Source organism: Setaria italica, chromosome IV (assembly GCF_000263155.2).
Source record: "Setaria italica strain Yugu1 chromosome IV, Setaria_italica_v2.0, whole genome shotgun sequence".
In the NCBI taxonomy this organism is placed as follows: domain Eukaryota; kingdom Viridiplantae; phylum Streptophyta; class Magnoliopsida; order Poales; family Poaceae; genus Setaria; species Setaria italica.
Window position 1 is genome coordinate 28,464,544 of NC_028453.1, and position 72,089 is coordinate 28,536,632.

Consider the following 72,089-nt stretch of genomic DNA (forward strand, 5'->3'; position numbering starts at 1 on the left):
TGTGGTTTCACCTAGAAATATTGGTGGTGAGTTTAGTTTGGATCTCATCGGCTTGTGGCTCTAGTTATGGTGGAGCAACAGATCAACAGCATCCTGTTTTCTATCGGCCGCCTGGCCGATGGTTATCGCAAAATATATTAAATCGGCTGGATGGCCGATGGATTACTCATGCTCACCAAGAAGGATTATCTCCACCTCGTCAGTTTAATGGTTAAACTGACTAGCATGCTCGCGCACGCCACGCGCGCCGATTTGGATTCTGCACTGGAGTTAAGCAGATCTCCCAAGTCCTCATGTGCTGATGCAAGGTCCACCACCGTCAGGATTTTGCATCAACACATCCACAGTGACAATGGCACAGAATTCAAAAACACTCATTTTAAAACCTTTTGCAAGGATCTTGGTCTTGATCACCAGTTTGCATCGCCTTATGTCCCTCCTCAGAATGGTGTTGTTGAAAGGAAGAATCGGACCCTTTGTGAGATGGCTAGGATGATGCTTGATGAGCATAGGACTCCTAGAAAATACTGGGCTGAAGCTGTTAACACTGCTTGCTATGTTTCCAATTGAATTTTCTTGCAAGCTTTCATGAAGAAAACTTCTTATGAGTTGATGCATTGACGTTCTACCAAAGTGAGTCACCTAAGGGTTTTTGGTTGCAAGTGTTTTATTCTGAAGCAAGGAAATTTGGACAAATTTGAGTCTCGATCCACTAATGGCATTTTTCTTGGTTATGCTTCTCATAGTCAGGCTTATCGTGTGCTTAACCTTGAAACTAACCGGAATGTGGAAACCTGTGAAATTACTTTCGATGAAACTATGCCTTGCACAATCCCTGTCTTTGAGACTGCAGGTGAACATGAAATGGGACAAAGCATTTTTGAGGAAGAGGAAGAGCGTGCTAGTGGTGGTGATGAAGAAGATGATGAAGCTGATCATGCTCCAGCTGCAAGACCCATACATTCTACTTCAACAACAAAAGTTGATGGCCCTACCTCTACTTCCACTACCTCAATCCCTCACCAAGTACCACTCCAAGATGATGAAGAAGAAGATCAGGTCAAGCCAGCTGCTGTTGATGGGGAGGCAACTTCAGAGCGAGGAGCTCCACGTCACATTTAGCGTGACCATCCTCCACAACAGATGATCGGTAACTTGCATGAGCATACCACTAGACACAGCTCTAGGCAGATTTCACACTTTGCACATTCTGCTTTTGTTGCCTCTTTTGAACCCCAAGCTATTGGACATGCATTATCTGATTCAAACTGGATCAATGCTATGCATGAGGAGTTAGAAAATTTTGAGCGAAACAGGGTTTGGATTTTAGTTGAACCACCTCCGAATTGCCATCCCATAGGAACAAAATGGGTTTTCAAGAACAAACAGGGTGAAAATGGGTTGGTTGTGAGAAACAAAGCGAGGTTGGTTGCCCATGGTTTTAGCCAAAAAGAGGGGATAGATTATGAGGAAACTTTTGCCCCGGTTGCCCATTTGGAAGCGATTAGAATTCTTCTAGCCTTCTTTGTGGCTAAAGATTTTAAGCTCTTCCAAATGGATGTGAAAAGTGCCTTCCTTAATGGATTCATTGAGGAGGAAGTGTATGTGAGACAACCCCCTGGTTTTGAGAGTCCAAAACATCCTGACCATGTTTTCAAACTCCAAAAAGCTCTCTATGGCCTAAAACAAGCACCCCGAGCATGGTATGCGAGGTTGAAATCCTTTTTTCTTGGGAATGGGTTTGAAATGGGTTAAGTTGATAAAACTCTCCTTCTCCTTAGGCAAGGCAAAGATTTGCTAGTTATTCAGATTAACGTGGATGATATTATCTTTGGTGGTTCCTCTCATGCTTTGGTTGCCAAGTTTGCAGATACTATGAGCAGGGAATTCGAGATGTCAATGATGGGTGAACTAACCTTCTTCCTCGGGCTACAAATCAAGCAAAGCAAGGAAGGAACTTTCGTGCACCAAGGGAAGTACACAGAGGACGTGCTAAGAAAGTTTGACATGGCTGATGCCAAGCCACTGTCCACACCCATGGCGACTGTAACACCTGGTGTTTTATCCATCAAAAGCAATTCAGAAGAATTAAAGGCAAATTATGAAGAAAAAGAGAAGAAATTGGCTAAAAGTCAAATTCGAGTCAAATTTGACCGAAATTTGAATTTTGAATTCGAAATTCAGAAAAATTGGACAAAAATATGGAATTGAAGGATAAGAGTGTTTAGAACTTGGTGATCAAGATTGGAGACAAAAACCTGGTCCAAACATCTCAAGAAAGCCAAAGGAAAAATAAAAACAGAAGTGTACTGTTCATCGTTTGAAAATGGGATTTCAGAAAAACAGCACAAGTGTCCATTTTGGAAATTGTTTCCTGCCAAATTTTCCAAATAAATGGATCAAGGCAACTATACAATATTGAAGTATAGACTTTGGACAAGTATACCAGGGTGTTGTTGATCAGGAACCACAAAGGAAACAAATTTAATTTGAGGCCTAAAGTTGGCACTTTGCCATTCTCGGCTGAGTCACTAAATCAGCTATTTTACCTAAGTCTGAAAACAGTGAGAAATACCTATATTTGGAGCAAAATTCAGAAAAATGCAGTGCAGAAAGTATGGGTGCTTAGGAGCAAAATGGAATCTTTGGAAGTTGTAGAACATGAATGGATGGAAGTTGGATTAAAAAGAAGGGACTTAGGCCACTGAAAGTATTTTCAAAGTTGGGTAAATGACTCTGATCAAGTGACTGTCGAAGTGATAGGGTATTCAAAGGGATTCAGTTAAACTGAGAAAAGAATTCAAAATTTAACCACATTGGGATGTTTATCTTGGGCAAGAGCCAAAATAAAATTTGAAGAGCTCGAGATTATCTGCAACATTGCTTAAAGGACCTTGGGACCGTCGGATTCAAAATCGACCGTAATTGGGATCTGAAGTTCGGGCGTCAGAAAAAAAAGAAGGGGGGGGGGGGGAACGACAGAGCAGAGCACGACGTCTCGCCGCCGGTGCTCCTGCCCCGCTGTCCAGTTCAACAGCTAGGCCACCTCCGCGCCACGCGAGTCTATGGCTAGGCCACGGTGTCGTCCTTGCGTGCGGTAAGTCTCTTGAATAACTACCGCTCCCGCCGCCGTGTTTACCGTCGGTTCTTTTTACCGCCGCCGCCCCTCTCTGTCACACCGCCGCCGCCGAGCAAAATTCCTCCACCACACCACAGCTCTCGTCGATTCCTTCCGTCCACACCTCCACTCACACCCCACCAGCAACCCTAGCAGCTTGTTGCCCAGCCCCTCCGCCGGCGTGCCCTAAACCGCCGTCGTCTTCATCCGCCACCGCCGCATCTCCTGCTCACGGTGAGCACCTTCTTGCCATCCCTGTTTCTCTTTGTGTTAACCCATAGGTAGGCGCTTGGGGTGCCAGGAAGCTATAGAGGTAGTCGCCCAGGTAGGCTGCGCCGTCGTTATGCCTAGTCACGGCCGGCCGTTAGCGCCGCCGCCCGCCACCGTGGAGAGGATGGCTCCGGCCACCTCCCGGGGAGCTATCACCGCCCACGGATGCGCTAGGGCATGGGGATCCTTCCCCGGCCTAGCCCCGTCGCCGGTGGGGCGCCAGCCGGCGAGCCGCGCCGCCCCCTGCCGCGCTCGGGATTTTGGCGCGAGAAAGAAGAAAGCGCTGGTAACAGCGGGCCCTCACGTCAAAGGAGAAAGGGGAAGAAGGAGGGCGGCTGGGCGATGGCGTTTAAGTGGGCTGGGGGTCCAGTTGGCCCAAGAGCTAGTGCGGGCGGTCGGTAAAGGAAAGAGGCCGGGGGCCCGTGAGGTCCGGCAGGCCGGTAGGCCAGTGAGGCGGGCCGGAAGCTACGTGAAAGGAGGAAAAGGGAGCTGTGGGCCGTTGGGCCGGTGCCGGATTGAGAAAGGAAAAAGAAAAAGAAAACAGCCCAGTAGACCCAGTAGAGGAATAAGAGGCCGGCAGGTAGAGTAAATAGGAGTAGATGTGGGTCCGAGCCGTGGGCCCAGCGCACGAGAGAGGGGGTGGGAAGGGGGCTCATGAGAAAAGTAGGCCGGGGGTTTTTCGGGAAAATTTAGATTTCCTTTTGTAGAATAATAGATTAAATCCGGTTATCACCATTTAAATCACAGAAATTTCTAGGGGTGTCCAAAATTAGTGAAACCAATTTTGTTAGGATTGTTTTATTTTCCTTTATGCATTAAATTTTTTATACCCTAGGAAAAAATAATAAAAATTTAGGTATTTATTTAATGCCTTTTCTTTAAGGTATTTAAATAAATACTTAATCTTTATTAAATGCATAAAATATACAATAACATTTTCATAATCACAAATTATTGTTAACTCATAGGGAATTAGGTTTCAAGACTAGAAAATAATTATAATGTTTTCTAAAAATAAAAGAAAGAGCCTTAGGTAAGGTTAGTAAAGAAAATAAAAATGGTGGGTTAATCTTTTTGGGTTTTTGTGTGTTGGCTTGCAACTTTATCATGATAAATTGTATAGTCTCTTGTTGGCTTGCAACTTTATCATGAAGGAAAGTTGTATAGTCTGGTATTCAAAAAGTTGCATCACTAACCCCTGCATATGCTTTATCATAGGCACCGAAGCACCGGAAGAGGATTTCTCGGAATTTTTAGAAGGATCTCCGGAATTCGAAGAGATCATTGAGTTGGTTCCCTGCAAAGCCGATCCTTCAGACAGTGCTAACTTTTTTATAGAATAGGGCAGGCCCCGGTGCATTATACCTATTTATTTTGGTAGTATTATTTCATGTGTCCAGTCATCAGTTATTTTCTATATGAATGCACTAAGTCTAGGAGATTGATTGAAACCCATTCTTGTGCATTATCATACCTTGTTTTAAGGACATCTTTGCCACTTGTTCAAACACTTAGTAAGTAACCCAAGTCTAGAAATGCTTAGTTGCCTAAGTAAATTGTTTACCGAACCTTAAAGTGGAATGTTGGGTCATACATGCTAAGTATGGAAAGGTAGCTTGAAGGTTAAAAGGCGGACAGAAGCTAAGGATGTAGTTCTGTCTGCTAGATTAATTTGGTTAAGGCCCGATCGTTGTCTTAACCTTTGATCAAGTGAATGACATCTGATCACTTACTGGGTATGGGACCAGTAAAGCCCGGTAGGTTAGTAAACCCTTTGATCAGGAATACTTCGTACCCGTGCTTGACGTGCTGGAGATTGGCAGGGGCGTAGCCTGAAACCCACATGGAGATCAGGCCAGACGTGGGGTCCCATGTGGGGGTGCGTCCCTGGGTCCGGGTAGTCTTATTCCCAATCCTTGGATTTGCTAATCGAAATGTCGTTACGTACAACCTGTACAGTCGTATATAACTGGTGATCAGGGTACTCTCCTGCAGGATGTAATTTGATCTGGATCACCGCAATTCTCGGTTATGAATGCACTTGATCACTGTTGAGCATCGTAGTATAAATTCATGAATGCTATATCTTTCCACTAATGTTTTGGTGTATGACTTAATACCTTGTTGTTTGCAAATAATCTTTTTGTCATCATTTAGAATGGTTAGGTAATAACTTAATTGAAATAAAAGATAAAGCTAAGGTCTCACTTTTAGTAAGCTCTTTGGGCAAAAGAGTGTCAGCCAGTACACCGAAAAATCCATCATATAGTTCCAAGAAAAACTATTATATTGGTTAGTCGGGTAAGCCTTGCTGAGTACCCCGTACTCAGGGTTATCCCTTGTGGCTGTTTTCAGAAGCACCGCAGGAATCCACCGAGGAGGAAGCCCCGAAAAACTAGGGCATTGTTACGAGTCTCGCAATACCCTTAGAAGAAATCTTTCAATGCTCATCTCCCACCTGAACCCGTTTATGTTTGATTCCTAGAACCTCTGTCTGACCTGCACTGTTAAATTTATTTCAAACTACGTCTTGTAATAACTCGTACCTCGTGTATGTATGTAAAAATGTAATATTTGTTGATGCTTTCCCATCGGGGAAACAATCCTGGTGTATGGCTATGAGACGTAACGTGGATCATTCGAGGAGTCCTAGGGACACTCGACGGACGACCGGACTTATACTGATTTAAGTGCGTTTCGGATAATTGCTGTTCCGACAGCGATTAGGCGCATTTAAACCAGTTTAAGTTGGGCGGTTTCGCCACAGCGACGACGACGGCGTTTGATGCGGATGAAGACGGCAAACCAGTGGATCAAAAGAAATACCGGAGCATGATCGGCTCCCTCCTCTACTTGACGGCGACGAGGCCCGACATCCACTTCGCAGTGTGTCTATGCGCCCGATTTCAGGCTTCTCCAAGAACCTCTCACCACCAAGCGGTTAAGAGATCACGAGGTATTTACGCTTTACCCCTGAAGTAGGTTTGTGGTATTCTGCCTCCTCAGCACTCACGCTCCATGGATATTTTGATGCGGACTTTGCTGGGTGCCAACTGGATCGCAAGTCTGCCTCAGGCACTTGCCAATTGTTGGCGCTAGAAATCAGCCGATTGAATCTCTAGCGTCGGAAACACGACCCGGGAGAATCTGCTTAACTCCTGTTCGGGTGATCGTCCTGGTGCGATTCGCGCGGCGTGCCAGCCAATCTGGCCTGTTGATTGGCAAGGAAAGAAACGTGTCAGATCCCAGAGGTTGCGATCGGCTAAGGTTCTGATCTCGAGGAAGCTTATCAGTGAATCGGCCGATTTCTGTAATAAAGAAATCGGCTATAATATAGCCAATTACCAGGCAACATTGGTGAAGAAAACTGCTAGAATAAACTACAACGCTATAGTAGCAACACTAGGAACAGATCTAATCGGCTTTGCAAAAAGCGATAGATTAAGCGATAAAGTATAAATAAGCCGAAAGCTCCAATTCCAAGCTGGATAACTGGTGATAAAACTCGAACAACAGGTAAAACCTAGAATTCTAGTGAATATCGATAACTGGTGAATAAATCTAGACGAAACGATAGCGATGCGCCCGAAGTTAAAGCTTAGATATTACTCAATAAGCGGAACTTACAGAATCGGCTGGAGATCACGTTGATGCAGCCCCGCCAACCTGTACGAACTCGTGAAAAGAAGAAAAAGTACTGACGAAGTCGTCAACTTGAAAGTAAAGTGCAAGGAAATAGTAGATTGTTGTATTGATTTGATGATGATTACAAATCTCTAAAGATGGCTATTTATAGCCTGTTACAACCAATCTCTTAACCGACTAGGATTCTATCTCTAAGTTTAAACCAAAATGGATATTTACAAGCATAACTCGTATCGGAGTTGGTCATTGCGCTCCCATGGGCCGATCTCCTTTTTATCTTCATAATCCACTTTAAGCCCATATTGGCCCAACTGCTCCAGCCTCCCAATCGGCCGATCTCCAACAACTCCATCCGTCGAAATACTGCAGCACCAATTGGCCGATCTCCCACTGTAACACCAATTGGCCGATTCCCAATCGTGACCTTCTCACCTCACCGTATCAGCCAATTCTCTCCCTTCTTGACGCCAATTCCATATATGTCAAAATCTGGCGTCAACACATGCCCCCCAGTTTTGGAGTAAAACATAATCTTTACTTCGAAATTCCTTTCAACTTCCCTTCCAAAACAAATGCATTAAAAATATCCTTCCGTTTCGCGGTCTTCTGCCTGATGATTGCAATCTTTTCAAAACGGGCGCCCACGACAACCACTCCCCCCGAAAAAATCGAACCGCCAGCGCGGTAAAAATCCCGCTTTTACCCCTTCTCAGACCGTCCTTAAATATCAGCACGTCCCATACTTCTTTTTCACGAGCCCACGTCTTCCTTCCTTGGTGCACTGATCTCCTTCTTCCTCCGACGTCTCCTTAACCTCCCATCTTTCACTCCGACGACCTCTTCCATCTACATTCCATCCCATCTCCCCGATGGTGACACCTTCAGGCACTCCACCAACATCCGAGGTCCCGGAGATGGCTCCACCAGCAACAGCTCCAGCAGCAATGGCGGCAGCTCCATCGGCAGGAGCGGGAGCCCCATCGGCGGGAGCAGGAGCTTCATTGGTACGAGTAGGAGCTTCATCGACATCGGAGGCCCTACCAACAGCTTCGGCATCTGTAGCTCCGCCGGCAATCCCGCCAACCACGATGAGCTTCATACCAGAGGTTCTTACTGAAAACTTTCCTTTCCACTCCTTAATGCCAATGCTTTTACCTTAGATCTGTTCTTACTTCCCCTACATTTTTTACCTTTTTTAGGCGGTTAGGCACCAGATTACTATTCACCTCACCGAAACTCCTAGCCTTATCTATCTTTGTCCTATGGGAAACCCAGATCCAACCGACCTAATCAATTTGGAAACCCATAGGATCCCATTCAAGCAATCAACCATGGACCTAGATCACTGGTCAAGTACCTTCAGATCATAGCCGAATGAAACCCCTGGTTGGAGAGAATGGTATCAACGGATAGCCGCCTCTAAGAGAGTTTAATGGGACGAACACAAAATCGGTCAGTGTATCAACTTATCCTTGTCTCAAATGGAGAGGAATGAACCTTTAGTAATAGCAGCCTCCTACTTTTGGTCCGACACCCTCAACGCGTTCCTCTTCGGACATGGACCTATGACTCCCACCCTGGCCGATGTGGTCATGTTGACCGGCCTTGACATCTCCTCTCCCGATACTCCTTTCCGTTATCTGGTCAAAACATCCCATCAGCTGTAGACAAAGGGAATCGGCGGGTGGAAAGGATTCATCAAGAGCAACAAGAGGATTGGGACGGTCGCCGATAGAGAGCACGCGGCCTTCCTGATGATGTGGCTGGAGAAGCATTTATTTTGCGGGAGAGCAGCCGGTCCATCTTCCAATACACAGGCTCTGGCCGAGGCACTATCCATAGGAGCTTCTGTCCCTCTTGGTAAGCATCTACTGGGATCGGCCTACCACATGCTCCACCAGATCGGCGTGAAATTATCTAAGGGAGAGCCGATCGGAAACCCAGGTGGACCCTGGTGGTTCATCAACTTGTGGCTCACTCTATATATGAGCAAGATCTCTGAGCAGCGGGTGGAGTACATGACGTTCCCCAACATCGAATCGGCAGAGAACCCCACTGTACGGCGCCGGTGCACTTCATTCGGCAAAGCAGCATCGGCCTTCTCTGGTTGCCCATATTCTGCCACCAAGGTGGCCGAGTATTTCAGATGCTTTTACAGTGGCTTTAGTGAAGACGCAACCAGCTGGTTCCCTTATCAGAGGGAGGAACCACTCTTTGAGCTCCCCTCTTGCTTTGACTCGACGACCAGTACATTCGACGAGGAGCTCACAGATGAACTGATCAAGCCAGGGATCCTGCCGGCGAACTTCTTTTCGGGAAAGGACGCCCCCACCTATGAATTTTACAACCCTTCTGTTGCAGCACGGCAATTTGGCCTGGGTCAACTGCCGATTTATGCATATTTCGCCGGCTGAGTAAAATTCAGAAATGAGCTCACCAAAGGTCTTGACTACAGTCGGCTGTACGACCGGATTCCAAACTCTAGCACCATAGACCTAGCCGATTGGATAGTGGCTCCTTTCGCCGTCCAGCAATTCAAGCTATGGTGGGCAGAATGGAAACAACATCTATTCTGTGCTTCTGCGGCGATATATTGCAACATCCTGGACCCCGACCATATCGACCCGAACGCAGAGGTATCGCTCCTTTTTTAGCCGATATTCAACTCCCTCCTTTTACATGCTACTGACTCTTATTGTTTCTTTCAGTCTAAGAGCCATGTTCCCCCAAAACGTAGCCGAAGCGGCCGGCCGATAGAGGATCGCTATCTGTACACGGAGTTCCCCCTTATCGGCTATCATGCCCCTTCTGTTGACAACATTGCTGGCCGATTGAAGCAAACACAGAAGAAAGTTGTCAAGAAAACAAGCTGTCGGGTGCGCGCCCGCACAGAATCGGCCGATCCTCCTATGGCCGCATCGGCGGAAACTTTGGCCGCACCGACCCTCCCGGTCATTGAAGAAGTCGATCTCCAAGCTGCTACGGAAGCTGGAGTGGCTGCCGCGTCATTGTTGGTGGAAGCCATTCAGATAAACTCCCCTTTTAACTTTCTCCCGGTCATCGCTTCAACACTGACTTTTCCCTATACCAGGCCGCACAAACCACCCCGGAGGACCCACAGCAATCGGCGATGCCTCAAGAAGAAACTGGAGCACCAGCGTTTCCTCCTGTTGAGGTATAGGGTCTTTCAACTTAATTCTTTTAATATTAAACGATAACCTTTAATTTTGACGCAGGTCATCACGCGCTAACTATGCTCCCTGAACAGCCGTCTGTCAGAGAAGTTCCTCAAGAAGCCGGCTCGAGCAGAACGCCGATCATCGTTGAATCTTCTTCTTCCGATGAGCCGATCGCACCAGTTCCCGAGACGAGGGTAGTGATTCCGCAAACGTAGATGGAAGAGATCCGTTTCAAAGAAGTAAGAAGTCTCATAACCCGCATTGGCCGATTTGTTATCATCATCGGCTGACTTATTTTTTCCTTTTATTTATCACCTTGCAGGAACAGGACACTCCTAATAACAGCCTCTTCTCGTTTGCGGTTGCGCTCTCTGACGACGAAGAAGCCGCCTCTTGTTAAGTGACCTTGAGCTCAGTACCCGACGATGTCCATGCCAAGCTTGAAAGTATATGGATCCTCCTTCAAGAAGACATCGGCCGATTGGTAGAGGACGCCTCGCCGATTCGGCAGCTCTTTGGTGACGTCAGCGGTCGAGTCCCAGAAGAGGCCGAAGAAGCCATGGCACCCGCCGCATATATTGAATCAATACGGATCCCGGTTTTTAGGGCTCTGCGTCACATGGCCGATCGTGCCAAGCTGGCCAAGACTCGTGAGGAGGAGGACTCGTACAAGCATCGGGCCCAAGAGGTACACCACCGGATTCACTTCCTCGAGAACTCCCATCCTGGGATTGTTGGCACGATAGATCGCCTCAAGCGCCGAAGGGCAGAACTCACCAAAGAGATGGAGCAAGTAACCAAAGAGATAGCCATTGAAGAGAAGAAGCTTCAAGAGCTCCCTTCTGTTATCACCGATTTGAAGCAGGAGAGGCCGCATCTGGCCCATGAGGCCCTCAGACTTCATCGTCACATGCCAGAAGTCCCGGGGTCGACGGAGGATGACCAGCAGGTCTTAGACTCGGTCGATCAGATCAGGCAACGAGCGATCGCGGCCATTAATGCCTTTCTGGGATGATCTGTAAAAGTACTGGCCGTTTTGTTAGAACATTAATACCTTTTGACCGTCCTTCACAGCGCGCTTTTATTTATTACCCTTTTATTCCGACGGGACGCATCTTACCAAACCTCCGCCCTTTCTCTTCTTATAAATACCGGCCCTAATTTCGCTCTCAAGAATACTTGCCCCACTCGATCCCTTTCCCGATTACTTTTTCATCAGATCGTTTGCAGGCATGCCTTCTTCGTCTTCTTGTTTCTCCTCTTCTTCTGTCAATCAGGTATAAGATCCGTCTTCGTTCCTTCTTTTCAGTTTGATTCCTTTAAACCGTCCTAACTTTTAGGTGGTTATATGTTAACCTTTTCAGCCAAGGCGCCTTAGCCCCGAACTTGAACGGGCGATCGAACTCATGCACTCCGAGGAGCCATTGTCGCAAGAGGATAGGGAACCGATCAAGGCACACCGTGAAGAACTCAGAGATCACGTTCCTGCCGATGTTCAACAGATTTGGGATCACATCAACGGCAACTGTTACAGGCAGCCGCCGGTCAATAGGAGCCACCCACTCCCTTACCCGGTCGCCCTTGAAGACGCCACGGTAGGAAGCTGGAGTGGCTGCCGCGTCATTGTTGGTGGAAGCCATTCAGATAAACTCCCCTTTTAACTTTCTCCCGGTCATCGCTTCAACACTGACTTTTCCCTATACCAGGCCGCACAAACCACCCCGGAGGACCCACAGCAATCGGCGATGCCTCAAGAAGAAACTGGAGCACCAGCGTTTCCTCCTGTTGAGGTATAGGGTCTTTCAACTTAATTCTTTTAATATTAAACGATAACCTTTAATTTTGACGCAGGTCATCACGCGCTAACTATGCTCCCTGAACAGCCGTCTGTCAGAGAAGTTCCTCAAGAAGCCGGCTCGAGCAGAACGCCGATCATCGTTGAATCTTCTTCTTCCGATGAGCCGATCGCACCAGTTCCCGAGACGAGGGTAGTGATTCCGCAAACGTAGATGGAAGAGATCCGTTTCAAAGAAGTAAGAAGTCTCATAACCCGCATTGGCCGATTTGTTATCATCATCGGCTGACTTATTTTTTCCTTTTATTTATCACCTTGCAGGAACAGGACACTCCTAATAACAGCCTCTTCTCGTTTGCGGTTGCGCTCTCTGACGACGAAGAAGCCGCCTCTTGTTAAGTGACCTTGAGCTCAGTACCCGACGATGTCCATGCCAAGCTTGAAAGTATATGGATCCTCCTTCAAGAAGACATCGGCCGATTGGTAGAGGACGCCTCGCCGATTCGGCAGCTCTTTGGTGACGTCAGCGGTCGAGTCCCAGAAGAGGCCGAAGAAGCCATGGCACCCGCCGCATATATTGAATCAATACGGATCCCGGTTTTTAGGGCTCTGCGTCACATGGCCGATCGTGCCAAGCTGGCCAAGACTCGTGAGGAGGAGGACTCGTACAAGCATCGGGCCCAAGAGGTACACCACCGGATTCACTTCCTCGAGAACTCCCATCCTGGGATTGTTGGCACGATAGATCGCCTCAAGCGCCGAAGGGCAGAACTCACCAAAGAGATGGAGCAAGTAACCAAAGAGATAGCCATTGAAGAGAAGAAGCTTCAAGAGCTCCCTTCTGTTATCACCGATTTGAAGCAGGAGAGGCCGCATCTAGCCCATGAGGCCCTCAGACTTCATCGTCACATGCCAGAAGTCCCGGGGTCGACGGAGGATGACCAGCAGGTCTTAGACTCGGTCGATCAGATCAGGCAACGAGCGATCGCGGCCATTAATGCCTTTCTGGGATGATCTGTAAAAGTACTGGCCGTTTTGTTAGAACATTAATACCTTTTGACCGTCCTTCACAGCGCGCTTTTATTTATTACCCTTTTATTCCGACGGGACGCATCTTACCAAACCTCCGCCCTTTCTCTTCTTATAAATACCGGCCCTAATTTCGCTCTCAAGAATACTTGCCCCACTCGATCCCTTTCCCGATTACTTTTTCATCAGATCGTTTGCAGGCATGCCTTCTTCGTCTTCTTGTTTCTCCTCTTCTTCTGTCAATCAGGTATAAGATCCGTCTTCGTTCCTTCTTTTCAGTTTGATTCCTTTAAACCGTCCTAACTTTTAGGTGGTTATATGTTAACCTTTTCAGCCAAGGCGCCTTAGCCCCGAACTTGAACGGGCGATCGAACTCATGCACTCCGAGGAGCCATTGTCGCAAGAGGATAGGGAACCGATCAAGGCACACCGTGAAGAACTCAGAGATCACGTTCCTGCCGATGTTCAACAGATTTGGGATCACATCGACGGCAACTGTTACAGGCAGCCGCCGGTCAATAGGAGCCACCCACTCCCTTACCCGGTCGCCCTTGAAGACGCCACGGTAGGAACATCTCGCACGATACTGGATCGGAGCCATCCTCTTCCTCGCCAGGTTGAGGCAGAGACCGCGATGAAAGATGTAGAAGAACGAAGCACTCGCTTCTGATAGAATTAGGTCGGATTGAGAGGGAACTCAAGAAGAAGCGTAGTTGAGTATTTTTATTCTAAGGGCGACTTGTACCGTGTCGGCCGTGTAACTTATCGTCCGAACCGAATAATAAATCGGCCAACTTGAATGATTACTCTTTTCTCTTCTAGGCGATTTCTCCATCGGCTATGTGATTATCTAGGAAATAACCATTTTGCCTCGTCATAATGATCTTTATGTATCGACCCATATACTAGGGTAATATCTTTTCAAGTACCTCCCGTTCAAGGCCCTAGTAAATTCTTCCCCTTCGATAGTCCCCAGAATGTATGCGTTTCTCGGAGCGCATCGGTCGATTCTATACGGCCCTTCCCAAGTGGCGGACCATTTACCGAACTTAGGATCTTTAGATCCGATCGGCAGCACCAATTTCCATACCAGATCCCCTTGGGAGAACTGCTTGACTTTGACCTTCTTGTCATACCACCTGGCTACTTTCTTTTTGTTCTCCTCAATACTGATCAACGCTCTCAGCCATTGACCCGCCAAATCGTCAAGTTCCCTTTTCATAAGCGAGGAGTAATCATCGGCCGTCAGCTGATCTTGAAGCGATGTTCATCTTGAGCCTATTCTCAACTCCCATGGCAATACCACCTCATGACCGTACACCAGTTGATAAGGAGATACCTTGGTAGCCCCGTGGCAAGCCATTCTGTACGCCCATAGGGCTTCGGTTAAACACAAGTGCCACTTTTTGGGTCGTTCTTCGATTTTCCTCTTGATCAACTTAATTATCCCCTTATCGGACGACTCGGCCTGGCCGTTAGCTTGAGCATAATACGGGCAGGAATTTAGCAGTTTGATCCCCATATCGGCCGTGAACTCCTCAAATTCGCCCGATGTGAATATCGTTCCTTGATCGGTCATGATGGTCTGAGGGATGCCGAAGCGATAGACAATGTGGTCCCTTACGAAATCGACCATAGCAGCCGATGTTACGGCTTTTAATGGAATCGCTTCCACCCACTTGGTGAAGTAGTCTGTTGCTACTAAAATGAATTTGTGTCCCTTACTTGACGGAGGATATATTTTTCTGATGAGATCTATTCCCTAACCTCTGAACGGCCACGGCTTGATAATTGGATTCATAGCCGATGCGGGCGCGCGTTGCACGTTCCCATATTTTTGACAATCTTGGCATCCTTTATAATATTTGAAACAGTCCTCAAGGATTGTCGGCCAATAATATCCATTATTCCTAATCATCCACTTCATCTTATGCGCCGATTGGTAGGCTCCACACACCCCTTCGTGGATTTCTCCCATCAGGGTTTTTGCCTCCTCCGTCCCTAGGCATTTGAGTAGAACACCATCAATCGTCCGGTAGAAGAAGTCATTTTCCAGTAACACATACTTTGTGGCTTGAAATCGTACTTTCTTAGATGGGTCTTCTAAATAATCAGCGATCTCTCTTCGCCAGTCATCGGCCGCGAGTTTCAGAATCATGGAGCCTTGAATCGGCCGATACCCGGACGCGTGTTGGGCAAGCCTGTTGGCTTCTTCATTATAATCCCTAGGGATATGCTCAATAACCGCGGATTTGAATTCTTTCAGAAGCTAGAGGCAATTTTCATAATAAATCCTTAATACGTCATCCTTGCACTCGGATCTTCCTGTCAATTGGTCCACGATGAGCATGGAATCTCCAAAAATCTTGACGGCGTTGGCCTTAATCTCTCTTAACAATTGTAACCCTTTTAGGACGGCCTGGTATTCCACCTGGTTATTGGTGGCGGATGCTTCTATTGGCAGAGAGAAATCATAACTTGCCCCCCAAGGCGATATGAGAACGATGCCGATTCCTGATCCGGCCCCACATGACGAGCCATCAAAATATAAGGTCCACGCTACTAGTTCCACGACGGTGATTTCTGGTCCGCAGTGCTGGGTGACGAAATCAGCCATGACCTGACCTTTGATGGCTTTTGCCGATTCGTATCGTAGATCAAACTCCGATAAAGCCAAAATCCACTTTCCGATCCGCCCTTTCAAAATCGGCAATGACAGCATGTACTTCACTACGTCGTCTTTGCATACGACTACGCATTCTGCTGATAATAAGTAGTGCCTGAGCTTGGTGCATGAGAAGTAAAGACATAGGCATAGCCGCTCTACCAGGGGATATCTTTTTTCGGCGTCCAGAAGCCTTCTGCTAACATAACATATCACCCGTTCCTTTCCTTCAAACTCTTGGATTAACGCCGACCCGATAGCTCGCTCATCGGCCGATAAATATAGCTTGAACGGCTTACCAGCTTGTGGTGGGACCAACACGAGAGGTGAGGTCAAGTACTGCTTGATGTCTTCTAGTGCCTTGCGTTGCTCTTCTCCCCATACGAATTCTTGGTCGGGTTTTAATTTTAATAATGGTGTGAAAGCTTGGATACGCCCGAATAGGTTGGATATGAATCTTCGGATGAAATTGACCTTGTCGATCAACGACTGCAACTCGGTTTTATTCTTCGGGGCCACGACTTTATTGATAGCCGCTATAGTCTTCCGGTTGATCTCTATCCCATGCTCATGAACCATGAAACCTAAGAATTGTCCGGCGGATACGCCGAAAGCACATTTGTTCGGATTCATTTTCAACCCATGCCTTCTCGTGCATTCCAATACTTGCCGCAAATCGGCCAGATGTTCCTGGTATCCTTTTGATTTGACCACGACGTCGTCGATGTAAATTTCTACCAGTACGCCGATAAGTTTGTGAAATATGTAATTCATGGCTCATTGATACGTAGCGCCAGCGTTCTTCAAACCGAAAGTCATTACCACCCATTCGAAAAATCCGAGGTGACCTGGGCACCTGAAAGCTGTTTTCGATATGTCCTCTTCGGCCATTAGTATTTGATTGTATCCGGCATTTCCATCCATGAAACTGATGACTTTGTGACCTGCGGCGGCGTCTATTAACACATCGGCCGTCTGATATGGCCGATATCCCGGCTTTATGGGCAGCCGGTGTTCGACAATGGACCGGTCTAATCCGGGCATTTCATGGTACTCCCAAGCAAAGCAATCTTTAAACTCTCTCAATAAATCTGTCAATTTACATTTGTATTTTGGATCCAAATTAGCACTAGTGTACGTCGGCCTTGGCTTGGTGCCATCACCTAAATCTACCATCTCTAATGAATCGGCTGACATAAACCCGTGCCCTAGCTTCCCGTCTTCCCAGAGGAATTGATCCATTTAATCTGAATCTTCGGAGCCGACTGCTCGGATCGGCTGCAGACCAAAATCGGACACCTTCAGGAAATCTGTATCCCAAATTCTCCCGGATATGCACTTGACGTTCTCGCAGCTCCATTGCTGTGCATCGGCCGCCGCGACACTGTACGCAGAATCGGCGGTGACCACCTCGATGTTATCGCCGACCCATTGCACGAGGTATTGGTGCATTGTACACGGGACGCAGCAATTTGCGTGTATCCAGTCTCGGCCGAGTAGCATATTGTAGGACCCTTTGCCATTGATGACAAAAAAAGTGGTGGGGAGAGTCTTACTGCTGATGGTGAGGTCGACGCAGAGCGCGCCGCGGGCGGGAGACACGTTGCCTTCGAAGTCTTTGAGCATCATGTCCGTCTTGGTCAGATCATAGTCGCTTTTCCCTAGCTTCCGAAACATGGCGTACGGCATGATGTTGACTGCAGCTCCTCCATCTACTAGTAGTCTAGTGACGGGTCGGCCGTTGACATGTCCTTTGAGGAACAACGCCTTGAGGTGCTCCCTTTTTTCGTCCTCGGGTTTCTTGAAGGTGGCTGTCATTGGCTCCAAAGCCAATTGTGCCATCTGTTCTTCTACTGCCGATATGTTATGTCGGTCGGCAGGAGTCATGAATTCCATCGGCAGAATGAAAACCATGCTGACATCGGCTGCCGATCCCTGGTTATCATCGCCTTCCCTGTCGTTTCTTATGGGGCGCCATACCCGAGGTTTGTCTTTTTCTTATTCATCACCTGTTGTTGCTCCTCTTCCTATTGTTTCCACTGGCGGAGACGCTGGATTCTTCGTTTTTGTGATTTGGTCAATCCGTCGGGGCACCACCTGAGGTTTACTGGTTTAGCCGATGGCCTGGCCCGTTCCCATTATGGTTCCCGTCCTAAGGGATTCTCATCTGATACCCGAGCGTCGGCCATCTCTTCCAGCCGATCATGTGTGCTGGCCCTGCCCTCTGGTTGGTCGCGCCGATCGAATCTTCCCCCCGGCCTATCGTTTCGCTCACACCTGTCTTCCGACCGATCATATCGGTCACTTCTGCCCCCCAGCCGATCACGCACTGAAGGGCGCCGGTCCTCTTGCTCGCGCCAGTTTCTGCTGATCGGCTCTGGCCTTCCATCTCTGGAGCAAGATCTTCTAACTGGCCGATTGTTGTGATACGGGCCGTTGCACTCGGGGCAATTATCGGCCGACAGCAACCTAAGGTTACTCTCCCAGCAGTGGATGAAGAACAGGCATCGCCAGTGATCTTCATGTCGTCGCATCATCTCTTCCCGGAATCTTGAACTTTCTTGTTGCCGTTGATACTTGTTGAGCAGAAATTGGGAGGCGATGGGCCTGCGTGGTTCTCCCAATCCCTCACCCTCATCCTCCATCCGTCGTTTCCCCTTGACATCTTTGGGCGCCGCTTGATTCCTGGGGTCTACGGCGCCGCTCTTTTTAGCTGATTCCGATGTTAGCACCTTGGTCTGGAGTGAGTTCCTTCCTGTATCAACCATGTTGGTAGGGAAGGGATGCTGATCGATCTTCATCGGCTTTACTATCTTTGTCAGGACTTCGAACTTGAGCCTGCCCTGCTCAATGGCCGATTGTATTTGCTGTCGGAAGATTTTGCATTCGTTTGTATCATGGGAGGTGGCATTATGCCACTTGCAATATTTCATCTTCTTTAGCTGCTCGGCCGATGGGATCATATGGTATGGTGAGAGCTTGATTTGTCCTTCCTGGAGGAGGAGATCGAAGATTTTATCGGCCTTTGATGTGTCGAAACCGAATGCCTCTGGCTCCTTCTTCCCGAACGGACACGATATCGGCTTCTTCCCTTTAACCCACTCAGCCAGGCCGATTTCTGTTTCTTCTTCGAACTCAGCTCCTTCTAAGTACGCCACCTTCTTCTGGAAATTCCTCCGTGGATCAAAGGGACGTACTTCCTGGCCGGACAGTCGATGTACGATTTGGCTCAGGCTCTCGAACTCCTGTGAAGCATATTTCTCTTTGATGTGAGGCAAGAGACCCTGGAAGGCTATATCGGGAAATTGTGCGTCGGTTAGGACTAGGGTGTAGCATTTGTTCCTGATTTCTCTGAACCTCTGCATGTATGTGGACACCGGCTCATCACTCCTCTATCTAAGGCTGGTTAGGTCTGAAAGTTTCATCTCATGTACTCCCGCGTAGAAGTATTTGTGGAACTGCTTCTCCAAGTCGGCCCATGTAATTATGGAATTGGGTGGCAGTGTAGTAAACCATTGGAAGGCCGACCCAGACAGAGATGACGAGAAGAGGCGTACCCGTAGAGCGTCTTGTGTAGCCGCCTCCCCACATTGGATGATTAATCTGTTTACGTGTTCCACAGTTGAGGTATCATCAAGCCCTGAAAACTTAGTGAAATCAAGAACTTTGTACTGATGGGGAAACGGCAGCAAGTCATAGGTAGGCGGGTACAGCATTCTGTATGTGTAGGTTTGCACCTTCGGCTTTAAACCAAATTGCTCTTGAATCACTTCTGCTATCCGTGCCGTCCAGTCTGCTTGTTGTTGATGAACTATCGGCTGGGGGACCGGCACGTGTTGGTAGATCGGCGGCGGGATGATCGGGTGGTGGGTGAAAGCGTGCGACACTTGTGGTGACGTGGCCGGTTGTGTAGTCAGCATCGGTTGTCTCAGTGAACCGGCCATTTCCTCATATAGTACAATCGGCGCAGCGCCCCGAAGTGTTTCTGTTGTTTCTGCCCCCCTGCCCATTTCCAGCGCGATTGGTTGATACTGTGGGACCATCGGCCGCACAGCCGATTGGAAAGGTGCCTGGATCGGAGAGCTTCCATAGCTGGCCGACTGATCTTGGCCGACTGTGGTCGATGGTGCCCCCCAAGGCACTGAGTTTAGTGAAGATGATTGCGCGGAAGAAATCTGAGTAGGTTGAGGCGGCGCATGCGGCTGAAGGTATGGTGTGCCGTTGTATCCTAGATGCATTGATGACGAAAGAGCGCTAGATCCTCCAGGCTAACCTTGAATCGGCTGAGGAGCCAAGTAGGGTATACTTGGAGAATTCCTGACCGAGGCTGTGATAGGTGGCGCGTACGCTGGCCCCCGGTATCCTTGAGACACACCATTGGCCAGGGAGCTGATGACGGCATTGTATACCGTATTAGTTATCACCGGGGATTGATTGATGAAAGCTTGGTAGACAGACTGTTGAACCATCTCGGACATCTTGCCCGAGTCCTCGGTGATCGTAATCTGGCGGGGAGTTGGAAAAGGAGCTTTCCTGACAGTCTCCCCGCTCCTGGTGCGACTGAAGGATTGTAAGCATGTCTTTCGGTAGTGTGCTATTTGCTTCTCCAGCTCTTCCTTCTGGTCATCCTTGAGGTCTGCTTCCGTCATCTCAATGACGTTATCTTCAAAGATTTCGGCAGCTTTCGACATGGTAGTGGTTATGTTGGTCCCACCGGGCATGCCAAAAGTGTGTTGGCGCTAGAAATCAGCCGATTGAATCTCTAGCGTCGGACACACGACCCGGGAGAATTTGCTTAACTCTTGTTCGGGTGATTGCCCTGGTGCGATTCGCACGGCGTGCCAGCCAATCTGACCTGTTGATTGGCAAGGAAAGAAACGTGTCAGATCCCAGAGGTTGCGATCGGCTAAGGTTTCGATCTCGAGGAAGCTTATCAGCGAATCGGTCGATTTGCTGTAATAAAGAAATCGGCTATAATATAGCCGTTTACCAGGCAACGTTGGTGAAGAAAACTGCTAGAATAAACTAAACAACGCTATAGTAGCAACACTAGGAACAGATCTAATCGGCTATGCAAAAAGTGGTAGATTAAGCGATAAAGTATAAGTAAGCCGAAAGCTCCAATTCCAAGCTGGATAACTGGTGATAAAACTAGAACAACAGGTAAAACCTAGAATTCTAGTGAATATCGATAACTGGTGAATAAATCTAGACGAAACGACAGCGATGCGCCCGAAGTTAAAGCTTAGATATTACTCGATAAGCGGAACTTATAGAATCGGCTGGAGATCACGTTGATGCAGCCCTGCTAACCCGTACGAACTCGTGAAAAGAAGAAAAAGTACTGACGAAGTCGTCAACTTGAAAGTAAAGTGCGAGGAAATAGTAGATTGTTGTATTGATTTGATGATGATTACAGATCTCTAAAGATGGCTATTTATAGCCTGTTACAACCAATCTCCTAACCGACTAGGATTCTATCTCTAAGTTTAAACGAAAACGGATATTTACAAGCATAACTCGTATCGGAGTTGGTCATTGCGCTCCCATGGGCTGATCTCCTTTTTATCTTCATAATCCACTTTAAGCCCATATTGGCCCAAATGCTCCAGCCTCCCAATCGGCCGATCTCCACCAACTCCATCCGCCGAAATACTGCAGCACCAATTGGCCGATTCCCAATCGTGACCTTCTCACCTCGCCGTATCAGCCAATTCTCTCCCTTCTTGATGCCGATTCCATATATGTCAAAATCTGGCGTCAACACCAATTTCTTGGATCGTCTTTGGTCTCTTGGTCTTCTCGCAAACAGTCTAGTGTTGCTCAGTCTACCACTGAAGCTGAGTATGTTGCTGCTGCTAGCTGTTGTTCCCAGTTGCTTTGGATGATTTCCACTCTGAGAGACTTTTGTTTGAGCTTTTCCCATGTGCCTCTTCTTTATGACAGCACGAGTGCCATAAGTGTAGCCAAGAACCCTGTTCTCCATTCCAAAACCAAACACATAGATGTGAGATATCATTTTCTGAGAGATCATGTTGAGGGAGGAGACATTGACCTTGGCTATGTTGCTACCCAAAACTAGGTCGCTGACATATTTGCCAAGCCCCTGGATCAAGCCTCTTTTGCTTGTTTGCAGGGGGAGTTGGGTGTTTGCTTTCCTTTCTGAGTTGGGTTTTGGTGCTTTTCTTGTATCATATATGTATAGTCATTTTTTCTTGCTTGGATTTCATTGCATCTATATCATGTTGCATTTGTATCGTATTGCATTAGATGAGCTTCTCTTATATGCCCCGTATACTACCTTATGCTACTTGTGAGATAGTGCTTTGGTTGGTTACTTTGATGCAATATGCAGTTATGCTCTTGATGATCTTGTTTACTTAATGAGATAATTGCTTTCTGAAATCTAATGCCATATCACCCATGAGTTGATGCTTAGTTATGATTTGCCCCTGTTTGAATGCTAGTTCCATTTTTAGCTTATGTTTGGACTGCATGTTCTTTTCAATTGGGTCAAAGATCTAGGTATCATTGCGGATGTTTAGCCCATGATGCACCCCTTGGAGAAGCATGGCTTCTTTGTGCCGCAAAGGCACTTCATGTAATTTGCCTTGTGTGAATCATGAAAAGCAAAATTCAAGAAATTCACCAAGTCTTTATACTTTATTGTTTATATTTTGGCTTGCTTAGTTGTTACAAGTTGTCTACCAAAAAGAAGTAGGCACTTGGTTTCAACAAAGCTTCACATGACAAGAGATGCGTATGTCGGTGTCTACACTGATCTTTTGTCAAGAATGGTTGTTCCTTGTATGAGTTTTTGATGGCCTAGTTATTCTTGCTTGGGTATTTGTTAACAAGGTATTTGCTCATGTGGTGATCTTTTTAAACATTGCTAAAACTGCTTCCCATACTTGCTGTAACATGATTTCATCTTGCTGGCGATGCAGTTGCTTCCTATAATACTCCAAGCTTATCTCTCTTGTAGCCTTTGAGAGTATTTCATGGTATATCTAAGAAGCTTGTTAGTTTCTACATTTCCATGTCATGTTTTTCGACTTTCCTGCTTATCTTGATGCTTGCATTGCCAACAAGGGGGAGAGATTGCACACAAACTCTTTCTTCTGTCAAGGAGGAGAGTTTTTCATGCATTTGTTCAGGGGGAGTCCTGATTTCAGGGGGAGCTCTGTGAGTTTTTTATGCTCTTGTGCTCATTTGCTTGTTTTCTAGTCGCGTTGAGCTGTTCTACCTCTTCTTGAGGAGCCGGATTTGGATTTTCATGTGATTGGTGTTGAGCCCATTTTTTTGCCTCTTCTTTAGGGATCACATGTTTTTATCTCAGTCGTGTCGAGCCGTTGCCCTTATCTTAGGGGGCTGAGACTTTGCAGTTCGAGTTTCTTTTTTCTTTTCTTATGAAACTATGAATTTGTGTTGGGTGTTGTTAATGCACTCATCAATGGGGAGATTGAGGATCAACCGCGATGGCTGACACTTGGGGACATCGACAAGCGCAAGTGTACATGGAGGAGTGATCATGTTAACCAAGTCAAGACGGTGGACGTGCAAGTCAAGCAAGGGCGCTAGAAGACTTGGCGGCCGGGCAGTCGAGGACGGTGGTGACACGTGTCGAGGAGCGGGTTTGGTGGTTTGGGTTGAAAAAACCACAGGCTGATGGTTTCAGGGTTTAGGCCACAAAACCCGGGTGGAGGTTCCAAGGAGGAACACGAAGGCACGTGGCGGAATCACAGAGGTTGCATCGAGGCAAAGCAAGTCTGTGTAGGAAGCGTGGCCGTCCAATCGACCGAACACACAGATGGACCAAAATGCCCCTGCGTGGGTAGTTATCTTAATTTTAAGTTGTAGGGGTAATTTATTCATTACGGAAGTATCTAAATAGAGAGGGGGGCTGGTTGTATTGAGCACCTCTCCAAGCACTTCATCTATCCAAGGTTTTAGTAGTTCATTAGTCTAGTCTCTCTCTCTCTCTCTCTAGTTTATCTCTCTAGAGGTCCTCGGATGTTTTGAGCACCGAATTCATGTATTGAACCGAGTTTTTGTTGCAGGAATGGAGGCCCTAACCTCCTCGTGTCCTCCGTGTGTTGGGGGATGATGGCTTTGTGCAATTTTCTCTTGTGTTCTTCGCGTTCTTATTTTCTCCCTTTTTCACCCTCTCACGTTTTTGGTTGATTCGTGATTTCTAGAAGTTCTTGAGTCAAACCAGTCTTTTGGAAATGAACTAGGACGTGAGTTGAACCTTTCCACTAAAGGGATTTGATTGAAACCTCACGAGTTCATAGATCGGGACGATTCAAGCTCTAGGGTTGAAAAACCGGCATTCCTCACAAGATATTTAATTCCCTTTGATTGGCTCATCTTTTTGAGGAGATTTTTTGGGAACATGTTTTTATGTTGTTGGGAGACTATGGTTAACATTTCGTGATTTTTGGAGGTCGTTTGATTGAGTTTTGGATTTTTCTTCTCTCCTCACGAAGGCTGATTTCTGTGCTGTCGGAAGTTCTGACGTAACTTGCGCGTGTCGGAAGTTCCGACACTCTGTCGGAAGTTTCGAAGGGAAAATTTCTGAAACAACAAAGAACTCCTGTCGGGAGATCCCCGATACTTCCGATAGGGGGTCGGAACTTCCGGCAGGAGCATTTTGAGTCCTGTTTTGACTTAGATCTTTGGAGTTTGCTTTCCGGATCTTTGGGTTTTGCTTCTAGTTGTTTCTTGAGAGTCCCGCTCTGTTATCGGTCATCACCATAGACACCCAGCCATCCAGTTGGCTCGTGGATCTCTCGTCTTCTGCTCGTTTCGGTTTTAGGGTTTGAATTTGTGACAGAAGCCTAAGATTTCAAAAGAAATATTTGAGGCTCCCATTCACCCCCCTCTGGTTGCCTTTTCGGTCCTTCACATACACCAATTAGAATTAGGTTCTTTTTCCTCAACCTTACCTCCTTTGTAGCCATGACCCAAACATAAGTGTAAGTTGCTGGGCGAAGGTGCTGCGAATTATTCTCCAAACTAACTATGCTATTTGACAATCAAAGAAAATATGTCCAATATTTTCATTGTCATGACAATAGAAATTTTGTTAATTTAGAGCTTGTGACCTTGTTTCAACATATTGATAAACCTTAGAGAAATACTCTGAGGGAAAGCTACAATGATCCGTACGCTTGCGGTTCACAAACTGACACACTAACTGCCACCAACACCATACTACAAGGGGGTGGACACTTTTTTAACGAAAACCCAAGACCGAACCGAACTGATTAGAAACATAACCAAATTGTTAGTTTTCTTGGTTTGGTGTCGGTTCTAGTTTTTAGAAACCATGGTGATGTATCAGCATCAGTTTTCATCTCCAGCCAAATCGAATCACCTTACTCTTCCATCTGGTGATCTGGTCCTCATCTTCTGGTCCTTCTCCATCATTAAGCCTTCTATCGTTCTCTATCTCTTGTTGCCTTATCCTCTAAGGTTTGTCAATGGTGGTGGTAGGTGTAGGTCACTTCCCGAGGCAAATGGGTGAGGGCCAGCCTCCCGGCTTCATAATTCAGCGAAACGACGATCACGAGTGGTGCCCGTGTGTGCGAGTAAGTTATTCGTTTCCTTGCCTTGAACCTTGTTGACGGCAGTTAGCACGCCAATTGGGAACCATAAGCGGACGGATCATCATAGCTTTTCCCTTAGAGTATTCCATCCAAGGTTTATCAATCCATGGATCAACAACGAGGTTACTAGGGTTTTCCACCTAATTTAGCAGATCTAATCCTAACATGAAGCATAGATTGCATAAGAAGGATAACCTTGATGTAAAGATTGATATCATGAATAAGGGTAGATCACATCCATAGATATATATGATATAATACCACCAAGGATAGCAAGAGCCTATCATCTTCTCGTTGCAACCCAGCCAAAGCGGTAACCAACCTATGTAGCACCTTGATAAAGAGTCATCTCTCAGGACAGCGACTCGCAAGCAGCCTACTTTCTCAAGGTCACCACTACGAGGTGCATGTTGACACCTTCAGTTTCCCAAAGCTTTACCTCAAATGACTCTCACAATACTCGCCATCGATCCTACTCAACATTACGCAATCATTCGGCCTTTTCCCTCCCACATGCTGTCACCACGCAAGGGTAATCACACCAAATTCCTATACACTACTAAGATGTATCCACAAGATATCGACTAATCACCATGATTACATCTATTCCTACTAAGAACATATGCTAGCTAGACATATGAGAATAAGCATGCATCATAGTAGATCAAAGTAGAAGATTAGATTGATATCACCGTCATGTGTACATAGGCCCTGATGAATACAAGGCTTGGCTCCTGAACTCCAGCATGGCTTCGCCGCGTAGGGATGACTATGGCGGCTAGGGTTTGGTCTAAGCCCTCTCCTAGACAACTCCAAAGACTTGCGGTGGACCTCAGCTCCCTTTGGTGAATGCCCTGGTTTCATCGAGTTCTGGTGGATGGATCCGAGGGCTTGGTGAATTTTTGGGGTATTTATAGTTCAGAGGTGTCGTGGTTTAAATTGGAAGGCGAGGCGGTGAGGAAACACCCTAGGCCGATTGGCCTGGGCCTTCCTTTCATCGTCCCGCGCTCAACATCGCTGCCAAGTCTTCCCTGATGTTATGGAAACTTATTTTTACTTGCATGTGGGACTTGCACGTCGATAGCCTTGGTATAAGGATGGATCTTGATATCTTTCCAAAGCCCTGCTTGCTTCCATCTTTGATCCTGAAGTGAACTTGCCATATCTTGTGAAACTTAGTCCCTAAGTATTCTTGGAGGAGTTCTAGCCGAATATGAGCATGAATGGGCTCCATGGGACCCTAGGCCGATCGGTCTAGGCACTTTTTGGGGCCTTTGGCCTTTGTGTTTCTCTAGGTTGTCGCTTGTCCTGAGCCTTATCCAATTATGCTCCAATTTTTTCCAATTTCCTACGAAAATAGAATGTCCTCCAAAATACAACACATATGCAATAATGGGGTTATTTCAAGTGCCAACTGGCGGGTTAGTATAAGAATATGTATGAAAACACCACTTAAATGGTACTAAAAGTGTGTCAATAATGAGCATCAACAATTCCCCCATGCTTAAACGAGAAGATCATAACATATGGCCGCGTCACTGATATTCTAGGTTTCAATCCATAGGCCCTAGAAATCGGTGAAGTAGAAGAAGAAGAGTTGAAAGAAATTTGGAAGAAAACTTCAAAAGAAGATAATCGGCAGAGGAAAAATATTTGCAACCCCATCCTGCAAATATTTCATTTTTGGATGTGTCATTGTGTCTCCGGGAGGATGGAGGAGACCAAAATTAGTGACCCGAAGATGAACTGGCTTTATTGCGTAGTTGTGAAGAAGCAAGTTATTGACCCCTCCTATATGATGATCAAGAGATGGCTCGTTGAAGCAAGATCCGGAACTAGAGTTATTGGGTCAGATTGCTATCTCACTATGATAGCAGCATGCTTAAAGCTAGAAATTGAAAGACTCCCTGCATGGGTTATAAAATCTGGAAGCGTCGACACCAAGACCATGAAGAACGCACATTTAATCAGCGGCGATGAAGATAATCGCTATACAGTTAGGGTCAGCAATTTTAAACTGCCCGACAGAAGACTTGAAATTTATCATGTGGGCAAAACTGACTGGCTAGAAGAGGGAGTATTATTCCCAGCAAAGAAAGACAAAAGAGGGCGAAGAATTGACGAAGGCTCATCCTCGCAACTCCAAAAGTACCAACGCCACCACCCAGCTCAAGCTACTGGCAGACAGAGTTCAAACGCACCAAGCTACAAGGGAGTTTTTGAAGGATGGCAGCAGAAGCAATGGCTGGAGGCACTGGCAAAAGCATGGGCGCAAGGCCCATATGCACCACCCTCTCAGCAGCCGGTGTATCAACCATGTCTGGAATTTCAACAACCGACGCAGCCACCACCGCCACCTCCCTATGTTTTCATGGTTACATGCCACCTTCTTTTCAGTGACCCCCACCATATGCTCCATTGTCTACTCAGTTCGGCCACCTGCCGCAACCACAGAGAAGTGCACGCATTATAGGCACATATATACAAACAAATTTACAAGATGCAGATGCTGTAAGGCAAGCCGCCGACAGGATTGAGGATGGAAATGTTACTATTGCCTATCAGTTCGGCATGATGGGAATTGTGCCTCCAGATCAGTATCAAGGTGGAGCGCAGGAGCACTACGAGCAGGGGTTTCACGAGTACCAACAGCTGGGAGACACGCAGCAGGGAGAACTGCACTATGACTTGCCACAAGATGACTTGGATTAAAGACCAAAGGGATCAAATAAATATGCACATGTGTGGTTTGAGTTTTCTTTTCTTTTCTTTATTTATTTCAGCATGTGTGCTGGGTGTGCGTAGTATTTTCTATTTTCTTTTTATTTTTAGTTGGTGTGTCTATTTCACCATGTCATGCGTAAATAAAAGATGCATCACCTGAACCTAATGATATGTGATTAACTGTGATGGTTTAAGTTCTTGTCATGTTGAAAGATCATGATTGTTGCCACTTTGTTTAATTTTCATACTTAGTTCTTATACTATTGAACTAATGCTCCCTCTAATGCGAACTGAAATTGACATAATCACAAGCTTATGTTTTTGTGGAGGTTATGCTAATTTGAACCCATATATTTGTTTATTGCTCTCTCTTTTAAATGGATAAAAGGCTCTTTTATTTTTGGTTACAACTCATACTGACCTTGTCAATAATACTTTGTGCAATTGCTCTACCCATCCAAAGCTAAATATATGAACCATAGATTGCAAAATTTATTTTTGAGTGAGTTGATTCAGAATTTTCTTCTGTGGTATGAGACTTAGAAGCTGGTCATTCCTTTTTGTGTAACCACTTATTGCTAGCCTTTCTGTCCATGCATTGTGAATTTCTACACTGGAAATCTCGCAAGCCTCACTGGGCATCCAAACGTAAACCCAAATATATCATTTTTGTAACTACCTCCTTGACCACAACCCAATATGAGTATGGAAAATATTTTGACACAGATTTGGAGAATTAATCAGTGCCCTTTCAAGAAAATCAAGACAAGGAGGCATCTATCAGTTTGTTAGATAAAAGTTGGAGCAAACAAAGGCGGCCAAACAGCCTGGGGTGTTCCCCCCTGTTGCCTCTGAAATTTGGCATGGACGTCCCTCCAGAGGATTTAATTAATTTTTTCTAGAAGATCGAAGAATTTGGGATATATATCAGCAGTTTATCTTTCTTCCTTTTCATGCTCGAGGACGAGCATCGTCTAATCATGGGGGAGAATCATCGTATTATCTCTGACTACTGCTGAGTAAGTAATATGTTGCAAAGAGTTCTGAGGAGGAAAAAGAAAAAAATGAAGAAAACTAAAGAAGGAAAAATAAAAAGGAGTAAAAGAAAAGTAAGGAAAAGAAGAAATAGAGAAATAAAGTACTCCTCAATTCATTGAGCTTCATAGAAATTCCCAGAGATTTCAAGAATAAGGATTATTCCATACTCAGTTTTCCAACCATGTGCAATCCGATTACGAGAACTGCATTTGTGTCTCGTGATCACTCTTTACCCTTACACATGTCCACTATCTAAATGTGTGTATTCATTCTCTCCCTCTCCATAAGCAATTATTTTTCATGACCTTTTTGACAAGTCTCAGTAAGATTCATCAGAAGTCTTTCCTATTTTGATAATATCCTTATTATAATATTTTTGCTAGGACTAACCTTCCCAAAGATCCAGATACAGCCTTACACATATTTTATGAGTAATGACGGGTTGGAGATGTTCTAGCATAGGTTTGAGAGACTTGATGAGCTGAGAGAACATGAGCAATTGCAAGGAAGTTTAATTGTTGATCTCGGTTCAGATTCTTTTTGAAGAACTTTTATTTAAAATCTTCTAAGGTTTGTTTAAAGTTGAGAGCAAAAGAATAAATTTATTGTGGGATGTGCTTAAATAATATCTACCCTCCAAATTAGAGAAGGCTGGTTGTAACTTGAATATTAATTGAAAAATCCTATAAGAGCATTATGTTTTCTTGGGTGTGATCAAGTACATGATTGAACACCGAAAGGCAATGCTAATTTCTATTGAAGACTTACTTGAGGACGAGCAAGGTTTAAGCATGGGGTATTGTTGATGCACGTTATTGATACACTTTTACCCTTGTTTATCTTCAATAGTGACATGAATTTAATACCTAAACTATTGATCACACCTAATAAACCAATCATTTTCACAAATGCAACATATTTTGGAGGATATTCTGTTCTCGCAGGAAATTGAACTTAAAAGCATATTTTTGGATAAATCACTAAACGAACAATGAATCAGTCGAAGACGAAGACCAATGGGCCCAGGAAGGGCCTAGGCCGATCAGCCCAGAAGAGCCCGGGCCGATCGGCCTAAGGTCTTCTAACGCCCTCTAGTGTCCATTTTTGGCAAGCACTCCTTCGAGATGACTTGAGGGATATGTTTGTGAAGATATGTCAAGGATCACTTCGGGATCAATGAGGAATCAAAGAAGATCAAGTGGAGATTTGGAAAGTTATTGAAGATCAATCTCATCCCGAAGTAACCAACGTGCTAGGCCCACATGCAAATAAAAATAAGACTCCTGAGCATTGAGGGAGACTTGGAGACGAAGCAGGACACGAGGGGCCAAAAGGAAGGCCCAGGTCGATCGGCCTGGACCCTCCTAGGCCGATCGGCCTAGGGGATTCCTTTGTCCCCTTGCCTTCCAATTTTTACCACGCACCCTCTGGACTATAAGTACCCCCAAAATCCACCAAACCATATAATCCAAGACGACGTACTTGACGTGAAGCAGTAGAGAAGCAGAAGGAGCTTGAGGGATACCTCTTTAGAGAGCCCAGGGCTGTGCAGTTGTCGGGGATTAGCGTAGGCAAACCTCTACCAGTGTGATCACCCTACGAAAAATATCACGCTAGAGTTCTGGAGCTAGGAGTCATCAAGAACAAGGTAGGATTCTGGTGGTGATTTTTTCATGTACAATCATTCATGGTGGAGTAGTAGATGTGTTCATGTTCTTAGCGATCTAAGTATCTCCTTTGATGGTTTTATTCTTTATCGGGTTTGCACGCTTTTCAATCTATGAATCGATGATAGATTGCTTAGGGTGTTCTTGTGGTTGTAGTGACCAGATTTGCATGCCTGATCTACCGATGAGTATGACATGTTCTCTTGATCGTGCCCTTAACCTGCTTGCGCTGGTAGAGGGGATCATGATAGAATCTTTCTTGTGTAAGGTGGGGTGTTTCAGGATCCGGATCAGAGATGTAGATTTAAAGATGCTTTTTACTAGAATCATATTTGTGTTGCTTTGTTATCTATGCTGAAAATTCCAACATATGCATAGTCTAGGTTGCTCTAAATTGGTTATCTCTGCTCTACTGTTATCTCTCTATACATGTTCGGTAGATTAGATCTGAATCATCCATCAACACTAAGCCCATACTAACAATGCTAGTTAAAATAGATCTTGTGCTATAAGTTCCACGGATTGATAAACTTTAGGAGAGTACTATGAGGGAAGAGGTATAACTGATCTATACGCTTGCGGTTCAAGACTTGGCGTGCTAACAGCTGGAGCTTCGATGAGGGCACGAGGCGGATCACAATGTTTGTACAAGAGGTGGAGGTGGTTTGGGGTGACGGATCATGCCAAGCGATAATATTGCCTCACGAAAAGACTCAATGAGGTTGTAGGAGGCCAACAAAAATATAGGTACCCGATAACCTTTTTTCACTTTTCATAATAATATTTGTTAGAGGGAATGTTTAGTAGGTTTTCAAAAAGCTATATGGAGATTTTTAAAAATGAATTTAGATAATTTATTTGAAAATGGAAAATTTCGTTGACAAACTTTTTCAGAGAGGTTATTAAAAGCTTTGTTGCAAAAGTTTTTGAAGGCTTTTCCAAAACATTTTTATTCCTAATTGTTTTTTTACTAAAAAATTGTAGGTAGGAAAAGTTTCTATTTATATATTTTTAAGTTTTTGATAAAGAGAAACATGTGGTGGAGACATTTGGACCATCCTTTTTTGTTGGAAGAAGCTATCAAGACAGTTGAAGATACTTCTCGCGCGCACTTGCATGCGCTAATTAAAAAATTCATGATATATCACATTGCAATTTTTTTTCATGGAGTCATTTTCAAACATTAAAAAAATGGATCGTCAGCATACGTGCCATAATATTAGATTCGGAATTGCGAAAATGGTAGAAAATTTGAGGACAATCTCAAATAGAGTAATCTTCACAATGGAAATTAAGGACCTGGTTGGTAAAGCTCCTTAAGGAGCTCCAAGACTGATTTAAGGTGGAGCTTGTCAAATGATATTTTAAGGGGCTACATCATCTACTCCTTAATATTTAAGGTAAAGAGAGAACCAATGTCAGTTAACGTAGAGATTAGAGAGTTATTTTCAGTCAAATGAGTAGTTCTTTTGGAAATCACTCCCCATGTAGAAAGCAGAGGAGCAATACTAAAATAGCGCAAAGATGACCATTCTGAAGCCACCAATTGCAAAAAGAGGAGACGTGCGTGCACGCAGGTGCATGAATGCAACAAAAAGTCGAGATCACTGGCCGCAAGCAACGCTTTCACAGGCCTACACACGCCTCTATGGGCAGCTTCGATCGGCCAACGGTTTTTGCATGTGGGCGTCGTGGCGGGCGGCACCCGGCAGCGCACAGCAGATGCGGCTCACTGGCCCTGGACGTGGACCAGGCAGATGAGGACACGCACGGGACAGATCCACGGCGACGATGAGGCGGCAGGCATCTCCCAACAGGCATTCCTTGCAAGTGGACTCGTGCTCTGCTCACAAACCTAGGAGGCAGGTATGTCTCGCCTACAAGCTACGAGACCCTCCATGCTCCATGCAGCAACTTGCACGAATTTTTTTTTTTTGTGCGTCTTGGCCCCTGACATTTTGTTCAAGGTTCAGTCAGACCTAACCTGTTAATTTTGGCACCATCCACCATTCGTGCACTGTTCAGAGTTTTGCTTCAGATTTGGCACGATTTTGCAACAAAAGGATTCTTGATTCCTAGATTACTCCACATGCAGAAATTACAATTGCCAACAATAAAGAACAGAAGGATTATTCCTGCCACGTAGGATAATCAGAAACAATGGATCAAGCAAGCTACCATACCGACAGCCATTTTGGCTGTTCATCACTACTATTCAGAACCCGGCCAATCGACCGAGTTCCTCCAACTTGGTACTGCAAGTCTGCAACACACAATGGATATCGTCGGTCCTCCAGCAGTTGACGTTAGTTGACCTTCCTGCAGTTGAGCCTGACCTCGCCCTGCGCCCCCGTGAGCGGGCTGATGGCGCCCATCCTCATCATGGCCTTGGCGAAGTCGGCCGCGAACATCCCGGCGTTGCCGCTGTACTTCTTCACCAGCACGTCCTGGGACCCGCCGTTGAAGAGCTCCTGGTCGGAGTGGAACAGCCCCCTCTTGCCCATCAGGTTCGTGTAGTAGGCGTTGTCGAACGCCTCGGGGGTCTGCGCGTCGATGGGCGCCAGCGCGGCGTCGCTGGCGCCGCCGGCGGCCTGCGGGCACGTCTGCTGCCGGAGCGACGCGAACGTGGCGTTGATGTTGGCGTCGTTGTAGATGCGGTCCCGGAACGTGGCGCACCGGGCCTGCCCGACGGTGTGCGCGCCGGAGAGCGCCGTCATGTCGCGCGGCGAGAGGCCCTTGTTCCCGAACATGGCGACGAGCGTCGCGAGGCTGGAGCCCGGACCGGGGAGGTTTGGCGTTGGCGTCGCTCTGGCTCGCCGTCAGCGCGTCGCGGCGGCCGAGGTAGACCGTCCACGTCGGCCCGCCGAGCTGTGCATTAATTATGGATGTAACTTGCATTGCATATTGCCAGCAAGATCGATGATCGATGCGGTTGATGTGAACGGAGACGTACGAGGTTGACGGCGTCCCGGGCGGCGAGGGCGAGGATGTCGGCGCAGGAGACGGTGGCGTTACAGGCAGCCTCGACCTGGGCCTTGATGGCGTCGATGACCTCGAAGCCGCGCACCGAGTTGGCGTTGGGCCCGGCGTTCTTCTCGCCGGTGAAGGTCGACGTGTCGTCCAGCAGGATCGAGCCGTCGCAGCCCTGCGCCCATGCTCTTTCAGATCAGCACAGTACTCTGGTAAGGCAGCAGATGCAATATGCATGCATCGGAATTTAAACCGATGACGACAGACCCAACGCAATAAATACATTGCTAGCTCTTACATTGACGAAGCAGTCGTGGAAGAACATGCGGAGGATGGACGCGCCCATGCGCCTCTCCGCAGCCACGGCGGACGCCACCCCCGCCCGCACGATGCCCTGCACGTTCGGGCACTTCTTGCTGTAGAAGCTCGTCGACAGCGGCCCGCCCGCGGTGGCGCCGGCGAGGAAGGGAGCCAGCACCACGGCGATCGTCAGCAAGCACCTCACCGTTGCAGCCGCCATGTCTTGCAACTTACTGGTGCTATACGACGCAATAAGCTTGCTACGTACTGAGGACACTGATGCAACCAGAAGATTGTACCAGTGGGCAGTGGCTGATGAGAAGGGAGTACGGTGTGGCCGCGTATATATAGTGTTTGTGATGGGGGTGGGGGTGTCGGTCTGGGCTCTGGCTAGATGCTCCGGGCGGAAGTTTTTCGTGGGCGAGCGCCTGAACTCGCGCTGGATTGGTTGACTAATGCGCGCGGCGTAGCCTGGCGAGAAGGTGGCGGTGGGCAGATTAGGGTTGGACGCTAGCGCTGGTCCGGAGCGAAAACAAAAGCAAAAATTTGCAGGATCGGATCAGTGTAGAGGACGATGGGGGTTTGGCGCGCGCATGTGTTCGTTCAATTCAATCACGTTTGTGTATTGCAAGTTGCTCTGTGCGCAGAGTTTATCGGAGTGGTTTGTCTGGCTCCGGGTAGTATGTGAATATGAATGCCGATGATGTCCAGTTGACTCTTGGAGATGCAATCATGTATTGGACTCATATATGTCATGTTCGGCAGTTCGAGAGTTGTGCAGGAGAACATTTTGCTGAATGTATATCACATAGCAATGATAACATTGAGGTTTTAGGTTATATTAGTGTAAATTTAGGTGGTGTGGCGACGGAGCGATGAGAATTTTATAAAAGAAATTAGATTTTTGTTGAGATAAAAGTCAACTGAAAATTAGCAAAACCACGTAAGGGGTGTTTGGTTCCCATCCTCGCAACATCGAATGTTTAGATACTAATTAGGAGGATTAAATATGAGCTAATTATAAAACTAATTGCACAGATGGAGACTAATTCGCGAGACGAATCTATTAAGCCTAACTAATTAGGCTAATTCGTGAGACGAATCTATTAAACCTAATTAGTCTATGATTTGATAATGTGATGCTACAATAAATATGTGCTAATCATGAATTAATTAGGCTTAATAGATTCGTCTCGCGAATTAGCCTCCATCTGTGCAATTAGTTTTGTAATTAATCTATATTTAATACTATCTAAATGATAGTTTAGTCGGTGGAACCAAAACCGATATGATTCGTCAATTACTTTATGTCGAGCGAGAAGAATTATAAATACGGTTATCTTCCCGAGTTAGGCACGAAACGTGAGCGGGCCGGGGAAAAACAACATGCAGGAGTGTACAGGCTGAGCGAGCCAAACTTTGCACTTGTTCCGAGACAAACGCTGCTCTGCAACTCTGCAAGCCCAGCTCCAGGCTATCAAAGGCTTTGCATCTGAATTGCTTGCAACCCCATTCACGACTATGCTCCCTCACCTGATAATGTTAGTAGTACATTTTAATTTGTTCCAGCTGAGCTGTTAGTTTTAATCAGGTAGTAGGATTTGAAACTTAGATTCTGTTTGGTATAATTTCAACTCCATCATTTTCTGCTCCAACTTCAAACTTCAACTAGAGCTAGCTGTGCGTGTTGATGTTTAGATCCAATAACCTACCACGGGTACCCGAGGTAGTGTTTGGTTTCTGGGACTAGCCAAGATCAGGAACTCGAAGGTGAATACGATCACATGATTTAGACAGGTTCGGACCGCTAGATTGCGTAACCCTACGTCCTATGTATTGGTTGGATTGAATTGCTTTGGAGGGGGTCCTTGCCTCGCCTTATATTGCCGGAGGCAGGGTTACATGTCGGTTGATTTACAAGAATACTAGTCGGATTCGACTAGGTGAGTCCTACTCTAATTGCTACAAGTAGTTTCCAATCCTCGACTAGTTCCCGTCTCGCCATGTAGACTACGCCGTCCTACACCGTAGCCTCCATGTCAGACACGTCTCGGTATCCAGCCCTATATCTAGGACTGCCAAACCTTCTGGCGAGTCCATAGATGTATGTATGATAGCGTGGAGTTGGAGCTGACTAAATGGGGGTATTTGTCTAGAAGGGTGTTTCAGATTTGGAGAACTCCAAACTCCAACTAGAGCTAGCTCTGCGTGGAGTTCGAGCTAACTAGATAGGGTTGTATGTCTAGAAGGGTGTTTCAGCTCTGGAGAAGAGGATTTTCAAGGTGAATTGCCATTGTTGCCCACCAACTCATGGCCCACCTATCATTCTCTCTATCTCTATTTTTTACCTTTTTTTCACTAGTTATCTTCTTCCTTGGGAGGAAGGAGAAGCTCACGCCGGCCTCTGCTCGCCCAGTGGCACCCGGTGGCAGCACGGGTGCATGTGCCGGTGGCGGAGCGTGGGACGGCACGGCCATGCAGGGGCGGGGCAGGCGGCGTGCACGATGAGCCTCGCGACGGCCGGGCAGGCGCGGCGACGTGCACGATGGCCCCGCTGTGGTCGGGCTGGCAGTGCCATCATACTGCGGATTGAAGCCGGGGCGGGTGGGGACAATGGTGGCAGCGTGGGACGAGGCCGACGGGCACGCAGGACGGCGGCGGCGGCGCACGAGACAGGGGGCCGGCGTTGCTCTGCCGGCGGGTCTCAACCAGCGGGATTTGGGCCGGCATCAGGGGTGGCCGGGGAGATGAGGAGGCGGGGGTCGAGCGGGGATTGGGTCCGAAGCTGGGCGGCGGCGTAGGAAGGCGCAGCTTGGGGGGGTGGCCTGGATGGCCGGCGTCGTGGCCAGGCCGGGGGCGGCGGCGGCGGCGGCGCCCCTTCGAGGCGAGATGGGAGAGAGGGAGAGTGGTAGCGGATGGGATGGGTGAGAATGGGAGAGGCAGGCGTCGGAAGATGGGAAAAATTAGAACGAAGGGGTACGAGTGTGTAACAAGTGGCAAAGGTGGGTAATTAGCCCCGAGCACCATGTCTAGGTTCATATTGGAGGGTTCTCGAGTTGCAAATGAGGTGCTTCACCAAAATGACTAGAGCTCCACAAATTTCATGGAGTTGGGGCTGCTCCAAAAATTGGTGGAGTTAGGGTGTTTGGCTGGCTCCACTCAACTCTGACTTGGAGTTTGGAGTTAGAGTTGTGCCAAACAGGACCTTTACTCGTACGAATTTAGTGGAGTATTTACTTTTGACAGGGATCTCGGAGGAGTCATCTCGGCTGCATCCCGAAATATTGCGGAGAGATCGATAAAGAAGTTCCTGAGAGACAGATTATGCACATGGTTTTATACGAGGCTCAAGTAGAAGGATATTTTTGTGCAAATATAGCTTAATTGGTCATCATCTTGCACAAAATTATTGCATTGCTAAACACAAATTTATAAGTAAATGATTGTATATATACGAGACAAATTCTTGCCTTATGATTTTGTGCCTAGTAGGCTCGCGCTCGTATATGTTTTACTTTTGTTCAAGTACGGAAATACCTCTGATTTCTCCCTTTATCTATTCCAAATCGGCAGTAGAGGCATAATATAATAACAACAAAAATTGAGCCATATGATCTATTGCTTTATTTTAAAATTTTAATTTCCACCAACCATAGAAAAGATCTTAACTTCAACACATAGGGACAAAATTAAGATTTTTTTTGTGGCTGGTGGAAATTTCTGCTGTCCTAACAAAACAGAACATGTTAAAAGGAAACTAGTGGGAGGATATCTTATCCTGTTCCTTTAATCTCCAAGGCACGAGTATTAATCATCTATTTTTTGTTGTCCTATGATGAAAGTGTTTTAGTGCCAATACCAGACCTAGTATCTATCAGCAATTTTGGAATTGGATTAGAGTTATCTTCTCATGTGCTGGACAAGTGTTTGGGCTTTCAAAAGGGAGTTTTATTATATGGTTTCCAAAAGCACCATATCATCTATAGAAGTTTAATTTGATGAATGAAATAACCATTCACAATGCACAGTTTCATTTCACGGTTTCATAAGTATCCATGCTGCTTAATTATTGCATGGTGTCGATCCAATGTGCCATATGAATTGGTATCTAAATTAAGTACTAGCATAATAGGTATGACTGCACTTGATCCACAAAAGGTCCATGTGGAGATGAAACTAATTGCTCTCAGTGGAGATTTTATTCTAGCTCCATAGTCTTGGGAACTGTGTACCCAAGAAGGATATGCCTTGACAACATGAAGGAGGTGACCCTCGCTAGAGTTGACTCGTGCTGAAGGCGGCCCTGAAGGTCTTGGGGGTAGGTGATGCGGAAGGCAATTCTGATGAGTAGCCGTATGGAGCTTGAGAAATGATCAAGATGCTTTGAAGGTATATATATACTGTGTTCTCTGAGGAAGTTGGCCAGGAGGCTAGCTGTGTTGCTCTTGCGCTGCTATGGATTATGCTTATGTAATGGAGTTGGTATTGCGTAGTTCTCGTCTAGCTTGGGCACATGGTAGCTAGCGTATACTAGTCCTTGAGTTTAGTTCTATTTCGCTGGCATGTAAATTTGTTTCATTTGTTCCTGTTTCTTTTGTTCTTACGGTCTGTTTTGCTGCTTCCTCCTGACTCCTTAAAACTCTAGGTGTGATAAGACATATTTCCTTCTTTTGCAAAATGGAAATTAATGGAACTCCTCATTTTGAAAATAAGCACGATTAGACACGGCATCAAGATGCATGTGAGAGTACAGCATTGATATATATGACTAAGATCATATGAGGTTAGATCATTTTTGTCCTTCTTAGGAAAATTAAAGAGATTCAGAAAATCAAGAACAAAATCAGAAAAAATACAAATGATAAAATTGTCATAGATCTACATTAATACAAGGAAACAGGGAAGATGGAAAAGGGACATCAAATGTCAATGAAATTCAAATTACAGTTCTATCCATATATACACGTATATATTACAATAAAGTTCATTCTTATAAAATTTCAATTAAATACCATCTAACATCCAACAAGAATTTTTGCTTCGCGCTATATTTGACTTGTGCATGCTGATCAAAGTAGCTGGGATATAAATTTCCTGAAAATGATCAAATAAATCATAATATAAATGACTGAAGAAATTAAATACCTACTAACTGCCTTGTTGCACCTACACAACTACTTTATTATCGATTAACTTCTGCAAATAGCTTGACTTAATTAAAGTAGTTCTAGCATGGAAGTGCATAACGCTAGTTATTATTTTTGACATTCAAATGACACATCCTTGAGATTGGCTAACCATACATTTTTTATGCTAATTATCCTCAGAAGATGTCTCTCAAATAGACAACTACCAAGGCTCCCAACTCCCAAGAACAAAAAAGGATAAAATAGAGTGGCATCTATAAGTTGTTCTAGGACCAATTATCTCTCCCCCAGTGGTCTAATGTAGTTCTGTATACATATTGATTCTTTTCCTTTACTATCACTTATTTGATTTGACATATATATTGAAGTTATTCATGTCCAGTGAAATCCTGACTAGTTACATGGCAAATGAATAACCAATAACTTCTGTATCCCTGAAATTACAACTATCTACTTCACCCTCTAAACAGAAAAAGCCTGTTCGGATGGTGGATGCTGCTGCTGCCAGCTGCCTGCTGCTGCTGCCGCTGCATCTGCGCCGCTCTCTGCCGAGCAGCAGCAGGTAGCTGCAAAGCAGCGCTCCGAACAGGCTTAAAAACTTTTTCTTGAAGAGATGAATTGTGAAACAATGTGAAAAGTGATACTCTCATATGCTTGTGTGGCTGTGTCACGGACCCACAGCTCCTTGGCAGCTCAACTCATGCAGTTGTAACTAACATGTAACTTATATTCGGTTAGTCACCAGATCAGATCATGGAATGATGGGTGATGCAATTGTCACAGCAATTCAATACAATCAATAACTTTTTCACTGAAAACAAACTTAAATTCTTCTTGGAGCCAATTGTATGCAACATTTTCCATTGAACTACATCTGCTAAAACTGTAGGCATTGTAATTTGTAAACACAACTGACCAAGAAATTAAAGGGCGTGCAAAGAGATAAAAGAATAGTAGTGACATATACTAAACAACTCAATTTCCTCTCTTTCCTCCTTTGGCATGTATTCCCTAACTTGCTCCTCCCAAAAATCCATGAGGTAGTACAGGAAAATCATATTATGAATTGGAATACTGATATATAACTAAAAGTGATACCCACACTACAGTACACAAGAATTTATGGCCTGTACGGTACAGATTGAAGTAAAATGATGAAAAAATTAATAAAAGTTTGATACCGCACAGGGGAAAGGAGCTTTAAGTAGACCTGGTAAAGCAGAGGTTTCCCATTTTTGTTTGGCAGGGGAATATGATTTCTAGAACTGCAATTTACAAGACAATATGCCCAAAAGAAGGCAAGAGGATTGCATAGATTACTGTGTACTGATTTGATCCGGCCATTGCCACTGCTTAGGTACACAGTAAAACTAATTGCATACTATGAGGTAAGAACTTGTGTCACAAATATTAAGTATTAGCCTTCTTCAGGCTACTGAATTGGTAGTAATAGCTTGAAGTATGAACTCCAAGAATTTGGTCCCCAATTAGATACCAGACTCATGGATCAAAAAACAATATTACGGAAATAGATCTTCACATTTTTCTTCTGATCTGGCAGTAGCATTGGTGGTGTCCATGAGCAAGCAAATCAAGCACCTCTTCCTTGAAAAAAGTAAAAAAAAAACATCAAAATCACGAGCACCTCTGAAGGCATCAAATACACAAGAGCAGAGCACCCGAGGCTGCAAGCTCAAGCACCGCGTTCGGCAGCGCTAGTTGTGGCTGCCGCTGCTGGCTTCTGCTGCCAGCGGCTGCAGCGCAGCTGCTAGCTGTTGCTTGTGGCTTCAGCCGGAAGAAGCCCAGCGCAGCAGCAGAAGCCCACCGAACGGGCTGAAGGATTATATCACACATTATCAAATCATATTCAACAAAGATTAGTTGGCATCATGAACCCACATGGAGAGCCATGACCATTAAGAGTATATGCATGTGGAACGAGTTTATTGAAAGAAGATGTTTTGCATGAGAGATTAGCTGGCACCAAAACCCGTATGAAGGGCCTATGCCCCCCATTATCAAATCATATTCAACAAAGATTAGTTGGCATCATGAACCCAAATGAAGAGCCACAACCGTTAAGAGTATACGCTTGTGGAACGAGTTTATTAAAAGAAGATGTTTTGCATGAGAGATTAGCTGGCACCAAAAACCCGTATGAAGGGCCTATGCCCCCCCCCCCCCCCCACTCTCATGAACAAAACAGCTATAATATTATTTTTGGCAGGGGCAGCTTCTCTTTGTTGAGCAATGTGGCTCACAAGGAATGATACTGTGTTTAACAAATGCAAACCAAAAATATTTTTGCAGGTTCTATTCATAGGGATGCATTTTTATACGGACTGGCTCCGATTTTTCTTTGTTGCAGCATACTGATGATAGGAAGGAGGAATTTATCACAATATGTCAATTTTTAGAGTCAAGAAGCATGGATTTCTTCGGGTCCCATGGATGGACATTTATTCTACGCATAAGTCAATAATGTTGCACCGATATGTGTCTTCAATTCTATAAACGGTTGTAATAACTGTGGACTAATGCTCCTTCTACGAGGGAGACTGAAGCCAGAACTTTTCTATTATCTAAAAAGAATTATTTTGACATTACGAATTTCATAAAAATTCCCAAGGTAGCACCATAAATCATAAAATTCTGGAGCAATGTCCGTCTTTCCTTCAAGAAATGTAATTCGGCATGGAACTTTTACTTCCTTGTGCGCTACACAATGCAGGAGCACACAATATGAACATCATTGCACAAGGCTGTGCTGCCTCGACCGTGCATTATGCTTTGTCATTCTTCGAGAAGTACGGATTTCACCACTCAGCGACCTACCTTAGCTGACCGCAGAAGAACCACTCACTTTAGTGCTAAACCACTTGCACGTGAATGCCTTCTCTTTTTTCCCCTTTTCTAAGACAAGGTATGTGAAATGCTTTAAACAATTACAAATTATAAATCCATCATCAATGCACAAACTTGGCAGATGGGTGCACTTAGGTGTATCTCTCTAATTGCTCATTTGATTACAATAACATGGCAGACGGGTGCATGTCTGCTCTCAAATGTGACGCGGGTAAACTTTTATATGCAAGCAGCTGTTCTAGCATGCAGGAGGCTTTTTGCGAGGACTGAAAAGGCAGGCGGGTGACGGCGACGAGCCGCGAATCGTTCTGTACCAATCTGTTTTCCTTACCACATCGGATGATACATGGCTCCTCTGTGACGAACACCAGTACGGTGGACAACCGGATGGCGCCGTAGGGAGTGTAGATGAAGCCCTGTGCTTTCCGATGTCCCAGTCGATCGAGAAGCCACCGACGAACAGCTATGGGTGTGTGGTAAATTTACTCATACAATTAAGGAATTATATTCCTTTCAAAGTTTCTGCATCCTTATGGCCTGCTCTATAAGATTGTGCCGAGCACCTGAGCAAGCACCAAACTTCAGCAGCCTGCTGCTCTTCATATCACTATGCTTATGCTATCACCATATATCAGGTGGTAACATACACAGGTAAGCACCAAACTGGCAAAGTGGAAGAGTTCTCTCGGTTCCACGATATTTTGGCCCTCTGCTTATATCGACAAAAGAAAATTGGCAAACGAAGCCATTAATTCTAGTTCACTTTCCGGCAGTTCAACCTGACCTCCGTCGGCGTCCCAGCCGCCGGCATAAGGCCGCCCATCTTCACCATCGCCTTGGCGAAGTCGTTGGCGAACATGCCGGCATTGCCGCTGTACTTCCTCACCAGCGCGTCCGCCGGCCCGCCGTTGAAGAGCTCCTGGTCGGAGTGCAGCAGCCGCGCTGCGCCACCAGGTTCGTGTAGTAGGCGTTGTCGAAGCGTCCGGCGTCTGGTCGTCGAACGGCGCGAGGTTGCCGTCGCCGCCGCTCTGCGGGCACGTCTGCTGCGCGCCGCCGCGAAGGTGGCGTTGATGTTGGGCTCACCGTAGATGCGGCCGCGGAAGAAGAGGCACCGCGCCCGCCCCACGGTGTGCGCGCCGGAGAGCGCCGTCATGTCGCGCGCCGAGAGGCCTTTGGGCGGCGAACGCCGAGACGAGGGACGCGGCGCTGGAGCCCGGACCGGGCAGGTTGGCGTTGGCGGCACTCGGGCTCGCCGTGCGCGAGTCCTTCCGGCCGAGCTGCACGTTCCACGTCGGGCCTCCGAGCTGCAGCGCATGCGGATCAGAGTTAGGCGTGCAGAGACTTGCAGTAGTGCTGGGCATTGGATCGTTGTACGTGTTCTCTGTTAGCACTAGACGTACTGACCAAATTTACGGCGTCACGAGATGCCAAGGCGACGATGTCAGCGCACGACACGGTGCCATTGCAGGCCGCTTCTACCTGCGTCTTGATGGCGTCGATCACCTCGTACCCGCGGACGGAGTTGGCGTTGGCGCCGGCATTCTTCTCGCCGGTGAACGTGGCCGTGTCGTCCAGAAGGATGGACGCGTCACACCCCTGTGCACACACGCACCAACATATCAGTGACTCAGTGCACACTAAAGCCTGATGAGCTGATCAGTGATCACCGAGAAGCAAGCCAAGGCCACCTATAACAAGATGAAAATAGGATAGTAAATGTGTGACCGACATTGACGAAGCAGTCGTGGAAGAAGAGCCGGATGATGGACGCGCCCATCCGGGGCTCCTTGGCGAGGGCCTGCGCCATCACGGACCGCACGATGGTGGCCACGCCGGGGCACGACTTGGCGTAGAACTTGGTCGAGAGCTTCCCCTTGCCATGGCACGGGAGAAGCAGGCAGAGAAGAGCAAGGAGAGCGAAGCTCCTAGCGAACGAGGTGCCCATTTCTGACCCAGCCACTGCCGAAAGAGAGCACGTCGCCGCAACAAGTGACACTGGCCATATTTGGGGGTTTTATAGCGCTCGACAGCTCGTGATGGTCACCGTGCCCCCAGTCCGATCTGCGCGTAACAAATGTAGGGCGCACTTGGCGCCGGTGATTGGTCGACGCGAGTGGTGGCCTCGGTTGCGGTTGTGCGCGGCGCACCAGCGTGCCTGGCATCCAACACGGGATCACCGGCGAACGAAAGAGCAGCGCATCGAGCTGGGTCCGGTCCAGGCTTTTGGGGAACAAAGAGGGAGGGTGATCGGGGCATCATGGCTGCTTTTGCTCTTTTTCTTGCCGTCTTTGCGTGGCGTGGGAAGGTTCGGAACATGATAGAAAGGTACCTAAAACCGTGCATTTTAGCTGCCTTTTGTTTTGAACAGTACGTCAGTGGCATAGTGCGTGGGTGCCTAGGTTCGGTTGATCGCTCAATCTGGTCTCTGGGCGTTTACCTACAGTGATGTACCTGATGGAGTGATGAGACATAGCTAAGCTTAATGTTTTTTTAGGCACTAGGCGGTTTCTACTTGGAGACCCATCGTCTAGCGTCTAGGTGTGCCTAGGTGTTTTCTAGACGTTTTATCTTTTTTTTTATTTCAGCGTATATAGCTTAATAATATATATAAATATAGTACTTCAGCATATATATAGCTGAATAATATATATAAATATAGTATTTCAGCATAAATTGAAGACAAATTAAAAGATAAAGTGATAAACATGACATGATAATTGATAAAGCCCCACTGCCATATCTTCTTGACTTCTTCAATAGGGTTCCATATATTCATCCTCATCATCATCAAACTCTTCTTCTTCGGACTCAAATTCTTCTCCTTCATAAAGTTGTCTCACTCTTGCACTTCTACGCAGCTCAAGTTGTTGATCTGCTCCCACTGCATCTCCAATAACAGACCAAGGTATTCCTGTACCGTCCATTTCCTCATCTTCCTCATCTCTATAGACAACGGTTGCACAATTATCTCCATCTTCATACAGAAAACCTTGAGCTTCAGTTGCCTCACTAGACAAGAGAACATCAGTGATCTTCTTTGACATTATCCTTTCTTTCTTATTAATCAACTTGGAGTTGAATTGAATAAAGACCAATTTGTTGAGTCGGGTTGTAGTAAGCCTATTTCTCTTCTTAGTGTGTATCTACAAATTAAACATGAGAGCATATAACTATCTTAATTCCTGTAAGTTTACTGTTGAAATCTAGTCACTAGATAGGGAGTTAGGGACTAACCATTTCAAATGTACTCCAATTTCTTTCACAACCAGAAGAGCTTGATGTCAGAGAAAGGATCCTTGTTGCCAACTTTTGTAAAGCTGGTGTTTCAGTTCCATACAGCCACCACCAAGATGCTGAAATAAACAACAACTCTTTAATATTAGTTACAAACATACAATAGATGATAACCAGCCGTGTAACATAAGTTACCTCTACCTGGATTGTAATCAATTTTTTCACAACTCCTTGCAAGCTTCTTGTTAAAGTATCCTTCTCTATTTTGAAACTTCTTTAGTTCAGTGTTGACAGCCTAATCTTGCATCTCCTCATCATGATGATAAAAGGTCTCTACACAGCTGATAAATCCTTCTGTTATTGTGGCATCATCAAAGATTGATGGGTTACCATAGCTGTAGTATGGATTCAGCAGATAGGCAGTCAAATGCAATGGAGAATCTAGTCTTCCTTTCATCTTCTTGTCAATAATACCAATAACTTCGTTGTAGCGGGACTGAACATTGCCATAGGCTTCCTTGATCTCTCTTTGCCTTCAGTAGTTCTCCATATAGGAAACCCATTGATGGCTTCACATCCCCATCAACCAAATGAAAAACTTTAACCAATGGCTCAAAAACACTCAAACAGAGCTTCACATCCTTCCAAAAGGTTGGACTCAATATTGTTGCTGTTGCATCTTTTCCCTTTTTTGACTTCACATCCTTCAATGTGTCCCACCTATTATGAACCACCATATTTCTTAGTTGGTCCTTCTTCTCTAGTATGATGTTCAAAGTGAGAAAAGCTGAAGCAAACCTAGTCACTCATGGCCTTATTATCTCTCTCCCCTCTGTGAAGTGTCTCAAGCACTCCAATGTTCTTGTATGCCCATAGACAAATCTGGTGAATGCCTTTACTTGGTCAATCAACTTCTTGAACCGTGGCATGTTGCCAATTCCTTGGAGCATCAAATTGATTGTGTGAGTTGCACAAGAGCTCCAAAAGATGTTTGGTCTCTTCTCCAAAAGTAGCTTCTTTGCTCCCATGTTGTTAGAAGCATTGTATGTTACTACTTGCACCACATCATCCGGACCAATGTCTTCAATTACCTTGTCCACTAGTTCAAATATGACTTCACTTGTGTGTGACACATCTGGCATCTCTTTTGAGCTGACAAAACTGGATCCATTAGCAGAGTTAGTGCACAGGTTCATTACGCTTCTCCTCTTCCTATCTGACCAAGCATCAGTCATAATAGAGCACCCATTCTTCACCTTCTCAGCCTCACGTTCTTGCAGCAAACTCTTGGTTCTTGCATATTCTTCTTCTAGCAAACTCTCTCGCAGATCACGCAGAGGTGGAGGTTGAAGTCCAGGACCAAACTGTCCAATTGCTTCACACATTTTCTTGAACTCATCATTGGCACAAGCATTGAATGGTATGGCTGCACATGATACAAAAAAGTGAGTAGTTCAGGCATGTATTCAAATCTGAAATGAAAAAGTGAGTAGTAGATTATCATGTGTATAAACCCATCTTGCAATATATTTATGCACCTCATGTGTTCTTTTTTTCCAAAGTTCCTTGTTCAGTTTCTGTTGCTGCAAAGATTCAGATTTTGTTGCTTTAGGATGAATAGCATGTGTCCACTTATCCATGGATCCTAATTTGTGAGGCTCTAAACTTCCAACACAAGTTACTTCTTCATCCTCTCCTCCAACTCGAGAAACATTCACTTCTTCTCTAAGCTCTAGTTCACGAGCAACCACCTTCTTCCTCTACCTTTTTGAATCTTCCAGTGATTTCTTGCACTTGTCTTTAGCCTCCTGTGTACTCTTCTTGCATTTCTTCGCATTTGTTCCAACATTGGCCACATGTTCCTTCAACCGATGCACCCCTCCTTGGCTCCGATGACCATAGAACTTGCACTCCACTTTGTCCTTGTTGTTTGGATCCACCAGAAACCCATACTCCCATCCCACATCATCTGAATTTCTTTTCAGGACATTCACCTCCTCCCGAGCACATTCAGTGGTAACACCAAAGCACCAGTACCAGTTTGAGGAGCAGGGGGCAGCGGGAGGAAGGACAAGGACCTCACCTTGGGGTTCCCGAGCGGTAGGCCGAGGGGTAGCAAGGAGGTCCAGGGGTAGCGGCGGGCCAGCGGACGGGGCGCAGGGGACCTCTTAGGAGCGGTGGCGGGCCGATAGACGGGGGCGCAGGGGACCTCCAGGGGCGGCTGCGGTTGGCGGACAAGTGCGCAGGCGACCTTCAGGTGCAGAGCCAGGCGGCAGACGGGGGTGTAGGGACCTCCAGATGTGGCGGCGGGCTGGCGGCCGAGGACGGAGGGAGCTCCAGATGCGGCGGCAGGGAGGCTTACAAAGGGAAATCGAGTTCTTTTATTGTGCGGGCCTTTCCTTTCCCGCGCGCGCGCTTCACCGGCTAAACCTCACGCGCTCCCACCTAGGCGCCGCCTCCTCCACCTACTCACCGCCCAGGCACCGCGGAGGCGCCGCAGAACGCCGAGGAGGCGCGAACAGTGCCTAGGACGCGCCTACACCCCTAGGCCAGGCGGAACCCCTCCGCCTAGCACCTAGTCGCGCCTAGGCGAGCGCCTAGGCTCGCCTTGTTTTTCATTGGCTAAGCTAGGGTCGGGCGGGTCATCATATTAATTCTGGCCGTTGCTATTGTTAGTATCTTTTTCTGTTTGTCATTTTCACAACTATAGAAATATTATCACCACCAATTCGGAACCCCTCTTCACCACCGGTTTTTGCAACCACTAGATGAATAATGACAATGACAATGATGATTAAGTACTCAGAAGCGGCGGTGAGAAAGGCTGACCACTCCATACCACTGCGCCAGTCACTTGTGACTAGTGTAGGGTTGCTGTTCGTTTACATTAACTTCTCAAAATCTTATATTAAATATTTGAACACCAAAACGATCTCAACTAAAAAGGTTGTGAATGTAAATTTTTTTATCTCGTCGGGCACTATAACTTTAGTATACAACATGTCTCTGTATAAGGTTGTTTAAAAATACAAAGGAATACATTTATAAAGTATGAAGAATAATAATGGAATATTTGGACCCCTAAATAATTTCAACTAAAAATTTATCAAATATAAATTTTTAGATCTAATTGAGCATTACAACTTTGGTATATAATGTGTCTCCATCGGAGGTTATTTGAAAAGAAATTCAAAAGTTCAAATTTATAAAAGATGTGACATAATAATGAAATATTTGGGTCCATAAATGAACTCAATTGAATTTGTTGATCTCAATTTTAACATAGAATTTGTCTTCATCTGACTTCATATAAAAAAAATTTATGAGTTTATTACTGCTAGATCTATAAGTTGTTGTCCGACTCACACATGACCTCTAGGTCAAAACTCGAACTAACAGTGGCAACCTTTCACTACCGGATTGTGATTTCAAACAAGCAGTGAAAATACTACATGTTTCTCTATCGGTTCATAGATGGAAATTGCAGTAATATGTGTGTTTACACAACCGGTTCCTGCATCCACTACATCCACTTACTTAAACCACCAATGAAATCATATCACTATCAGTTTTGTTTGAATCGGAAGCGATAAGCCGTGTAGTGATGTTTATTGATGTTTCTAAGTGCTTACTTGTTCCTAGATCGAAAACATATTTTATATAACTTCTCTTTTCCTAAAAGAAAGTTATTAGCAAAAGTATGAAATGATCATGCTTACCCCCTATTTATTAGTCATATTTGTCTTTTTCTAGTGTAGAGATTCCTGGTATTGTGTCATTGATGACCCAGTTAACTTTGGTGCCTAGAACCATACGTTGCATATCTTCAGACAAATTAGTATTTAACCTACATTGCATACAACTATGATAAATGGATAAAATTTCTATTTTTTTATAATGCACAGCTTATCATAGTGACGAAAATATATTATAAACATATTGATAAACTAACAAAATAATAAACTTAATCGAATAAAAGCCTGATAACCATGCAATTTGCCTGGATAAGATGATAGACCCATGTCTTTGCAACAGTGACAACAAACACATACAATGTCATATATTATTTAGCTAGGCTCGTGCTGTATAGCTTGCAATAATTGCAATAGTGAGTGCTCGAGGGCAAAGTTCAAGTGTGTTGTTAGATAGGATGTGGCACTATATGGGTTGAGTTGTTTACTTGTGTGATGCTTGTAATCAACAACAATAGGTAGATAATTTAATGTTTCTATGTGTTTGAAGATTGTATGGGCATGTATATGAAAAATAGATATTAAAAACTTGTTTTTACAATTTTATACCTTCTAAACATTTTTATTTATTTATAACATAGTAAAGTCTCGCCGACTTGGCACGCTAGTTTATTGAGAAGCTAAGGTCTCTTACTAATTTGATTTGTCTATATTTTGTTTACTACATTTTATTGTTAATTGAATAATAGTCCAAAGTAATCATAACTTGCCTCCAGGTATGCAAAATGAGTGTTTATAAACCTATATTATTTTGTTTGTATTGTTACACGATAATGTGATTGATTCTTCTGAGGATCTTCTTATGAAATCATGGAATTTTTCACATTTAAATTTTTATATTAGATTATTGTAGGTGTGTACTACACAGTAAGTCTAATATTATCCTCATACCAACGCATAATATAGATAATGTCGATAGAAACCAACATGCTTTAGAAAAAGATATATCCTAAATTATTTTTTGAGCAAGGGTGTGTGTCATACAAAAAAGTTTGATTGTTGCATTTTCATAGTTGCAAATAGCATCCTCATACACCAACGCGGAATACTAGCAAATAATTTTGATCAAAATGGAGGAGATGGAGATCAGTATGGGCCCCTCATATTCCGCTTTAGTAAGTGCTAGATCTCTTGAATCTTAGACCATGCAATATGTTTGACCTCGATTTTCTTCTTAACATTAGTAGTGATTTGTAGATGGGCACATACATTTTTCTTTCTGGATGAATTTATTGATCTTTGTAACAAATTGCACCGTTCTTCATGATGTGACTTTTTGATGTGTTGCTATGAAGGAATATGGGATTGTGGACTCGGGTAATATTCTACTTTAGATTGTAAATCCAGTGGAAGCTATGCGTTTCCTTCTCTCATTCTCCAATAGGAACTTACTAAATAGATAGGATTAGGACAGGAGCTATAATCTCTCCATCATTTAATCCACCTATTGCAAACTTACACTTGGGGTGTTGTGAACAGTCGCATCTTTCACGAATGCAATAGATCAAGAGGGACGAGTTTTAGACGTTGTTATATAAGATTTATTCAATATGTAGAGATTTAAAGTGATCCAGCACAAATCAAGCCAACTATACTAGCCACTAGGTCTGACAAATATTCATCATATTCCACATGAATGCCAAAATTAGCACTAAAACTCCTCCCTCACCCTTCTAGTGAACTTTATCATTTGACTTTCAATGATAACTTCAAGGTAAACTTTATTTAGAATATCTAAATTTCAGTTCCCTTAATTTAAGTATATAAAAAACACCCATAAAACTGAAGGAAGGAGAACAAACCTTGTTTTATATTCACCAATGTAGGTGACCTAGCTGGTGTGAACTGAGCGTACATGAGCATACAATTATTTAGATTCACTGTGACATAAATATGTCCACTAGGTTCCGGCGACTCATAAGTGTGCTTGTATTTTTCTAAATTTATTTTATGAGTAAAAGTGCTTTCTTTTACTTAGTACATGACATACCTATCGATAATATGTTGACTTTTTAAATCTTAAGATCTGTTGACCAAGTATCTTATTGCGGTTCGTTTCATTTTTGTTTGCCTGAACTTAAAAGGATAAATATCTGACTGCTGTTGCCGCGCAGCTTTTGAGACGAAGAAGAACGGCAACCCGGCCGGCCAATCCGCCAAAAAGCTGTGGCGCAGATCGATGCCGCCGCACGGGCGCACCGAGTGATAGACGCCACTCCGGCTGTTTGGCGCACGTCGCGCCGTGGACGGGGGATATGTCGTGTGACTGTGCGAGTATGCATGGGACGCAGACGCGCACCTCTGCGACTGCGAGTCCGCGTGCGTCGCTGGCCAGCACCCGCCACCCGCGACTACACGCACTGATAGAGAAATGCGCAATTTGACCCATCATGCCGGTTCCATGCAGAAATGCGCAAACAGGTGCAGCCCAGTATACGCTTTCGTTCTTTCAGGGTAGCCGTCGAAGCTCTGTGGCCTATGCGTAATGGGTTGACCTTGGCGTGAGCTTGACAACGACACGAATTGGCATCTAGCAAGAGTACAGAAGCCATGGACCATGGTTGTCCTAGTGGCGAGCTAAGTGCGGCTACATATGGTCAGCAATTCGGGATCAATATAAACCTATGAAAAATGTAGACCGATAATCAGGTATTCCACGCCTAAATCTCGTTTTCATTTTTCGCATCCTAAATCTTTGCATGTGCGGTTTTGTGTGGTCAAGTAGTGACTTGCAAAATATCTGATGTGCAGTTTGCGTTTGTGTGAGCCGTTTGGAATAATGTTTGACGCAGTGGGCGCTCGGTGGCTCCGACTGATTGCCGCCGTACACATCTTTGGGAGACGATGCTGCTGATGACTTGATGAGTGGCTGACTGATTGCCGCTATAGAGCTTTGGCCTTAGCTTCCATTCCATTTCCTTTCTTTTGTTTTGTTTTCTTTTTGTCTTCAAAAACAACATAGGTATGACTAGTTAAAGAAAATGTTTCGCTCTGTTTATGTGGAACAGAAACGTGCAGTCTTTTTGCACTAGGCGTGATACAAATCATTCAAAGTCAACTCGAGGCCCATGATATAAACCACCCGTATCTTACCTGAAAAATCGCTTGTACTGGAATTCAGTGTGACCTGTGACACCATTTTCCATCCTAACACTTCGAGGTGAGCCCCCTCGCTCCTTAAGGCTTGGCTGGTAAAAAACCTGCTTTGATAACGAGCCAATTTGGCTTGGTTCGTTAAAACTAACAGGCTAATTAAAAATAACGGTGTTAGAGTATATTAGGCAACTTCGGATATGGTTAGTTTATGATTGATTGTAATTCCGGAATAATCTTCCTTATCTCTAGGAGAGGCTACTTGCCCTCCAAGCCATGTACTTCTATATAATCAGCCCAAGGGGCTCAAGCAATATCATCCCATGCATTATATGCAATCCCTATTGCTTTCATGGTATCACGAGAATAGGTTACAAATCCTAGGCCTCCGGCTTCCGCTGCCCTCGCACCGCCCCCGAGGAGATCAATCTCCGCCGAGGGCAGCGCCCTCGCAGGATGCGCAGCCAATCCCTCTAATCCGTCGTGTCGATCGTGGTCAAGTAGCAAGCAGATCACCCCTCCACTCCTCCAGGCTGCGGCGGCCCCCGGCAGCAGCGAGCGGCCCTCCACTCCTCCAGGCCGTGGCGGCCCCTGGCGGGGGCGGTGGGTGGCCCTCCACTCCTCCAGGCCGCAGCGGCACCTAGCGGCGGCGGGCGCCCCTCCAGGCGCATCCTTGCGCTGCCCCGACCGCTCCGTCGGCACCTCCGATCGATGCATCCGACCGCTCCGACCAGCGCGGTCGGAGATGCCGGTCCGACCGGTCCTCCACCGGTCAGACCGGTTCTCCGTGGGCCTCTTCTTGCTGCTACTATTTTTCTATTTCCCGATTAGAGATCGGGTTGCGTCGCCCTGCCGTCCCGTTGTCTCTTCATCGTCGACACTCCCGAAGATGAGGTTGTCATTGCGCCCTTCAGGCTGTTGCGGCAACGCTCGTGAGAAAGCCATCCTCGTCGACGACACCGCCTTTTCAGGCAATGGCGCCACCCATGCTGCTGGTCTGAGTCCGCACCTATTGCCGCACATTCGCGGACACCGCCGCCGACGCTGCTGAAGGTAGATGCAATTGCGCTCTTTAGCTGCACCATCTACCATCGCGCTCGGCTCATCATCCTGTTGATCCTGTCAACAAGAAGTTGCTGCTTTTGTGTATTCGGGTGCCTTCGCTGACGCGTTCTCCAAGTCTTGAGATGAATTGATTGAGGGCTGCCATGCAGCCTGTAAGCTTCTGCACATCCTTGATGCCAGCTAGAGCTTGCATATTTGTGATGGTAGAGATTTTCTCCGGGTTAGCCTCAATGCCACGGTGACTAATGACGAGTAATTTTTGTGAGGGTACACCGAAAACGCATTTCGTAGGGTTGAGTTTCCACCGGAATGCTTGTAGGCTTGCAAAGGTTTCTTCTAAGTCTACAACTAGATCATCTGGATTTCTTATTTTGACGACTACGTCGTCTACATAAGCTTCTACCTTACGGTGTAGTTGTTTCTCGAAACACATCTGGATGGCACGTTGATAGGTCGCACCTACGTTTTTTAGCCCGAAAGATATTGTTTTGTAGCAAAATGCTCCAAACAGGGTGATGAAAGCTATTTTGGCTTGATCTTCTTCTTTGAGGGCTATTTGATGATAGCCTGAGTAGCAGTCGACAAAGTAGAGCAATGCACACCCAGCTGTGGAGTCGACTACTTGGTCGATCCTGGGTAGTCCAAAGGGGTCCTTTGGGCAATGCTTGTTGAGGTCTGTATAGTCGACGCACATCCTCCACTCATTGTTCTTCTTGCAAACGAGTACAGGGTTGGCTAGCAAATCAGGGTGGAAAACCTCCTTGATAATCCCTGCTGCGAGTAGTTTGGCTAGCTCTTTTTTATTGCATCTCTTCTGTCTTCGGCGAACCTTCGTAGTCGTTGTCTTTTTGGGGTAGCTTTGGGGGTCAACATTTAACGAATGCTCGATCAGCTCCTTGGGCACACCAGGCATGTCAGCTGGCTTCCAAGCGAAGATATCATGGTCAGCCCGAAGGAAACTAACGAGCGCACTTTCCTATTTAGGGTCTAGCCCTGTTTCAATCAGGACTATCTTGGGTGAGTCACCAGTCTGGAGATCGACAGGTTTGAAGTCCTTCTTACTTGTTGCTTTCACCTTAGTCGATCCCGACTTGTTTTTTGGGATCTCGAGTTCTGTGGGGCTGAGTTTCTTTGATGATGTGAAGACTTGTTGCATGGGATTGGGTGCTTGAGAAGTTGCTGCGATTTCGACAGCTTCCGTGTCGCACTCGTACGATCGCCTCAAGTCTCTACATAGTGTCAACTCACCCTTAGGTCCTGGCATCTTGAGTACTAGGTACACGTAGTGTAGTGTGGTATAGCCATAAACTTGACCAGGGCTAGTCTTCCGAGTATGGCATGGTAAGAAGTTTCAAAGTCGGCAATCTCAAACCTGATGTACTCGGTTCAGTAATGTTCCTTGGTGCCGAAAGTGACTGATAGGACAACTTGTCCTAAAGGTATGGCAGCATTGCCTAGGATAATTCTGTAAAATGGTGAGTTTGTTGGAGTAAGCATGTTTGTGATGTCGAGGCACATTTTCCTTAGTATCTTTGCGAAAATGACGTTGAGTCCGCTTCCACCATCGATGAGTACTTTGGTAAGTCTTGAGCCTGCGACGACAGGATCGAGTACCAGAGGGAATCGGCCTGGTTCTGAGAAACTTGTCCATTGGTCCTTTCTGCTGAAAGATATGGGTACCTCAGACCATTTGAGTGGTGTAGGAGCTGCTAGCTCAATAGCCATAATCTCTCTAAGTACTAGCTTATTGGACCGCTTAGACGCGGTACCTGGGATTCCACCAAAAATGACGTTGACTGTCTTAGAGGCAATTTGGAACTTGCCTTCACCTTTGTCAGCTTCATCGACTTTGCCTTTACCCTTCTCCTTCTTCTGACCAATGTCTTCGGGAGGGGGTGGTGCGGGTAATTCCTGCATTACTCGGCGCATGCTGTAGCAATCAATCGCTGAGTTTTTGCTGTTTGGATGCCATGGGCATTACTTCTTGAGTAACTCGGTGAAGGAGGGGCCGTCATTGCGTTTGTGTGACCCTTTATTGCCTGAGTTGGACATAGCCACGACAATGTTGTCAGGTTTGCTCTTGCGGTTCTGATTACCTGAGTAGTTGTTTCGAGGGTCATTGTTGCGGTTTCTATCTTGTTCATGATTGTTGTTATTGTTGTCGCGGCCGCGGTTGCGATAAGAGTCGAATCTCTCACGCTCTTTGTCTTCTTCATCTACCCATTGTTGCACCATGATTTTGAGATATTTGATAGTGGCTGGACGACGTCTGCCAAAGTCTTGGTATGTTCGATGATCGTAGAGGCCATTTTGAAAGCACTCGATGACGTCCCCTTCTGAAATGTCGACTATTGTAGCCTTCTTTTCAAAGAAATGACATAGGTAGTCGCGAAGTGTCTCGCTTTCTTTCTATTTGACTTGGCTCAGGTCAATTTTGTTGCCTGAGCGAGACATGGAGCCCGCATAATTATTAGTGAAAGCCTTCGTCAAGTCTTCCCAGGAATAGATTGACTTAGGCTTGAGTGACTTGAGCCATGTTAACGGCGCGGGTTCCATGCATATGGGGAAGTGAATAACCTTTGTATCATCATTACCCCCCAGCTGCTTGAACTGCTAGTGAGTAGCAACGTAGCTATTGGACTGGATCTTGCTTGCCATTGTACTTAGTGATCCCCGTCGGCTTGAACTTCTCGGGTAGTTAGCCTTCATTACTCGTGTGGTGAAGGCGGGGAAGTGATCATAGTCATTGGCTTCACGTTCGTGTTTGCTGCGATGGTTGTTATTGTGTACCTCTCTTGGGTCGCTGAAGATTGAGGCTTCGCAATCAGCTCTGCGGTGGCGAGGGCTCTTTACTGAATTGGTGCAGCTAACCTCTCCTGCATCCCTGTTTCACCTTGAGGCCTCATGTTCATCTCTGCTTTGCCTTCGGCTGTGTTATATTGGCTGGTTGACTACTTTGTGACTGTTTCTTGGAGCCTTGTGATTGCTACCGTGGACTGCAATGTCTCTGCTGCCATCTTGGTGGGCCGAATTGTGAGGAATAGATGGGATCAGTGATTCCTTGTCAAGTGGTTTGAAAGCTTGTTCTGCGAGTTGTGCTTTGCCCCTTTCCATGAGTTGTGCTGTTAACTCATTGTCTCTGTCATGAGGTATGAGAGTTGATATGAGATTGATTGAGGTAATTGCTGCGAATGGAGTGTTGTGCTCTCGAGCTTGCACTACATCGAATGCTATTTCGAGGTTCACAATAGGAATGTTTGTAGCTATTAGTTGGTGACGATCTGCTCGGGCAACATTGCGTGCCCTTCTTTGATTTTTCTTTTCAGAGGTTTCACCTCGCAGGGCGTTAGCTGACAACTCATCTTGTGAGATGTCGTTGAGTTGTCCAACCTGTCGAGAAGTTTTTTGGTGGCTGACACTTGCGTTGTTGTTTGGTGATGTAATGATGAAAATTTCTCTGTCCGGGTAGTAGCTTCCAAAGCTTGATGTTGCAATCTCCGTAGTGCTTCCTTCTTCACAGGTTGAAGTAAGCAGGATACCCTCTTGATACGGGAGGTTGTCCATGTGAGCGACAAGGCATGACTCGTAATTTTGGGCAAGAAACAGGGGCTACATCCCAGGTCAATAAACGAATCTACCTTGCGGAGTCGAAGTAATTACCAAGCCTTGAGCTGGGCTTGATAAAGGGATCTCTTGGATGGAGTCCGAGTCGTAGTCACAGTCCTTGACTGACTCAAGTTCGGTTTGGACTTGAGTGAGGAGTTCTTGGTGGACTGCGGCTGCGTTGCGGAGTCCGAGCGGAAATTGACTTCAGGTTGGAGTCGGTTTGCGTGATGACTTAGACGCCAGCTGGTGTTTGCTTGTCCGAGTCGGGGTTGAGTCTGAGGTGTAGTCGAACTCGATGTCGTTGATGTTGAAATTTTTGATTTTCCCGATGAAATCCACTACTTCTTGACGATCAGAGTTTTTGTCAGGATGCTTCTTCTCCTGGTTGTTGATGATGTAGCGTTGAAAAGATCCAGCACCGTCGGCGATGCAGAGCCAGGAGCCAAAGACAAAAGTTGCATCCGCCTCGAAGGCGAACACTGGCTTGATGACGACTGGTGCCATCAATATCGCGCGAAGAAACTCAGCGACTTCCCCTACCTGGCGCGCTATTGGTGTTTTAGACCAGCAACCCGCCTAGGAAGTACCCAAGGTGGTCTTTTGTGTGGTGGGTGTCGTCGAGAATCAAGGAGTCGATGGTGAACTTGTGTGTGTTGGTTGTATTGAACTTGTGTCGAGTTGCACTTGTTGTTTGGTGGGGGTCCCTGCTCTCCCTTATATAGTCGGGGGAGCAGGGTTACAAGGCAGGAGTCCTAGTTCAGTACATTACAGAGTCCTACTCTAACTCGGTAGAGTAGTTTCCTTTGGACCCGACTAGTCTTCAGGGGGTCCATGAAGCCTACGCGCCCTGCAGAGTAGTCTTCATGTCCGAGCAAGTTTCGGGTACGTTCCCTTGAGTGGGATCGTACAAGTCTTCTGATGGGCCCGAGGGTACCCAGCCGATAGGACCCGCGCCCTCCTCCACGGCTTCGATCACGTCCACGTCGACCTCGGCTACTTCGGCACTAAGGGCTACCATCTGCTTGACAAGCCTCTTCGGCTCCCATGCCAGCCACAACATTTGCGACGCATTAACGGTTGCGACTACGGGGGATGTCATCTTTTCGGCTTATTATCTAGTCTCATCGTCCGCGCACTCCTGTTGCGACTACAGGGGATGTTAGAGTACATTAGGCAACTCCGGATATGGTTAGTTTAGGATTGATCGTAATCCCGAGATAACCTTCCTTATCTCTAGGAGAGGCTACGTGCCCTCCAAGCCATGTACTCCTATATAATCAGCCCAAGGGGCTCAAACAATATCATCCCACGCATTATACGCAATCCCTGTTGCTTTCAAAGGGATTTTAGCTTAGTTTGTTACAAAGCTGGAGCTGGCTGGCTGAGCTTAGTAGCTAATAAGTGAACGTGTTAAGTGTAGTCTATTTTACCTTTTTGAGGGCTTAAGTGAGCTAAGATCTTTGATAATAGTTAACCCCCTTAATTACTAATATTATAAAAATGACAGTCCACGTTGATGTTATGAAAAATTCTAACATTGGTGAATAAACAAATACAGTGACATAGATATTTCTTCACTCATTAAGACTAGGCTAGACTTATGGTTGTCAATATATAGCAAGTTGATTTTAACAACATATAAATATGACATTAATGTACTTTTGAATTGCGAGTTTGAGATTTTACAATCAGTTTCATGCATCACCTTCTACTCTCGTTAATTGCCCATCCGTTCAACTTGTCATTTTTTATGTTATGTATGTATGGACGTGCCTAAAGGCTAAAGGTATTCTGATGGAAGTAAACTCTTCTCTTTTTTTCTTTCAAAAAATCTACAGCTTCTTCCAACACATACAACTATATCATATTTACTGAACCTAATAAGCTAATCGAGTGTCTCACGAGATGGATCGTTGAGAAAACAAGCCAGAAAGGATTTTGCTGTTCTGTTTATTTAGAAAAATGAGCTGAGCTGAGCCGAGCCGAATCCATCCAGCCGCTGGTACAGAGTTCTTGCAATGAAGAACACCTATTGACAAGTTCATTTGCCGTGAACAGCCGGTATATATAGTGTAGAATCAAATTAGGGTGACTGCCAATAATTTGACAAGGAAGCAACCGTGTGATATATGACAAAGCTTCCGTACTATTATGTAATCATTTAATTTGACATACATACCGATCATGTCTTATTACACTTTCGCGCTGTCACCCCGACAACTTAAGCAGACAAGTATAGTGCATTTGCAGCCAGCAAATACATCTATCTGACCATGCATGACCTTGGTTCCCAAGGCTTCCTCGACGACCAGCAGAAGACAGTAACACCAAGCACACATGTCGTTGACCATGACGTCAACATCAGCTAGTTGACCTTCCTGCAGTTGAGCCTGACCTCCGTCCTGGTCCCTGCCGACGGCAGCAGGTTTCCCATCTTGATCATGGCCGTGACAAAGTCGCTGCTGAACAGCGCCGGGTTGTTGCTGTACTGCCTGACCAGCGCGTCCTGCGACCCGCCGTTGAAGAGCTCCTGGTCCGAGTGGAGGAGCCCCTTCTGCTGCAGCAGGTTCTGGTAGTAGGCGTTGTCGAACCCGTCGGGGGTCTGCACGTCGAACGGCGCGAGGTTGGCGTCGCCCCCCGAGCGCGGGCACGTCCGCTGCCGGAGCGCCGCGAAGGAGGCGTTGACGTTGGGTTCCGTGTAGATGCGGCTCCGGAAGAACTGGCACTGCGACCGCCCGATGGTGTGCGCCCCCGACAGCGCCGTCATGTCCCGCGCCGACAGGCCCTGGTTCCCGAACATGGAGATGAGCGTCGAGAGGCTGGACCCCGGGCCGGGGAGGTTGTCGTTGGCCGCGCTCTGGCTCGCCGTGCGCGAGTCCTTCCGGCCCAGCGGCACGCTCCACGTCGGGCCGCCCAGCTGCACACGCATCAGGAACCCGAAGTTGGCGGTTAGCCACGTGTGTACGACGTGTAAAGCGAGGAGTAAGCGGTTGGCACATACGACAGTCGACAGGTTGGTCGGTCGGCGTTGATGAATGATGATAAGGTGTGATAGTGAGCTTACCAGGTTGACGCCGTCGCGGGCGGCGAGGGCGAGGATGTCGGCGCAGGAGACGGTGGCCGTGCAGGAGGCCTCGACCTGGGCCTTGATGGCGTCGATGACCTCGAAGCCGCGCACCGAGTTGGCGTTGGGGCCGGCGCCCTTCTCGCCGGTGAAGGTCGACGTGTCGTCCAACAGGATCGAGCCGTCGCATCCCTGCCGACAAAACAGGGCAATGATCGACGTCAGCACACCCACCCACGTTCTTGATCGGTGGCACGCAGTCCAGTACAGCTAGGCGGCTAGCTAGCACCTAGCAGACAGGCGGCAGCACGGGGCCAGGCACGCCACGGCACCGCCGCCTGGGAGGGTTGCTATCTAGTAGCTCTTACATTGACGAAGCAGTCGTGGAAGAACATGCGGAGGATGGAGGCGCCCATGCGCCTCTCCTTCTGCACGGCGGAGGCCATTCCCCGCCGCACGATCCTGGCCAGGTTGGGGCACGTCCGGGAGTAGAAGTTGGGCGCCAGCTGCTGCGCCTCCACCGCGCCGCCGAGGACGGCGAGGACGACGGCGGCGAGAGCGAGGACGGCCGCCGTGGACGACGACCTCGTGAACGTGGCCATGGCTGACGACGTGCAGCTACTAGGACCTAGCTCGAATGAGCAGAGGGCAATGCAACTGCAAGAAGAGCTCGATCGATGAGACGAGACGCAGGAGTTGGCCTCCAATTTATAGTGCTCACTGCTCAGCAGCTCGTGTGCTCGTGTATAGCTAGGCTCGCCGCTCGCGCGCGTGCATGGCGGTTGCGACTGCAATGCATGCACCCAGTACAAAATTCTGTGCCAAACTCTGCACCTCGCTACCAGCCGGATTTGGTTGACCGGTAGTCTGGTGCGGCCTCGCGCGGGCCAGGCTGGCTGGCGGGCACGTCGTCGCTAACGACGCATGGGCCCGGCGCTCCTGCATCTCTCAAATCATTTTACAAGTCTCTTTTTTGTTCGTTTTCTCGTCAGATATCATATTAAAAAAAGAGCCATGTGTGGCTGTTCATCACGTCACACGGTGACACGGAATTGTTTATGCGTGGACCGGTCCAGTCACGGGGGGATACTCCTCCGAGATGCCACAGCCCACTAGAGAGGAAGTTTCGCCGACCGAACACGTCACGCAATTACACAAAGCAGCTCGGTGTACGCTTGATTAAGCTGCAATGTGTAAGGATAGGGTCTACATCTATTAGCTCTAGCCACATCAAAATATACTTCGTCCCTCCTTATTTGCAGTTACCTTTAGCGTTTAAATTTTGTCCATGAATATTTCTGAGTTGTGATAGGGGTTACAAACTTACATTATCCCTCTCATGATCACTAGCACTTGGTTTTGTTTTATTTTTAATTCACATGCATGCATGCTAACAAATTTGGGCGGCCACTGTACAGATAAGCGTGGCAGGTGGTGAAGTCCTTGCCTTCTGTAGCTAGACATGTTAATCAAGAGAAAATTAATCTTTCAATATTTCTCTTGATCTTTCTAAAATAATCCAAATCGAGTTATATTCTGATACGGATGGAGTATATAGTTATTGTATGAATAGAACAAAAGTACGGTTACGTTCATAACCTGAAAATTCGAATTTGTATGAAAGTAATTGGATCCAGTAGTTGCTCTGTAACCATATTTAAGTTGGGAGAGAGAGTATTTGTAACCTGAATCAATTGTATGACGGGACTGCTGGTGAACTTTTTAAGTGGATGATAGCATGCAAATTCTGTTATTTCCAGAACCAACTACCAATAGGCTATAGCCATTGATCTTTTGCGTATAGTACCTTTTGCAAGCCTCAGTGAGCATAATTGTGTTGCAATTATATGCATGCTGAGGACAAATAAATAATCACTTCAGGATAAGATTTGGATAAGATGACCAAATTTCGAACTATTTGGCCATACCAGTAGCAGAAAACAATCGCTTTCGTTCAACATGCAGTAGGGAACTGGAAGCTCGCGTCTCGCTATCACCACTTGATGGAAAATTTCAATCCTGTAATGACCGAGAGCAAACTGGGGTCAGCGCCGCTTTCTTGTCTGATAAGCGCACCTTAACCGAAAGCAATAGCAATTCATAACGGCAAGAATATCATTATTTATGTTAGGTAGCTAGCTTTCTCAGTGACGTATTTAGATGAGGATAAGGCATCATGGGCTCATCGTTCAATAGAAAAAACCATGATGGAGTTTTCAAAAAAAAAACCATGATGGAAACCTATCGATGCACCATAATCGTACGTTTAAAAAGCGGAGGGACTAGTAGTAATTTTCGAGCACCCATGAACAAATCGTTTGATTGATATCGTTTAATTTGATTCTCGCTCACTGGATATGCATTTTATCTTCCGTAAAACCACTGAGAATCACCTAGCAGTACGTACGCCCGTAAGTAACAAATTGATACCCGATTCTGATTGCAGACGCTAAAGAAATCATGCAAACTCACAAATTTTTTTACGAAAACGTTGGCAGGAGCGCTGCCTATTCATTTAAGAGGGGAAGAAGTTTGAACATAGTTTTACAAAGAAATTACATGAAAGTAAACGACCTTAAGCACAGGAAGTAACATTAAGAAATTGAAAAAACATCAAGAAAGAGTAATCTCCTCGCAGATGAACGGGTACCGCACGCCCTTCTTTGAATCATTACGTCATTCTAAATTAGTTGAAAAACCTGATCCGGTCGTATTGATTTGTAGTCAAAAACCCGATGATTTATTTTCTTCCTCATGTTCCACGTGGTGTACATAACTAGAGCTGCCACCGAACCTTTCTTGCAAAAGGCTTCAGGATTTCATTCCACCACTCCTGTATGTCATTAGCTGGAAACATAAAGAAGTCAGTAGGCCACCCCATCCAAGTGGTAAGGAATACCCAGATTTCCTTTGCATATGGGCAATGCAAGCACAAGTGAACTGTAGTTTCCAAAGCCTGGTCACACAATGAGCATATCTCTGAGCATGGCCAATTCCTGATCAAGAGTTTATCTACTGTCAGAAGTTTGGACTGAGTCATGAGCCAAGCAAAAAATTTCAGTTTCCCTTCAGCATAAACCTTCCAGCTGCTATCACCTTGCAATGGTGTATAGGTTTCAGGCAGGCAAACTCACAACTCAACTGGTAAAGCGATGTTTTTGAATTATAAATTGCCACTCTCCATCAGCATTTGTCCCTGCTAGGCCAAATTTAAAAGATGCTCATCATCCTGCATGGCTCACTGGACGTATTATTGCTTTCTGCAAAATTGTAAGAATATACGCCTGTGTACGAAATACAAAGCGATCCGGATGTGGATACTAAAGAATCAAGCTGACATGATGATTCGACTAGCAAAGAGGCGGCTCGTTTGGATTTAAAATTGTCACATCCAACAGCATTTGTCTCTGTTAGGCCACATTTCAACGGTGGATAAGCTCATAAGCTGGCTAGCTGTCACATGGTGGCCGTATTTAGCGACAGACAATGAGGGGTGGTTGGAGTTAAACACCTGTCATATCGAGTGTTTGGATGCTTTTTTATGAAACTGAATGTTTGATGCTAATTAGAAATATTAAATATAGACTAATTACAAAATTAATTGCAGTAATTCACGAGAGCTAATTAGTCCATGATTTGACAATATGGTGCTACAGTAACCATTTGCTAATGATGGATTAATTAGGCTTAATAAATTCATCTCACGAATTAGCACAGGGTTCTGCAATTTGTTTTATAATTAACTCATGTTTGCTAATTAGCATCCGAACATCACACTGTTAAAGTTTAACACCTCGTATCCAAACACCCCCTGACATCCAATGTGACACTGTTAAAGTTTAACACCTCGTATCCAAACACCCCCTGACAGTGCTAAACTAGCATAAGAAACTATTCCGATTGAAGATAGGGGCAACCAGCCCGTGTTTGCACACACATATCTTATTTGCATTAGATTAAGCGTTTATTCATCGCTGAGGTAACGTGATGATTGATGTAAAATACCCACCGGAAGCCATTTGAACATACTCGTTTATAGATTGCTGCGGAAAACACCTTCCCTTTGGTACCGGTTGTGCAACCGGTATGGCTACTTCAGTACTAAAGGGGGCCTTTAGTACCGGTTTCATTTACGTATACTAGTTTTAATACGCTATATATAAGTTGTATTTGATCTATAATATTAAATTTGAGATAATATTATATATATAGACATCTTCTGCATACATATTTATGAGTAATATTACATTGCATCAACACTTGAAGTTCAACATTTGGATCAACTGTTCTGAATCCGAGTCCTGATGGTGATGCATATTTGATCCATCATTATGGAACTCCCCCGCTGGATTTACTACCTCATCCAAAAGAAATCCACTAAGTTGTTCTTGAATTGCCCTGATTTTTTCCATCTTGAGGAGTGCTTCCTTCATATCTCTCATCTGTGTCATTGGCAAAGGTTATTATACAGTAGATCTATGGGTCTGCACAATTAGAACTAATTTATTATTAAAAAATCTGTATACGTACTCTGAATTCGTGGTCGGTTATACGCTTGGGACCGCCATGGATGAACTCACATATGTAGCATCCGCATAAATTATTCCTCGGATTCTATCTCAAACATTATATATAAAAGAAGTTATGAAATATTTGTTGTGTTCAAGGAAGTGTCACGAGATGTGAAAATTCAACACATACCGCGAATTCAAACTTGAAATCAAGTTCCTCCTTGAATTCACCTGCATGATGTTGACAGAAGCGAGCCCATGCTTTGTTAAGAATGTCTATGAGGTTTTTGTATTGATATCTTGATTTCCTCAAAGAGTCCATGATATAGACTGCTCTTCGATCAACCACGATAACATGGAGTATCCAATGGAAGCTGTACATATATGTATAGCTAAAGCTAGTTAGTCTTATATTTAACTGCTACTTCAAAAAAGAAAAGAGATGGGAAACACGCTCACTCAAAGTTGTACAATAGAAGTTTGTACTTCTTGTAATGTTGGTTGTTTAGAAACTTATATATTCTTCAAGGCCCGATTTGGTCTATCTCTTATAGTTGACTCGTTTATAATATCCGGGTCCATGAAGCCGATGTCATAGTATCCTTTCCTCCGGCAAGTTTGAATCTCCATCCTGCATGATACAAAAATCGAATAGGAGTTAAGACATCGCACAATGACTAGAGCGGGGATTTTGAAGTTAGAGCAAATTAAAGACTTACAGAACCCAAGAACTGCTGAGTGATTTGTCAAGTGTGTCTTGATTGTAAAGGAAATGGAGTTCCTCCAGCGGCACATTTATAATATCTTCCCCACGGAAATAATGTTGATCTCCAATCCAAACTTCGAGCATGAGTAAACTGTTGGCTGAAGCCTCCATGTATCATTGGTGAAATTTGTACATCTTCGTTGGAAGATGGTCCACCAGCTGCAGCCACACAAGCGGTTTCTCTAACTCAAATTTCTATTTAGCAGCCCCATGTTTAGTAGCCCCATGATGCTTTGGGACGTGATCCTCCCCTTAATGATGCGATGCTCACGGCCGGCCATGTGGTATGGGCGCGGGGGAGGTGGCAGTGGCATCGTCGGGGGAGAGGAGGCCAGCGGGCAGGCGGAGGTGGTACGTGAGGAGGACTGGGGGCGGAGTGACCTTAGGTGGCGGTCGGCATCACCGTTAGGGGAGGATGAAAACGAGGGCCGGTGGTGTGACAGGTGGGGCCGGGGGCGGTGCGGTGTGTCGTCGGGGGAGGAGGCCAATGAGGAATGCTGACAGTGGAGTGGCTGTGGAGGTGGCTGGGCATTGTTGTCGAGGAGAGGCGGAGCCGATGTGGTGGCAGGAGCGCGTGGGGCGCGCAACACCGGTCAAGGGTGGCGCGACAGCGATGGAGCGTGTGGGGCGGCACCGGTCGGCGGTGGGCACGCACGGAGTAGGTCAGGGAGGAAGCTGGCGGGGAAGAGGAGGAGGGCCAGCGGTGGAGAGTAGTGGGGTCGGTGGGCGGCAGCGACGGAGCACGTTGGGGCGCCGGTCGGGGGCAGTGCAACATTGTCGGGGAGGGGCGCGTCGATGGCGGCACGAGATGATGGTACGGGGACGGCAGCGAGAAGTGTCGGATTTAGTAGCCCGGTGGTCCACCAAGGGGTTACCCAAGTGGTTGATTTGTAGGTGAGGGCGATTGCGAAACCAAGAACTCGAAGGTGATCACGAGAACACAAAGGGGACACGATGGTTTTAGACAGGTTCGGACCTCCGGAGAGTAATATCCTACGTCCTATATATGTGGATTGTATTGCTCAATGTTTGAGTCGATGGAATGTTGGGATACCCTTGAGGGGTACCCTTGGCCTTCTTATATAGGCTAACGACCAGGAGTTAGAAGTCGATTTGAATCTAATCTACTCGGTAGTTATATGGAATGTAATCTAAGTCAGGCTACAATACGCATTCCACGATATCCAGAAAGATTTGAACTGTTTGGTTTCCTTGGCGTGTACTCCAAGTATCTTCATGTCCTCAGCCCACACGCCCTAGTTGGGTGGGCCTACTTGTCAGGCCCGGCTAGTATCCTGGTTGGTAGGGACCCATGGGGTACCCATATCCCTCAATCCCCCGAGCGATGTGTAGGCGAACAGGAACTTGAGGTCATCACAGTGAAGCTTGAAATGAAGTTGGCTGAAGCTACGATGACATCATGGTGATAGAGAGGCTGCGCAGTGCTTAAAAGAAGAAGAAACTCCAAGCAAATGCAGAGCCAACACGCAGAGTGAAGTCGAGTGCCGAGTTGATGGATGTCGGGCATCCAACAAGTTGAAGCGAAGGATATGGAGAGCGTCGCAAGACGCACTCCATAAGAGTAGCTCCCGAGCATTGAAGCGATTAGGATAATCAGTCCAATGGTCAAAAAAGAAAAAATTGAACCCAGAAATAGATCCTGATGCCTGAACACAAGGATAGGCAAAGCCATGGAGGCATGCCGACCAGAAGTAGGCGTCCAACCTTGAGGACTAGGACTGGCGGAGCCGCGGAAGCACGCCAACTGAAAGAGGCGCCCAGCCCCAAGGACGAGGACTGGTGGTGCCGTGGAGGCATGCCGACCTGAAATAGGCACCACGCCTACGAGAAGTAGGCGCCCAGCCCCCAAGGACGAGGACTAGCGGAGGCGCCCAGCCCCCAAGTGTGAGCACCAGACGAGTCGCGGAAGCATATCGAGTCGCCTCGCGCCCCGAGCCAGAGAGGTCGACTAGGCGACGGGAGGCGCGCCGGGTCATCAGCGACGCCCAGTCCCTAAGCCTGGGAGCCGGACGAGTTGTGGAAGTACGCCGAGTCACCTCCCGCCCTGAGCCAAAGAGGTTGTCAGGCGATGATAGGCACGCCGAGTCGTCTGTGGCGCCCAGCCTCCAAGCCTGGGAGCTGGACGAGTTGTGGAAGTACGCCGATTCGCCTCCCACCTCGAGCCAGAGAGGTTGGCTGGGCAACGGGAGGCACGCCGAGTCATTTTTGAGCTGTAAAAGGACAATATAAACATTATGTAGTATAGTGTAGATCATTTAATAATTGAACAACTCGAAAGTTTAATTCACTATAGATGTAAATTCCTGCACGTCCTGCTCTTGTAGGTCGTGTAATTTCCCCGGGTAGTTAGCATGTTACGTTTAGGCACCTAGCCCTACTGACCACTGCTCACAGAGAGGATGGCTTATCTCAGGCTATAGCGCTGGGGCTGACCCGATGCTCGCATATAGGAGATGCGCAGGATGAGTCAAGGTTTCATGGATTAAGACGTGTGCTACCCGAGTACTTTAGCAACCGTTAAGAGAAGACGTACAAGACATGAAGGAGATCACAAAGCAATCGGAACTGTGCAAAAAAGCACCAGCATAAGCTGGGCACTCCTAGGGTGTAGCCTCTGATCGCCCGTGTAGTGGACGAACCAAGCTGTATAAGTAGTCGGAGTGCGACCAAGGTGGTCGGCGAAAGTTACAGAGACATAGAGGAGCTGAGGCGGTCGGCGAAAGTCACGGAGATATGGAGGAGCCGAGGCGTATGTATGTATACAGAAGCCGTAAAATATTTCATTGAGAATAGGACTTAGCTTAATTTGTGGCGAGTCAATGTCGTGCCCGGGCCAGAAATAGTTGGTGAACAATGTTGATGAAGCTGATATCAAGTCCGGGTGATCAAAGTTGTCGGCGGCGTGTCGGCGTTGGGACATCAATCCGTGTTGTGGTGGTTGCGGTCATGGGGCACTACTCCTGAGTGGTGAAGCTTTGATGCCGAGTTGTGACAACGCATGTATCTGCAACCGTCACCGTGATCCATGCGTGGCCATAGCTGCCAGATTTCTAAATCTGCTCACGAGGCATGCTTAGGAAAGAGTCAATGTAATCTTTGTTAACTGTCAAGAATAAAGTGATGAACATAAATAGGAAAAGAAAATGTATTATTGAATTAAAGATTTTAGATTTTTCTTGGAAGTGTCCGTATGCAGTGCAGCCTCCGATTCAACCATGCATGCACGAATAGCTACAATTGCCGGTTGGAGCTGTTTCCTTCTTGACGTTGTTCCCATTGGTTGCATATGGAGTTGCATTGTATGACGGCGAGTACGGTAGAACGACGATGCTGACGTCCTACAGCGATCCAGTGATGAACTCCTCGTCTCCCCATGCGAAAGTTGAAGATGGGCACGGTATACAATATACCATGATAGCGTAGACCGAAGACCATGCGCACATCAAGTTTGGAGATAAATTAAAACAATCTTTGTTTATCGATTAAGACAAAGCAAATTGAATCCGATGTATAGTATGAAAATAAGAAAGGAATCCTCCTTTATCCTTGCTGATGCAACGGTGAGTACACGCTAATGCTTTTTGCATGCATGTAACCAGCGATGATGATTGGATCACCACGGCCTTGCTCGCTTGCGTGATGGCCACCTGGTCGGGGCACATAGCACGAGTGCATCCGCCGATGCCACCGTTAGGTTGAAGGGTGTGCGTGGGTGGACGCTTGCGAGAAAATCTTTTATGCTCTCAGGGAAGATGATGCTAGGATCTTACGACCACCCTATCTGGCGTGCCAACTGTCAGATTTAGTAGCTCGACAGTCCACCAGGGGTTATCCAAGTGGTTGATTTGTAGGTGAGGGCGATTGCGAAACCAAAAATTCAAAGATGATCACAAGAACACAAAGGGGACACGAGGGTTTTAGATAGGTTCGGGCCTCCGGAAAGTAATACCCTATGTCCTGTACGCGTGGATTGTATTGCTCAATGTTTGAGTCAATGGGATGTTGGGATACCCTCGAGGGGTGCCCTTGGCCGCCTTACAGAGGCTGACGACCAAGAGTTACAAATCGGTTTGAATCTAATCTACTCGGTAGTTATATGGAAGGTAATCTGAGTTGGGCTACAATACGCATTCCACGATATCCGAGTAGATTAGAACTGTCTGGTTTCCTTAGCGTGTACTCCAAGTACCTTCATGTCCTCGACCCGTACGCCCTGGTCGGGCGGGCCCACTTGTCAAGTTCGGCAAGTATCCTGGTCGGTAGGGATCCATGGGGTACCCATATCCCTCACGGAGGATTCGGAGCAGGGCGGTAGCGGCGTCGATCGCAAAATTTAGCTAAGTGTTGGGGGAGGAAGACGGTGAGGTTTTTATCCCCCACTTTTTAGTACCAGTGCTAGCCAGCATCCGGTAAGGCCTTTAGTACCGGGTGGTGGCTAGGCCCAGTACTATACTAAAGTGGGGCAGAGCTCGCCAAAACGAAATTAGCCCCCTTTAGTACCGAGTGTTGTTATCACCTGTACTAAAGGGATTAGTAGCCCGCTGTTTTTGCTTCCCGCCTAAACATCTTTTTATTTTTCTTTCTTTTACAATTGCTATTGTATTAATTTATTGCGTAGTAAATCAAATAATATTCATAAAAATTGCAAAAACAATTTGTTAGTTTGATGTTGATTAGATATACACTATAAAAATATTAGATGCATTTAAATATCAAACATAGTAAATTTATTAATTTTAACTTAGTAATAAGTTATAATGGTCATAATACTAATGTTTACTTTAAAATTAAATAAATAGATATTTTGACGATGCAAAAATTTAGAAGAATAGTGTTTGTAGTGTTATTAATGTGTTTACCATGACTTAATCATGTACTTGTTTAATTGTATGTAAATTTATTATTTAATATTTAATAGTGCTAAAAAATCAAAATATTTAATATTTTAACCATGCAAAAATCAGTTCTTTTTTAATAGAGTGAGATTTTTCCAAATAGTATTGTTAATAAACCCATAGGATACATGACATATCATTACAATATGTTATTACATTAATTTATTCCTTTGTTGATAACCACAATACATAACATAATGGTTCTAATACATTACACGTCATCATCTAGCGGAACGTAATTACCTTCCTCTTGACGAACGGCCCTTGGTTGTGATCACGGTGTAAGTATGGAGCATCCTCTTTTGCTAACAGGATGGTTGGGTCGACATCGACTGAAAATGGAGGAAGATCATCGAACTGATCATAATCTTCTGAAATATCAGTCTTGTCCTCAAATCCAACGATTTTTCTTTTCCTTGAAAGACTATGTGGTGCTTTGGCTGGTCATTTGACTTATTAGCACCCTTCTTTATTAGTTTGCTTGACATGTCCTTCACATAGAAAAACTTGAGTCACATTCGTTAGGATGAATGGTTCGTCTCTGTATCCAATCTTGTTGAGGTCCACTATTTTCATCCCATAGTTGTCTGTCGTTACGCATCCTCCAATAAGTTTCACCCATTGCACTAAAATAGAGGGATTTTCAAAGATCCATAGTCCAGTTCCCATATCTCCTCAATCGCACCATAGTATCTGTCTTTTTTTCCATTGTTGTCTATTGCATCTATACGGACACCACTACTTTGGTTTGTGCTCTTTTGGTCTTAGGCTCTCGTGTAAAATGTGTACCCATTTATCTCGTATCCTTGGAATATCGATACTAAGATAGATGGACCCCTAGCCAACCATGCTAGTTGTTCTTCAATCATGTCATCATCATCAGTCGTTGCCTCAACCAAGAGGCAAAAGTGCCAATGTGATGATGTGTAATCTAGGCCTCAGTCTTCCCTTGGTTTGAGGACCGTACACTAGCCTTGTGCTCCTCCATATATGGAGCCACCAGGGATGATTGTTACCAGACCGTGAAGTATGCTTTACGCCATGTACTCTCATCGATGTTCATCCGAGCTTTCCTCCCTAGTGTACCCTTTCCCTTGAGTCTTCCCTCATGGCGTGATATAGGGACACCAATCGAACTCAGGTCGTCAATAAAGTCAACACAAAACTCAATGACCTCCTCTGTTCCATATCCCTTTGTGATGCTTCCTTCTGGATGGGTACGATTACGAATATACTTCTTTAGAACTGCCATAAACCTCTCAAAAGGAAAATTATTGTGCAGAAATATAGGACCGAGAATAAAAATCTCTTCAACAGGGGGGACTAGAAGGTGGATCATGATATTAAAGAAGGAAGGTGGAAAGACCATCTCTGACAAGGCATTGTACCACGTCATTCTGCAGCTTTAGTGGATTGTTTGGATGAATTGTATTCTGAGAAATCATGTTGAGGAATGCACATAGCTTCACGATTGCCATTTTCACATTCTCTGGTAGAATACCCCTCAGTGCAACAAGCAGCAATTGTGTCATCAGGACGTGGCAGTCATGGGCCTTTGGATTTATGATTTTTTTCTCTTTAATATTTATTATTCCCTCTATATTCGAGGAGTAGCCCAATGGGACCTTGATACTATTCAAGCACTCAAACATGCTTTCCTTCTCTTCCTTGCTGAGAGCGTAACTGGCAGGATGCAAGTAATGTCCATGATCCCTCTTTCCGGACGTAGGCCATCTTGTTATTTCATACGTTTCGGGTCCCAACATGCTTCAATTGTATCCTTTACCTTTCCATATGTACCTAGGAAGCCAAATACGTTCATGCAAAGATTTTTCGTTAGGTGCATCACATCGATTGCATTACGGACCTCAAAGACTTCCCAATAAGGTAGCTCCCAAAATATAGACTTCTTCTTCCACATGGGTACATGTTCATCCTCGTCGTTTAGAATAGGTTGGCTCCCAGAGCCCTTGCCAAAGACTACCCTCACATCCCTTATGATCTTGCCAAAGACTACCCTCACATCCCTCATCATAGAAAATACACGTTTACCATTACG

The 72,089-nt window shown here is 45.9% G+C and overlaps 1 protein-coding gene and 2 pseudogenes across 1 annotated transcript; all 3 read right to left on the reverse strand.

The window, feature by feature from the left end:
* Positions 1 to 32,790: 32,790 nt before the first annotated feature.
* Positions 32,791 to 34,311, reverse strand: LOC101756766 (annotated as a pseudogene).
* An 8,184-nt stretch (positions 34,312 to 42,495) lies between these two features.
* LOC101782689 lies at positions 42,496 to 44,007 on the reverse strand (annotated as a pseudogene).
* A 14,887-nt stretch (positions 44,008 to 58,894) lies between these two features.
* Positions 58,895 to 60,523, reverse strand: LOC101783109 (peroxidase P7). The gene is made up of 3 exons (XM_004965510.2): positions 60,206 to 60,523; positions 59,838 to 60,029; positions 58,895 to 59,690 (listed from the first exon to the last, which is right to left on the reverse strand). Exons 1-3 carry the CDS (start codon positions 60,437 to 60,439, stop codon positions 59,139 to 59,141), a joined length of 978 nt encoding a protein of 325 aa, XP_004965567.1. The 5' UTR covers positions 60,440 to 60,523; the 3' UTR covers positions 58,895 to 59,138.
* Positions 60,524 to 72,089: the final 11,566 nt, after the last annotated feature.

Bases quoted from the DNA above. Each gene is read 5' to 3' on its own strand.
- LOC101783109 (XM_004965510.2), bottom strand. From the start codon at position 60,439: ATGGCCACGTTCACGAGGTCGTCGTCCACGGCGGCCGTCCTCGCTCTC. The intron at 60,030-60,205 runs GTAAGAGCTACT...TTTTGTCGGCAG, and splicing joins TCCACGACTGCTTCGTCAAT to GGATGCGACGGCTCGATCCT. The intron at 59,691-59,837 runs GTAAGCTCACTA...ATGCGTGTGCAG, and splicing joins CCCGCGACGGCGTCAACCTG to CTGGGCGGCCCGACGTGGAG.